We start from the raw sequence: 72,089 nt of genomic DNA on the forward strand, positions 1-72,089 counted from the left end.
ACAAGCACGTGCTATTAAAGTCCACCAGAAAATCTCTCCAGATAAGCAAATCTTTTCTGACCTCATGGGACAGTCTAGTATGGTGATGTTTGGCCCAGAGGCAGGACATTGTTCTAGCTATATTTTTGGGGAAAGCCCTTCCCATGGGAATGACCCTAAGAGCAAAATTCAGCTGCCCCACCAAGACCTGTAGCTAGTGCAGTGTGAGTTTCTTGCCTGCCAGGCACGTATCAATGGACGCCCAAATATTAGACACCTTGTCTTAGGGTAGTCTACAAACCCTCTCTACAGAGTCTAGTTCTCTACCAAGGAAGGAAATTTTAGTTGCTGGAAACTCCTGCGAGTGGCACCCCAAACGTGTGTGTTAGCTCACTGAAACCCGGCAGGGCCTTCCCACAATTCAGAGAGCCCGGTGGTCCCATGAACAAGAAATTTTCCAAGTCGAGCCCTATATCACCCGAGACCAGCAGGTCCCCTACTGCTTACTCCAGAAAATGACGGAAGGCCTCAAACAGTGACCACACTATTGCTTACCCCATAGGCATGCACATGTCCATGTAGCATTGCCCTTCAAAGGCGAACCCCAGGAGGCGGTTGCCCTCTGAGTGTACAGGCCAAAGGCAAAACACAACTTCAATGTCTGATTTTGCCATCAACTCTCTCTGCCCTAACTTCTCCAACTTTTCAACTGCCTCTTCAAAAGAAGTGCACTTCACAGGGCAACACTCTTTCTCTAGGCCATGCAAGATGGCGACCGGAGAGGAGCTCGGGAATGGAGCTCCGTAGGCTGGGGATCGAAAGCGACAAAATATCCCTGTTTTAGCCCTCGCCAGCTCTTGACGCTTTAGGCACCGGAACACAGGAACCACATCTTTACAGATACGGGATTTATTCTTTACCGGAGAGCCGATCGGCAGGAGTCCCCCGTGTCAGGAGCAGGACTTCGCTGGTGACGACCCTCCGGGCGACCAAGCTCTCACCCACATCGACGTTGGCTGTGTGGGACCCCCAAGTTGAGGCCGAGACCGGAGGCAGTCCCGCTGTGGATTTGGCAGGTCTCCGATACTTGGTTTGTTAGGAAGACGGCGCAGGAGGAAGACACATTGCTGGAGGCTTCGCGAGAGGCAGCTCTGCATACGCGAGGATTGAAGCGGCTTTGTTACCCGCGGATGTGCTTCGTGGCAGGGTCGAGGCTATAAATGCAGGTATTTCCCCCTCCTTGTGCTGCAATCAGGACTTTCCCCTCGGGCGCCTGCATCTTTCTGCTTTGCTTTGTGCAGGCGGCAGCACGCATTGAATTTGGCCCATATCAAGTCCGCTTACTTAACAGCGCGGGAAGAACTAATCTGCACGAAATTGGTCTGTGAGGCTATCGCGCCTACTTAGTTAAACGCCGCATGACGTTCTAACATTCATAGTGCGAGGCGGGGTTACAAGGAACCGGCCCCTCGGATCTCCTATTGTTTAATGGGTAATCTACTTGTTTACCTTATGTTTGCATCGTTACTGTAGTTCATGTTATTCTCTCCTGCGCTTTCCAACAGAGGAATACTATCTGCATCGAGGGCCTGTTAATCATGGCTAAGCCATCTTTTTGATCACTCAGTGTTAACAGCAGCAATAGCTATCCTCAAAATGGCTGTCTTAAATTATTATACCGTGAGGGCTGTTCCTTCATCACACCAAGCCATGACCATAAACACAGGACTACCTCGCTCTACACAGCACTAAAAAGAAACAAAGGACCAACAACTGCTACCTATGGTAATAGATAGAGGACTTTAATCAGAGCGACAGGCTCATGGAAAGAGTGATAGGACTACACATTTGAACCCAAATCATCACTGGTCAAACGGCAGCCATCTTGGAACGGCTTTCCTATTAGTTAAATCTATCTATAGCATTTCCGTGTTTTTCTCCCTGTGATTACCTAAACTACCAAATTCACAGAGCCAGATTTGTCCATATTTTCTGTCAACCACTATCTCAGCAGGCTTTTCCCTGAATACTATTACGACATACACACAATCTCTTAACTAGTTCTATCTAAGCAGCCCCCTCTGCAAGGGTTCAATTCCCTCTATCTCTCTTACTTCTATTCCTCCCACCCCTACCTCTACCTTAATTCCTTTTAGTGCAACTCCTCTCTTTACCTCTCATACTCTCGGACCACCCCACAAAAAAAAAAAAAAAATATTAAATAAATAAATAAAAAAAAAAAAAAAAAAATTCCAACTTTCCTTCCTATCCTTTCCTCTTTGACCTCACCTCTGCTTTCACGCTTCTCCCCTCCCATCTCGCCTCCCTCCTTTCGTACGTCACTCCGCTGGGGGTAGACGTCATGGAGCGTGCAGGTACACACACCTACAGCATAATTTATCCCCCTAACCTATCTAAACAATCAGCCAAACGCTTCAAGCATAACTCTATTAAACTCCACCCTTAAACGCTCTTCGCGGATCCTTATTTCTCACCTCGTAGTGGAGTCACTACCACAGATTTCATTTTCCACACTAAACGAAGAGCTCAATGGAGAAAAGCATTCCTAGCCTCTCTCACGATCTCCTCTACAAGGAAAACCGCACATGGAACAGCCTTCGTTACTTCCCCCTCCCAACTATTTAATGCTACAGCGACCATCACCATCTACAATAACGGCACCATCCTCATTCAGGCCTCGGATCATAATCTAAATCTCTTCGATTCCATCTTCCCCATCATTAAAAACCGGGTGTCTATATCACAGCTGCCTTCTCAACCCGCCCCCCGTGGCATCTCTGTCCCGAGTAACCCCCCCATCCTTACTTACAATATCTCCCCTTCTCCGCTTGGCCCCAGTCCCTCCCCCACTCGACCTACCCCCCTCCCCCACACTCAACCTACACCCCTCTCCCACACTCAGCACTTAACCTCACCTTCAACGCCTATCTCGTTCAACCCCCCTGCCCCACTCACGCCCCAGTCACCACTGACACCTTCGCCTTATAGCTCTCCCCCCCCGTGCACCCCTCCCATCCACACCCCCCCTGGCATGGCACCTGACCCACTAACCCTACTACTGCCCAGCACGAATGCATCAACCTATATGCCCCCCTTAGCTGAGGATCCTATTCCTCTGAAGCCCTCCGCTCCTCTCCCCCCTCACAATATTTATCCCGTTGACACGCCCTCTTCCGCCACCTCCCTATCGCATGACCCGGCCTCACCGGACACTTACTCCCTTCAGCACGGTCTCCCTCCTCCACAGAGACTGCATGATAATATTGTCTCACCCCACCCCCTCTCGGATACTACTCCTCTCTCTGAACAAACCACCCGCCATCCTCTCACCATGCCTGCACAACAGGCCGCATCCACTACTTTGCATCCCCCCACTCAGCCTCCCTCAGGCACAACATACCCCCCTATCTCTCATGCAGCCGCATCAGATCCCAGATTAGACGAAATTATGATCACCTTGCACCAAATTAAAGCGGAGCTACATTCGTTCAAGATGATGCTGTCGAGACATTCGTTGCACTACACGCAATCTAAGTTCTATAAATCACACGAGCACCTGGACCTCATTCCTCCTGCCTCCATAATGCCCCCTCCCTGTTGGAAAACAGTTCCTTCACACAACGCTCGTACACGCCCTCTTCGCACCTCCAATCTGCTTTCGGAGAGCGATCTCCTCTCTCTTCTGCACTCTTACGAACCTCCCCCCCCCATCTCACTTCCGCCCTCTCAGACAACCATCCCGACTATCCCCCTCAACCCTGGCAGACCCGCCACACACAACAACAGAGGAGCCTGTGCTAATAACCTTAGAAGAATCCTTGTCCCTCAAGACCCCTCTTCTTCCCTCACTGCTCCCCATCTGAAATGCACTCTTCTAAACTGCCGATCAGCCTCTAGACATGCTGCCGACATAGCTGACCTCATCATCTCACAGGATCTTGACATCCTATTTCTTACTGAAACCTGGTTAACAGACTCATCCACTCCGCTCCTAGACATCCTTGTACCACCGAACTACGACATCATTAGACTCGATAGATCGGACAAGATAGGGGGTGGCATAGCTTGTATACATCGCAGCAGCATCACCATAAACAGAGCCATTGCACCCTCTTTCCCATCCTGCGAATACTTATGCCTAAACATCTGCTGCAAGGGCAAACCGGTATGCTCACTCCACATCTTCTACCATCCCCCAGGTGACAACCTCCTCTTCATCGAACACCTCATGGAGTTGATCTCCGCTAACAACGGGCGTCAAAACTCCCAAATATTCCTAGGTGACTTCAACCTCCATTGGAATGACATTAATGACTCAGGGGTCAACAGCTTCAAAAACTTCCTGGATGATCTAGCCCTCACCCAATCTTGTAGTAGCCTGACTCACAACAAAGGATCAACCCTTGATCTCATTATCTCCAAAGCTGACGTCATCCAGGTGGATTCGATCCAACCATGTGACTGGTCGGACCATCACATTATTGCCTTTCACATCAAAGAAACCTTTAAACTCAACTCATCGCAACCCACGAAACCTAAGATCTGGAAAAGAGACTTGAAAAAAATCAACCCCAACTCACTACCCGCCTCCAGTTATCACCTGCTCCAGCCCCGTGTAAACACCTCAGACGTCCATGTTCTCACAAATCACTATCTCAACGCCATGACCTCGATAATTAATGAGGCAGCCCCCCTGCAACTTAAGAGAGCTCCCGTTAAAGATTCCAAGCCCTGGTTCAACGCTCTACTTAATGAGGACAGACGAGCCCTCAGGTCCGCTGAACGCAATTGGAGAGCAGTCCCATCGGCTCTCCACCTCAATCTCCTTAGGAAAAAGAGAAATGCTTACTACAAAAAAATTAAGCACACTAAAGCTGACTTCTTCAGCCACCAATTAGACCAAGCTAAGAACCGGCCCAAAAAACTCTTCGAGCTGGTCAAAAATCAATCCAAGGAAGCTCCCCAACGGGCTCGAGACCTAGCTCGCCCACATCCTAATTGTCAAGAATTCTCCACCTTCTTCAATCTGAAGACTGACAACATCATAAAGGATCTCCTTAATGACAGAGCACTTCACACTGTCCCTCATACGGTAACCACCCCCTTACCTACACCCATCACATGTCATTCCCCCCCCAAGGCCTGCCTTAAAAATGAGGCAGCCTGGTCTTCCTTTGAGACGTACACTGAGACGTAGGCAAGATTCTCAACAACCTGAAACCGGCCAATCACTTCACTGACCCTCTCCCGGCCAATGCAGTCAAAGCCCTCTCCCCTTGGCTTCTTCCACTCTGGACCAAAATCATTAACAGCTCACTCCAACAAGGCTGTATCCCGGACTCCCTCAAAGTAGGCCAAGTCTCACCTATTCTAAAGAAGCCCACTGCTGACCCTACCGACCTTAACAACTACCGCCCCATTTCCAATATCTCCACCTTGGCCAAATTGTTGGAAAAATGTGTTCTCCGACAACTGACCACTCACATAGATCACTTCAACCTACTAAATAAACACCAATCAGGCTTCAGAGCGGGTCACAGCACTGAATCGGTCATGACACACATTCTTGATGATGCGCTACAAATCCTTGACCAGAACGGTGCGTGCTTACTCATCCTACTAGACCTCTCATCAGCCTTTGATACGGTCAAACACCAGAAACTATTAGACCTACTGGAGCATAGGATGGGTTTGTCTGGCACAGTGCTAGAATGGTTTGCATCCTTCCTGCATAACCGTACACAAAAATTCAAGGTTAACAACGCGCTCTCCAATTCCTCTCCTGTATCTCTGGGGGTGCCGCAAGGGTCCGCACTTTCACCATCCCTATTCAACTTGTTCATGGAACCTCTCACTGAAATCCTGCAATCATCCAATTTGCAATTTCATATGTATGCGGACGACACACAACTATACCTCAAGATCAATTCCATCGAAGACATTAAGATGCTCAACTCCACACTCACGATCACCCAGTCTTGGTTATCAGAAAACCATCTCAAACTGAACGCATCAAAAACAGAATTCCTCCTCATAGCACCACCGGCCAAGATCCCTTTAATGCATGACTTGATCAAACAGCTCACCACGTTCAACATACAACCAACTATCGTGGACTCAGCAAAATCCTTGGGGATCACTCTCGACAACAACCTCATGATGCAAAAACACATCAGTAACGCCACTAAGAGAGCTAACTTCCAGATAAGTATCCTAAGGAAACTGAAACCCTTCCTGCCAGTAGAGGACCTCAAGTTAGCAGTACAAGCACTAGTTATCCCTTGTGTTGATTACGGAAGTGTCTCCCTGTGTGGCCTCCCAAAAGCTGCAACAGCACCCTTAAGAGCGTCGATCAACGCTGCAGCTAGACTCATCACTGGCTCGAAAAGAACTGCACACATTACCCCGGACTTAAAATCCCTGAACTGGCTTCCTTTTGAAGCTAGAATCCACCTAAAAGTGGCGTGCATGACCCATAAAGCTTTACGCCACAGCTCTCCCAGCTACCTCGCTCAGAAACTGACAATCTCTGGGGGTTTAAGGTCCTCCAGGAGTGCTGAAAATATTTTACTGAAACCCCAAAGGTTCAACAAAAAGAAAACTTATAATCGATCCTTCTCGGGGATGGCGCCCAGAATTTGGAACGCTCTGCCCCCCGCAACCAGACGGAACGCCTCCTACGCCGCTTTCAAAAAAGAAGTCAAAGCGTTTCTCATGGCTAAATTTACATGAGCTCTCTCTCCTCAGACCTGAGTTCTCCTGTTTCCCGTTATAATTAGACAGCACCAATCTGTAATCCTCCTACTTTATGTGCACCATCTATGCTTCTTTGTTATTATTGTTTACCTGCATATTTTGTATTGTTCTACTTACTTCCAGCTGTTATGTAAAGCGCTCTGATATCCGCAGGGATCTTGTTCGCGCTCTATAAAACTTTCTAAATAGAAAAATAAAATAAATAGAAATAAAATTACCTGCTGGAAAGGATAGATTGTGAATCAGGCAGAACTTACCCAGCGCCCTGTTTGGAGCCAGCCCTACTGGGGAGCAGACTAAACCTTCAACTGGTGGCGTATCAAATTGGCCTGCCACCCTCCCAATCTGCACCTCCTTCAGTATTTTCACCCTGGATATCTCTGGCTGCAGGGCCATAGACTGTTAGTTTCTGGGAGGGGTGAAGATTGGTGAGGCACTTGATGGAATGCGGAATACACCCCTAAAACCGTCTTAAAGCAGGTGTGAATCATGACTATGTTTCTATTTACTCTGTAGGTGTGCCAATATGTGCAAGTGAATAGGCGAGGGGGCCATGGCTAGCCTTAGCTCACCAAAAGAGTGGAGTTCCTCCTGTGTGCCCCAGTTATCTTCAGATGGACCCCCATGTTTTGGTGCCCGCTGCTCATGCTAGTCAGTCATCGGATTTGCACATTTAGTGGTGATGCCTCACGGTTTTCTTTAATTCACTATTCTGGGGCCCATTGTTTCCCTGGGGGCAATGGAGGCTTATAGGACAAAAAATGTGAGGGAGGCCTGTAAGGCCCCATGCAGCTCCAGGGTCCGCCATCTCCCTGGACTTTTTAAGTTTAAAGAATGTGGTGAGTTTGTGCGGACCCCCGGTAGCTCCAGGGACTGCCACTTCTAGAGGCAAATAAATTAAAGTAATGCAGGGGGGCCATGCGGCCACCCCACAGCCCTGGGGACTGCCACCGTTCCCAGGCAAAAATAACAAAAGATTATAGGGGCCCCCCACAGACCCCCGGGGACTGCCACCTGTCCATGACTTAATCCCCTCTTCTGGACCTTACATGAACCTGTGGGCTGCCATCTCTCATGGCTTTAATTTAACACAGTGGTGTGACCCCACAGACCCCTCACAGCCCCGGGGACTGCCACTTCCTTGGGGATTTAAATGAATACAGTGCATGGGGCCATGCGGACCCCCCACGGCCCTGCTGACTGCCACCTCCCTGGGACAAATAATTTAAAGAAATGTGGGAGGTTCATGCGCCCCCGCAGCCCCAAAGAATATAACCTCTCCGGGGCAAATATAACAAAAAATAGAGGGGTCCGTCACAGACTCCCGGCCCCAAGGGACCACCAACTCCCCAGGGCTAAACAAAAAAAGGGGGGTGTGCAGTCCCCCTCCAGGAGCCATAAATGACCCTGGAGGACGTCACCTCCCAGAGCTTTAATTTAATACAGTGCGGGGGCCTGCTCGGATTCCCCCACAGCCCTGGAGACTGCCACCTCCCTGGGGCTCTAAATATAGACAGTGCATGGGAGCCATGCGGACCCCACCTGCAGCCCTACAGACTGCCACCTCCCCATGGCAAATAATCTAAAGAAATACAGGGAGGCACACGTGCCCCCTGTAGCTCCTCGGACCATAACTTCCCCGGGGCAAATATCACAATAGAGTGAAGGGGAGTCCATCACGGACACCTGGCTCCAGGGATCACCACCTCCCGTGGGCTAAAGAAAACATTGGAGGGGCCACGTGGCACCCGTCCTAGAGCCTTACACAGCCCTGGAGACTGCCAGACCCCAGGGCCGGCTCCTGCAAAGTCCCGGGATGCCCACTACCGGGACAATTCAGTTTGCTGTGGCTTGGTGGGAGCTTCCTGCCAAACCACAGCAAACACTTCACTTTCAGCAAGAGAGAGCTCATAAATGCTCTTGCTTGCTGAAAGCAGAGCATTTTTGCTTCTCCCTGCCTGCTGGCAAGCGAGCAGGGAAACAGAAAAATTGCTTTGGGATCTAGGGAGCTGCATGTTTAGCATCTCCCTGGGTCTCAAAGCAATGGCCGTACCCCCAGGAGGCATGGAGCTGGTAGGCACCCAAGGGCTTTGAGGCTCCCCCCACAGTCCCCAATGGAGAGACCTGGCCCCAGGGGATGGGGTGCCTGTGGTGGAAATCGGCCTGGGGAGGGGTCACACTACTCCCCTCCCCATTCAAAAAAGGCATGGACCCTCTCCTAATGAAATAAATTAATGTTTTTTTAAAAAGAGCAGCAAGTCACCGGAGGCCCCATCCCCTTTTTCCACCACTCAGGAAGCGTGCTTACTGATGCACTTCTGGTTTGGGGATGAAGTCCCCTTGGTTGCTGAGGCTCCTTAGGGGCCAACAAGCTCTCTGTTACCTACAGTAAGTCCCTCACAGTGGGATTGCTAAGAGGTCCTGGGAGACCACGTCCACTTTCCCCACCACTCTGCAAACTCCCTTCCTGTTGCACTGCTGGTTGAGGATGAAGTCGCCTAGGCTCCAAAGGGTCCTTGGGGCCAACAAGCCCTACTGTTACCTTCCAAGTCCTACAGTAAGTCCCATGCAGTAGGATTGCTGAGAAGTGTTTGGAGGCCACCCCCCTTTCTCCAACACCCTGCAAATGCATCTCCTGGTGAACTTCTGGTTGGGGAATGAAGTCCCCATAGATGCTGAGGGTCCTTGTCCAAAAAGCCTTCATGTTACCTCCAGCAACTCCCACCCAGCGTGATTGCTGAGAAGACTTTGAAGGCCATGTCCCCGTTCCCCAGCATTCTGGAAATGCTCCTCCTGGTGCACTGCTGGTTGGGGATGAAGTCATCATAGAAGCTGAGGGTCCATTGGGGCCAACAAGCCCTCCTGTTACCTTCACCAAGTACCACAGATTGCGATTGCAGAGAGGACTTCAGAGGCCATGCCTCCTTTCTGCACCACTTGGCAAACGTGCCTCCTGGCACACTACTAGTTGGGGGTGATGTTTTCTTGGCTGTAGAGTGTCCTGGGGGGGCAACAAGCCCTCCTGTTACCTCCAGTAAGCCCCACATAGTGGAATTGCTGAGAGGTCTTCGAAGGCCACGCCCCTTTCTCCTGCAACACGCCTCCTGGTGCACTGCTGGTAGGGGGATGAAGATACTGAGGATTCTTGGGGCCCAGAAGCCCTCCTGGTACCTCCAGTAATTCTGACGCAGCAGGATTCTTGACAGCTGGTCTGAAGCCCCGCCCTTTTCTCCACCACTCTGCAAACGTAACAACTAGTTATAAAACCATAGAAATTCACTTGAATAACCAAAGGTTGCAGGGACAGGATAGTTAGGAAATAGAATTGGAAAAACCTTAGAAATTCACTGAAAAAAAACCAAAGGTTACAGGGACGTTATAGTTATGCTCAGATTTAACTTGTACATAACCAGTGAAATTCAGTAGTTATAGTTATCTGAGTTAACTATAACTTATGCCCCCACAATGCACTGCTTATGACCTCACATATTACTTCATTCATGGCATGGTCAGTGGCATCGCTGATGATATCAGTGACGACATCTCAAATGACATCACTGATGACATTGCATATCACATCATCCACAGAACCACTCACACACCCACTCACACCCCCTTACAACCTCATATGTCCATTCACACACCCACACAACCACTCACACATCCATTCACAGACCCATAGCAGTATTCACACACACACCCACTCACTCACTCACACAGCCACTCACACAACCATTCATTCATCTATACAGCTAGTCATGTAACCAGTCACTCACAGATACAGCCACTCACACACCCACTTATTCACTTACACAGTCACTCATACACCCACTCACTCATCCATGCAGCCTCTCAACACAGCTACTCACTCACCCATACAAGTACACACACACACTCACTCACACACCCACATATTCACTTACATACCAATTCACACACCCATACAAGCACTCACACATCTGCTCACTCACCCATACAGCCATTCACACATACACTCACTCTCTAATACAGCCACTCACACACCAACTCACTTAAACACCCACTCAAACAGTCACTCACTCACCCATACAGCCACTTGCACACCCAGTCACGCACTCATACAGCCATTCAGACACCCACTCACTCACTCACCTATACAGTCACTACACATCAAGTTACCCATCCATAGAGACACTCACACAGCCACTCACTCTCCCATACAGCCACTCACACACCTACTCACTCACCCACACAGCTACTCACACACCCACATACATATCCATACAGCAAGTCACACACCCATACACACAAGGATACATTTTGTCACATAGCCACTCACATAATAAACACTTATACTCACTTGATTATGTCATCAGAGATGTAATTTGAGATGTCATCAGTGATGTTACTGAACATGTCATGAGTGATGTAATATGTGAGGTCATAAGCAGTGCATTGCAGGGGCGTAAGTTATAGTTAGCTGAGGTAATTAATCAATCAATCAATCAATCAGTAAACTTATAAAGTGTGACTACTCACCCGTGAGGGTCTCAAGGCGCTAAGTGGGGAGGCGAGTCTGTGGTTTAGTGGAAGAGCCAGGTCTTGAGGTACTTCCTGAAGTGCAGCAGTGATGGTGATTGTCTGAGGTGCAGAGGCAGGGAGTTCCAGGTCTTCACAGCGTGGTAGGAGAAGGATCTTCCTAAAGCTGTGGTCGTCTGGATCCGTGGAATGGTGGCCAGGGCCAGTTGGATGGAGTGAAGCTGTCCGGTGTGGAGTGTAGAAGGAGAGGTGATGGTTGAGGTATGCAGGTTCAGTGTTGTGGAGGGCTTTGTAGGCATGCCTGAGAAGCTTGCAGGTGATTCTTTTGTTGACAGGTAGGCAGAGAAGGACTCTTAGGTGCCGGTCATGTGGTTGCGGCACGGCATGTTCAGGATGAGTCTAGCAGCGGTGTTCTGGATGGTCTGGAGTTTTCTTGGAAGAAAGGCACTGTGCTAATCCTATGCTTACAAACTTTGATAGAAAAGCAGACTTTTGTGGTGAGCAAATTCAGAGTGTCGGTGGTGCTGTTTGTAGGGTGATCTATACATGAGTTGCTCTCCACCTAAACTTGGGAACTACCAAGAATACTCTGCTTCTTTCCTGCATTATCCACGTGGCACTCTATGCCTGAAAGGGTATTCTTTTGAGTAAGTGCCACGGAGCTGCATTGCAGAGTGTTGTAAAAAGGGGTGTGGCCTCTGAACACCTCTCTGCCACGCAATACTGGAGGTACCTGGTGGGCTAGTTGGCCCCCAGGGACCCTCAGGATTGAAGAGGAATTAATTCCCCAACTTAAAACGTGCCACAGGGTGTGTTTGCACACATGTCACCTCAGGCCCCGCCCCCTTCCTTCACCATTGTGCAAACGCAACCCCTGTCAAGTTGTACGTCAGGGAATTAAATCCCCTTCAATACTGAGGGTCCCAGAGGGCCAATTAGCCCACCAGGTACCTCCAGTATGCGCCAGGGAGCTGAGTTGCAGAGAGGTGTTCAGAGGCCACGCCCCTTTTTACACCTCTCTGCAACACAGCCCTGTGGTGCTTACTGGAGGTACCTAGTGGGCTAGTTGGACTTTAGGGACCCTAAGGATTCAAGGGGACTTAATCTCCCAACTTAAAACGGCCACAGTGCATGTTTACACAGTGGTGAAGGGAGGGGACGTGGCCTGAGGTGACGTGTGCAAACACACCCTGTGGCGCATTTTTAGTTGGGGAAATAATTCCTCTTCAATCCTGAGGGCCCCTGGGGGCCAACTAGCCCACCAGAGGCTTCCAGTAAGCGCCACTGCGCTGCGTTGCAGAGAGGTGGTCCATGCCATGCCCCTTTTTACACCTCTCTGCCACGCAGCTCTGTGGTGCTTACTGGAGGTACCTAGTGGGATAGTTGGACCCTAGGGACCCTCAGGATTCAAGGGGAGTCAATCTCCCAAGTTAAAAAGGCCACAGGGTGTGTTTACATGGTGGTGAAGGGAGGGGACGGGGCCTGAGGTGACATGTGCAAATACGCCCTGTGGCGCATTTTAAGTTGGGGAAATAATCCCCTTAAATCCTGAGGGCCCCTGGGGGCCAACTAGACCACCAGGTGCTTCCAGTAAGCCCCACCACGCTGCGTTGAAGAGAGGTGGTCCAGGCAGTGCTCCTTTTTACACCTCTCTGCAACGCAGCTCTGTGGCGCTTACTGGAGGTACCTAGTGGGCTAGGTTAACCCTAGGGACCCTCAGAATTCAAGGGAACTTAATCGCCCAACTTAAAACAGCCACAGGGCGTATATACACAGTGGGGAAGGGAGGGGGCGGGGCCTGAGGTGACGTGTGCAAACACGCCCTGTGGCGCGTTTTAAGTTGGGGAAATAATTCCCCTTCAATCCTGAGGGCCCCTGGGGGCTAACTAGCCCGCCAGGTGCTTCCAGTAAGCGCCATGGCGCTGTGTTGCAGAGAGGTGGTCCAGGCCGTGCCCCTTTTTACACCTCTCTGCAACACAGCTCTGTGGCACTTACTGGAGGTACCTAGTGGGCTAGTTGGACCCTAGGGATCCTCAGAATTCAAGAGGAGTTAATCTCCCAACTTAAAACGGCCACAGGGCGTGTTTACACGGTGGTGAAGAGAGGGGACGGGGCCTGAGGTGACGTGTGCAAACACGCCCTGTGGCGCGTTTTAAGTTGGGGAAATAATTCCCCTTCAATCCTGAGGGTCCCTTGGGGCCAACTAGACCACCAGGTGCTTCCACTAAGCGCCACTGCGCTGCGTTGCAGAGAGGTGGCCCAGGCCGTGCCCCTTTTTACACCTCTGCAGCTCTGTGGCAGTAACTGGAGATACCTGGTGGGCTAGTTGGACCCAAGGGACACTCAGGATTCAAGGGGACTTTATCCCCCAAATTAAAACGGCCACAGGGCGTGTTTGCACACATGTCACCTCAGGCACCCTCCTCCCTTCACCAGTGTGCAAACGTGCCCCGTAGCGCTTTTTAAGAGGTAGTTTTAATCCCCCTGCCCTATTAGGTACTAGGGTCTTACAGAGGAGGTCATGCTAATCACTGGGGTACCCCAACGCATAGTGTTCTCTAGTGTATGTAGGTGTTTTCACTGTATTCTAAGTGTCTTTTAGCATAGCACTGGCTCTAGGCCTGGTTAGTCAGAGTCAGTTACCTCCTGTACCTGTCTGAAAAAGTTGTGGGCACAGGATGATTTTGCAGCAAGGCCTATTTCTGCTCCTCTGTTGGTTCTTTCTGCCCATGTCTTGCTTCTTCCTGCAATTTTCTTCGTCTTTGTGGACTTCTGTTGCCTCTTTCTGCATTTCTTTTGTTTCTTTCTGTGCATTTTTTCTTCTTTCTTCACATGTCCTACCTCTGCAGGCATAGTTAGAAACTAGCATTTAAAAAACCTTTGAAATTCACTGAAAAACTATAGGTTTCAGGCATGTTATAGTTAGAAATTAGCATTTAAAAAACCTTTGAAGTTCACTGAAAAAACCGTAGGTTTGTGGCACGTTATAGTTAGAAATTAGCATTTAAAAAACCTTTGAAATTCACAGAAAAAACCAAAGGTTTCAGGCACGATTTAGTTAGAAATTTGCATTTTAAAACCCTTAGAAATTCGCTGAAAAAACCATAGGTTTCAGGGGCGTTATAGTTAGTTGGACATTTCACTTGTTCAAAACCATTGAAATTCCCCCGTTATAGTTAGTTCAGCTAACTATAACTCGCGCCCCCGCAATGCACTGCTAATGACGTCACATATTACATCACTCATGACATGGTCAGTGACATCACTGATGACATCACTGATGACATCTCAAATGACATCACTGATGACATCACTGATGACATCATCCATGTGATAATTTCATGCATCTTCTCACACCGTAATATGACTTTTGATACACCCACTCTAAATTACAGACTGCCATTCTCAAAACCATAGACACTCCAAGACCTATAACTACATACCCGCTAACTGATTCTTAAGTCTACACACACATCCACTCACTCACCCATACAGTCACTCATACTTACGGTCACTCAGTACAGGACTATCATATTCACTCATACACCTATATAGACACTCACACACCACCACTCATCCATAGACGTACTCACACACCTAGTCAGTCATGCAAATATTTAATCACACTCCCATTTACTCACCTATACAGTTATACACACACCAGCTTACTTACTCAAACAAATACTAGCACATTCTTGTGCTCTTATACAATCACTGATACAAGCACACACTCATCCATACAGCCCCTCTCACAATCACACACTCTCACTTATAGACATTTAAATACTCTAACACACATATATACTACCTTTCACATATGTAGTTACTCACACATGTACCACTGAGATATACATTCACTCACTAACACACCCATACACACACTCAACCAACCATACAGTCCATCACCGATGCAGTCTTGAAACCATGCACCCAGTGAATCACCCACTCACTCATCTATGCACAGTCATACAAACCCCACCCACACAAACACTCAGGCACCCATACAGATACTCAGACAACCAATGAATAACTCATATAGACACTCATGTAGTTATTTACAAACCCATGCAACCACTGACACACCAACAGACAGACAGATACAGAGATTCACACAGTTTAGTCACTAACCCATGCATTCAGTAAGATATGTTTAATCACTCACTTATAGAGTCAGTCACGCACCTAGTAAATCATTCATTCAGACACTTATACACGCACTCATTCTTCAATACGCCTTTCCCTATATATATTAAACATATTTAAACTTTACAGAAACACACAGTCACTGGATGATGTCATCAGTGATATCATCAGTGATGTCATTTGAGATGACAACAGTGATGCCATGAGTGATGTCACTGACCATGTCATGAGTGATATAATATGTGACGTCATCAGCAGTGCATTCCGGGGCGCGAGTTATAGTTAGTTGAACTAACTATAACGGGGGAATTTCAATGGTTTTGTATGAGTGAAATGTCCAACTAACTATAACGCCCCTGAAACCTATGGTTTTTTCAGTAAATTTCTAAGGTTATTTAAATGCTAATTTCTAACTATAACGTGCCTATATATATTTTTTCACTGAAAAAAACATACATTTCAGGCACGTTATAGTTAGAATATAGCATTTAAAAAACCTTAGAAATTCACTGAAAAAACCATAGGTTTCAGGGGCGTTATAGTTAGTTGGACATTTCACTCACACAAAACCAGTGAAATTTCCCCGTTATAGTTAGCTCAGCTAACTATAACTCTCACCCCTGCAATGCACTGCGGATGACGTCACATATTACATCATTCATGACATGGTCAGTGACATCACTGATGACATCACTGATGACATCTCAAATGACATCGCTGATGACATCACTGATGACATCATCCAGTGACTGTGTGTTTCTGTAAAGTTTAAATATGTTTAATATATAGAAGGAAAGGCGTATTGAAGAATGAGTGGGTGTATAAGTGTCTAAATGGATGATTTAGTAGGTTCGTGAGTGACTCTATAAGTGAGTGATTAAACATATCTTACTGAATGCATGGGTTAGTGACTAAACTGTGTAAATGTCTGTATCCGTCTGTCTGCTGGTTTGTAAGCAGCTGCATCGGTTTGTGAATAACTACATGAGTGTATATATGAGTTATTGATTTGTTGTCTGAGTATGTGTATGGGTGCCTGAGTGTTTGCGTGGGTGGGGTGTGTGTGACTCTGTGCATAGATATGTGAGTGGGTGATTCACTGGGTGCATGGTTTCAAGACTGCATCTGTGATGGACTGTATGGGTGGGTGAGTGTGTGTATGGGTGTGTTAGTGAGTAAATTTATATCGCAGTGGTACACGTGTGAGTAACTACATATGTGAAAGGTAGTATATATAGGAGTGTTAGAGTATTTAAATGGCTATAAGTGAGAATGTGTGATTATAAGAGTGGTTGTATGGATGAGTGTGTGCTTGTATCAGTGATTGTATAAGAGTGTTAGAATGTGCTAGTATTTGTATGAGTAAGTGAGCTGGTGTGTATATAACTGTATAGGTGAGTAAATGGGAGTGGGATTAATTATTTGCATGAGTGGCTAGGTGTGTGAGTACCTCTATCGATGAGTGGAGGTGTGTGAGTGTCTATATAGGTGTATGATTGCATATCATAGTCCTGTACTGAGTGACCGTAAGTATGAATGACTGTATGGGTGAGTGAGTGGATGTGTGTGTAGACCTAAGAATCAGTGAGCGGGTATGTAGTTATTGATGTTGGAGTGTCTTTGGATTTGAGAATGGCAGTCTATAATTTAGAGTGGGTGTATCAAAAGTTATATTACGATGTGATAGGATGCATAAAATTATCACATGGATGATGTCATCAGTGATGTCATCAGTGATGTAAATTGAGATGTATTGAGTGATGTCATCAGTGATGTCACTGACCATATCATGAGTGATGAAATATGTGAGGTCATCAGCAGTGCATTGCGGGGACGCGAGTTATAGTTAGCTGAACTAAATATAACGGGGGAATTTCACAGGTTTTGTACGAGTGAAATGCCCAACCAACTATAACGCCCCTGAAACCTATGTTTTTTTCAGTGAATTTCTAAGGATTTTTAAATGCTAGTTTCTAACAATGCCTACAGAAGTATGACGTGAAGAAAGAAGAAAAAACGCACAGAAAGAGGCAAAAGAAATGTAGAAAGAAACAACAGAAGTCCACAAAGACGAAGAAAAATGCAGGAAGAAGCAAGACATGTGCAGAAAGAACCAACAGAGGAGCAGAAAGAGGCCTTGTTGCAAAATCATCCTGTGCCCACAACTTTTTCAGACAGGTACTGGTGGTAACTGACTCTGACTAACCAGGCCTAGAGCAAGTACTATGCTATAAGACACTTAGAATACAGTGAAAACACCTACATACAATAGGGAACACTATGAGTTGGGGAACCCCTGTGATTAGCATGACCTCCTCTGTAAGTCCCTAGTACATAATAGGGCAGGGGGATTAAAACTACCTCTTAAAACGTGCCATGGGGCGCGTTTGCACAGTGGTGAAGGGAGGGGGGCCTGAGGTGACATGTGTACAAACACGCCCTGTGGCTGTTTTAAGTTGGGAGATTAAGTCCCCTTGAATCCTGAGGGTCCCTGGGGTCCTACTAGCCCACTAAGTCCCTCCAGTCAGCACCACAGAGCTGCATTGCACGAGGTGTAAAAAGGGGCATAGCCTGGACCACCTCTCTGCAACGCAGGCCTGTGGCGCTTACTGGAGTTACCTGGTGGCCTAGTTGGCCCCCAGGGGCCATCAGGATTGAAGGGGACTTAATTCCCCAACTTAAAACGCACCACAGGGCGTTTTGCACATGTCACCTCTTGCCCCGCCCCCTTCCTTTACCACTGTGCAAAGGCGCCCTGTGGCACGTTTTAAGTTGGGGGATTAAGTCCCCTTGAATCCTGAGAGTCCCTCGGTCCAACTAGCAAACCCTTTACCTCCGGTAAGCACCACAAAGCTGCATTGGAGAGAGGTGGTCCAAGGCCATGCCACATTTTACACCTCTCTGCAATGCAACTCTGTGGCACTTACTGGAAGTACCTGGTGGGTTAGTTGACCCCCAGGGACCATCAGGATTCAAGGGGACTTAATTCCCCAACTTAAAACGCGCCACAGGGTGCGTTTGCACACTTGTGACATCAGGCCACGCCCCCTCCCTGCACCACTGCGCAAACGCAACCCCTGGTGCATTGTAAATTGGGGAATTAAGTCCCCTTGAGTCCTGAGGGTCTCTGGGGGCCAACTAGCCCACCACTTACCTCCAGTAAGCGCCACAGAGCTACGTTCCAGAGTGGTGTAAAAGGGGGCATGGCCTGGGCCACCTCTCTTACTGGAGGTATGTGGTGGGTTAGTTGGCCCCTAGGGACCCTCAGGATTGAAGAGGAATTAATTCCCCAACTTAAAACGCACCACAGGGTGTGTTTGCACATATGTCACCTCAGGCCCCGCCCCCTCCCTTCACCATTGAGCAAAAAATGCACCCCGTGGCATGTTTTGAGTTGGGGGATAAAGTCCCCTTGAATCCTGATGGTACCTGGGATTCAACTAGCTCACCAGGTACCTTCAGTAAGCACCACAGAGCTGTGTTACAGTGAGGTGTAAAAAGGGGTGTGGTCTCTGAACACCTCTCTGCAGGGCAGCTCTCTGAATTAATTCCTCTTCAATCCTGAGGGTCCCTGGGGGCCAACTAGCCCACCAGGTACCTCCTGTATGAGCCAGGGAGCTGTGGCCCTGGGGGTGGCGGTCCCCAGGGCCATCCCTGGCTCCAGGAGGGGGGCCGCGCGGCCCCCCTCCCACTTAATGCAAATCCCTGGGGGGTGGTGGTGCCCGGGGCTCAGGGGTTCATAACGGACCCCCTAATTTGAATAATTAGAGGTTTATTTTATTTTTAAAAAAAGCACCGGGGGTGCGGTCCCCGGGGCTTGGGGGGGGCCTTAGAGTCCCCCACACATTTAAAAATGTGCCCCGCACTTCGTTTTTTTTTCCGCGTGAAATTCGCGCCGGGTGCGCGAATCTTGCCGGTTTTGTTTTTTTAATGCTTTTTTGGGCCCTGGGTGTCCTTGTGGGACCCCCTGAGCAGGCCTAGGGGGGTCAGGGTGTTTCTACCCTGCCCTCTTTTCTTGTTTTTCGCATTTCTTTTTCTGTTTTCTTGTGCCTCGGTTCTACCAAGGCACAAGATGGCTGCCAACACTTCCTGGTTTGAAGTGTTGGCAGCCAATTAGCATGAAGCTTGTGATCGGGAGGGTGCGCGGATCCACCGCGACCATAGATATCACTATCTTTATTTCTTAATTTCTCAAAAACTACTGAACGGATTTACACCATTTTTAAAAAGGACGCTTTCTGAGCCAAGCAGTACCTTTTTGCAAAATTTGGTGTAATTCCGTTCAGAGGCTTTTGCTATAACTGTGTCTAAACTTTCCTATGGGAAATTGGATTTTTTGGCCTCTATTTTCTCAGGAACTTCTGAATGTATTTACACAATTTAAAAAAAAGGTCTCTTCCTGAGCCAAGGGCTACCTTTTTGCAAAATTTGGTGTAATTCCATTCAGCAGTTCGGGCTGTAGCCTGTTCCAAAATTTCCTATTGGAAATAACATGAAGAAAACACGCTTTGGGACCACCCTTTTTTCTCGGCCCCCGCTTGACGAATCACCCCATACTTTCAGGATAGGAGCTTACCGGAGCGCCCCACCAGTTTTCACGAAGAATCGTCATTCGGCGCCAAAGTTATTGGGAAAAGAATGTTAGGAACTTCATATGAATAATAGGTCCTAACTATAACTACCTACTGGCGACCGACCAGTAGGTAATACATATATATATATATATATATATATATATATATATATATATATATATATATATATTATCTACTGGCGGTCGCCAGTAGATAGTTATAGTTAGGACCGAGTTTCCATAGGAAATCTCAAAATTCTATTTTGAATAACTTTGGCGCAGATTGACTTATCGTCGTGAAATTTTCAAAACTAATGGGGCCCTCCGCTCAGCTCCTACCCTGAAAGTCTCGGGGTGTTTCGTCAAGCGGGGGCTGAGAAAAAGGGGGGGTCCCAAAACACGTTTTCCCCATGGATTTTTCCATAGGGACTTTAGTCGCAGCTACAGCCTGAACGGCTTAACATAATCATGTGAAATTTGGCAGAGAGGTAGCCATAAGGTCCATGAAGTGCCTTTTGCAGGTCTGGTGGAAATCTGTTCAGTATTTCCTGAGAAAAAAGCATTTAAAACAATATATATATCTGTAAGCGCACAGCGTACGCGCTGGGTGCGCGCATTCGGCACTGCGCGAGCGCACTTCTGATTGGTTGTAAGAAGTAAGTAAACATTCTAATCAGTGGAAATCAGGAAGCGGTGGCCGCCATTTTGTCTCTCACATAAAGAGGGGGTGAGAAACAAAGGGGGAGAACGTGAAAAGGGGGCAGAGTGGGGAGATATTGACCCACTAGGCATTGTAAGGGGGTCACAGTAGGACCTTGTAGGGCAAAAAAAAAGATTTATATTTTGAAAAAAAATATCGCCGAGTGCGCGCACCCAGCGCGCACCCGAAAAAAAACTTTTTAAAAAAAAGAATAAAAAATCGCATTTAAGTGTTTAGATATAAGGTGGCTCTAAAAAGAGCCCTTGTGTTTATTGTGTGTTTTTTGGTACCTACAAGTAAGTACCGATGCAGAGTCTAAAGTTCAAGAGGAAGACTCTGTTGCCTTCATCAGTGAAGTGTACACCATCTCCTCTATAAATGTCTTTCATGTTGTAACGCAAGTTGTTGTGGTATATAGAACAACCCATACCATAGTCTCTGAGGAAAGCAGAAATAGATTTGTTGACGTGCTTCCTTGCTTTGTCAATCTGTGGACAAAATTGTTTGGACCAGTTCCACTTTTGCCTTTGGCATATATTAGAATATACAAAGGCAGTTTGTGGAAAAAGCGACATCAATTGCACAAAGGTGTCCTTAATAAGCATTTCCAGACCTACCCCAGTTAGAGTGCCTAGGTCATTACCACCACAGTGCACAATAAAAAGGTTAGGCTGTGGGAGATGTAGAAAGGTTTTCACCAAAGGCATTAATTGGTGCCACTTTAACCCTCTCTGACCAATCCATTTAATGTCTACATTTGGCAAAGCAAGGTCTCTCACCATACCTCTTTTTTCTGCAAACTTTTCACTCCAGAAGACATAGCTGTGACCTACAATCCACACTGTGAACATCTTCCAAGGAGATCTGGATGCACTCAGGAGGTGTCTTTCAGTAGCAAGGCAATATGAAATGAAAGACAGTTGAAAAATGGAGGCATACATACTTTTTTTTATAAAAAGAACTCATTGGCAGATTCAAACCATTTTACAGTTAAAACTAGGCTGTATGTTTAAATTTTTAAAAGCATGTTTTGTATTGGTTCAGAAAAATGTGTTCCCACAGAACATTACTATGGATTTGCTGTTAGGTTTGAAAAGTCAAGCACTCTTGCTCTTTGGATTAGAAACATTGTGTGCTGAAATTCTGACCTCTCTCCTCACAGCAGTGTTCCATGAGCTGTTGCTATGGTAGCAGGCAGAAGTCAAGTTGGGGAAGGGTACATTTGGAAAGGGGTTGAAGTTTTCAACCAATAGAAATGTGTGATTTCATTTGAAAAAAAGTGGGCAGCACTGAGATTTGAAATTAACATGTATATGTGTGAAAAAAGAGAGGGAAACATTGCCATTTACTGGTTCTGGAGAGAGGAGAGAGGTGTAGAGCTCTGATATTCTGACTCTGATAGTATGCTGTTTGAGTGGCACATTTCTTAAACAACTAACTAATTTTAAAGGTGAGTTATGAGTTTGAGAGGGAAAGTATGTGGTGATTTTTTAGATAAATATTAGAATTGTGAATCTTCTTCAAAAGTTATGTTTTACATTTTGAGGTTTGGGAGATATTTAACTGTCTTGAACTTGTAAGATATTATGGAGTATGTTTTCACCATAAGTTAATGTGTACTGGTAACAATGAGGAATACTGTTTTGTGCCTACCATCAAACCATGAGTCTGTGTGCAGAGAAGAATTATTGACAGAGATTTAATTTGTGTTGCTGTTGAAAAGTAAGACTTGCAGTTGAAAGAAAAGGACAGCTTCTTTTTAATTGTGATGGTTAGGATTTAGCAGAAATCACTTTGAAAGAAAAGAGAGGAAAATGGCAACACATTTGAAATTAGCATTAGTTCTGTAAGAATTGCAGTCCCAGGAAAGGGGCAGCCTGTGTTTTGTGCCTACCAACACAGCATGAGTCTGTGTGCATATAGGAATTGTTGTCTGAGATTTAATTTGTGAAATTGTTGTTCTGTAAGAATTGCAGACCCAGGAAAGGGGCAGTCTGTTTTCAAAATACAAATTAACTCTTACCACACATGCACTGTTACATACATCCCAGCAGTCTTCATGCAGTTTTGGAAGTCTCTTTGCTCATCTGTCTTGCACCAGACAATACACAGTCTCCGGAAACACACTCTTGGCACACACGTAGCAGCTTCTCCAACACTCCCATGCGTAGTACTCAGCTCTGTGTGCTGTTTCAGATAGCACTGTGTAACGCAAACACATTCAACGTCACCAAGGCTCATTTCCTTTGCTCTAGTGTAGTCACTCACCCAGGTTGCACATGCTCATGGTATGAAAAAGCAGTAAGGACATGTGCTCTTTTCTGCCTCTGTAATCTACAAGGAAAATGTGTCAGGCTGTAACAGTAATTATCACTTGCTCTACCACAGTAGTAAATGTGCTTTGAAATTGCCAATCAAATTCTGTTTTCTGCTTAGAATCACACCATAAGGCTGTGTGCGTACAGGAATTGTGGCCAGAGATGTAATTTGTGTTGCAGTTGTTCTGTAAAACATGTACTTGCAGGAAAGGGACAGCTTGTTTTCTTCAAATGTGGTGGTTAGCACTCAGCAGAAAACACTAAAACGCAAATGAGAGTCAAAAGCTAAAACATTTGAAACCAACAGGGTAGATTTCCCTTTCAAAATAGCAAAGGCACAGGTCGTTGCCATATGTTCAAAACTGAAAATAACCCTTAGCACACATGCACTGTTACATACATCCCAGCAGTCTTCATGCAGATTTGGAAGTCTCTTTGCTCATCTGTCTTGCACCAGACAATACACAGTCTCCAGAAACACACTCTTGGCACACACGCAGCAGCTTCTCCAACACTCCCATGCGTAGTACTCAGCTCTGTGTGCTGTTTCAAATAGCACTGTGTAACGCAAACACATTCAACGTCACCAAGGCTCATTTCCTTTGCTCTAGTGTAGTCACTCACCCAGGTTGCACATGCTCATGGTATGAAAAAGCAGTAAGGACATGTGCTCTTTTCTGACTCTGTAATCTACAAGGAAAATGTGTCAGGCTGTAACAGTAATTATCACTTGCTCTACCACAGTAGTAAATGTGCTTTGAAATTGCCAATCAAATTCTGTTTTCTGCTTAGAATCATACCATAAGGCTGTGTGCGCACAGGATTTGTGGCCAGAGATGTAATTTGTGTTGCAGTTGTTCTGTAAAACATGCACTTGCAGGAAAGGGACAGCTTGTTTTCTTCAAATGTGGTGGTTAGCACTCAGCAGAAAACACTAAAACGCAAATGAGAGGCAAAAGCTAAAACATTTTAAATTATTGAAAAGCTAAAAAAAAATTTAAATGAATTATAATTACAAAAAGGTATTTTTTTTTACAGTTTCTTGCAGGTATTGCTGAGCAACAGTGAAAAAATAAAAAAATGCCGTTAAGGACAAGAAAGAGGAAAGAAAAGCAACAACAACTATATCTGGACAAAACTGGGAAAAAAAAATAGGAGGAAAAGCTGGTGATGGCAAAAAGAAAAAGTCTACTGGTAAGCAGAGTAGAGATTTCTTAAAAAAGATCTTCAAAAAAATAAAAAAATAAATGTAAAACAAACAGTGTTTTAGGTACAAAGCAACAACAGAGTCAACAGCAAAAAACAAAAGCTAATGTACAATCAGAAGTAAGTAAAAGTGATTTAACACGAAAATTAAATTTTAAAAACATTCGTCGAATGTTTCAGAGAAGAGTGATGTTAAATTTGCTAAAGGATGTGAAAAAATATAAGAAAAAAACAAAATGTATTAAGAAAAAAAAAATTATAGAAAATATTGTAAGTAAGGCTTTGGAAATAAAAAGAAAACTTTTTATTTTAATTTTGAATAGGATGAGTAGATTAGATAAATTAGTCAATGCAATGAAGTCACAAAGCAAAAGGAAAAGAGAAGTGAAAAAAAGTAACTTTTGTAAAGTGTTCTTGGGAGAATGGAAGCACAGATCAAGTACTGAACCATTTTTTAATGAAGAGAGTTATCTTCAAAGTAATAGCTTGTTGCATGCAGTTGACACCAATGGTAGAGCATATGAAGTTAGAGATGGTTGTGTGATGGAAAAGGAGAAAATGGTTCCAAGAAATGAGGAAGAAGTGATGGCTGCTGAGGCTATGGGGAGACGTCCAAAAGCCCCAGTGTACACTTGGAATTGTAGTAGTATTTGTACTGTGTGTCAGGAATCTATTGATAAATTACGTGAGTTTCTAAGAGAATTTAGTAAAAAGAGTGTAAAACAGAAGATTAAGGTGCTTCAAAGACTAGATCCATGCAGAGTGAGAGAGAATACTGGTTTGCAAGGACATTCTCTGGCTTGTCTATCTAGGAAAGTGTGTCAAAGTGTTTTTCACCATTTTAGGATGCTGGCTGTTCATCATACTGAAATAAGAATGTTTGTGAGAACATTGTATTTTGCTAAAAGTCCAGCAGTAAAGTTAAATGAGTTAAATTATGCTCTGTTCCGTGGATCTGTATCAGATGTAGTGAAGGTTACTGATGAGATTCAGTTTTGTTACTTCGGTCCAGAACAAGAAAGTGCAGAAAAGCACACAGTTAATGAGGAAAATGTGGAAGAGAATGTAGAACTCACTGTTACTAAAAATTTTGAAGATGAAATGACAAAATTTACTATCATCTCCAATGAAAGACCAAATATTACTTGTATTTGTTGCCGGAGAAGCCATTACAAAATTCAAACAATGAATGTTGATCTGTATAAAAAAAGTGAAAATGAAGATAATTATAAGTGGAAGGATTTTGCAACATATATATTTCTGGAAAATTGTTATGAATTGGGTGAAGATCAGCGTATTTGTAAATACTGTTATAATAAGTTAGAAGAAAATAGAATGCCGACCAGAGCTGTACATAATAATTTAGAATTGGATGCTATTCCTGCCGAACTTTCTGATTTAAATACATATGAGTCCATACTCATTCAATGTGTTCATCCGTTCCAGACCATAGTACGTATGGAGCCCAAAACTGGTAAATTACCTCCTTCAGATTTACTGAGAGGTTTAAAAGGAAGAGTGGTGTATTTGCCATTGGATTTGAAAAAAAATATGGAAACTATTGATGCAGATACTTTGGAAACTGAACAATTAGTTATTCTGGTTAATGGTGAACCTACAAAGAATAAGAAGATTTGGCAGGAGCTGGTAGATGTACGGAAAGTACAAAGAGCAAATTTATATTTGAAAAGGAATAATAAATGGTATGAATCAATTTATATAGATGAAGATGAAGAAGATTTACAAGAAGACACAGAAACACCAACTGGGCAAATTGAAAAAGTGGACAAGTCAAAAGAAGAAGAAATTTATGAACATTTTAGCATACATCCTCTTCATTCAAAAGAAGTTATGGGAAACGCTATTGATCTGTTTCAGATGAAGAAAGCAAAAGGAACTCCCGTGAGTGTATGGGAGGAGAGCTTGGAAGCTCGATGTTTTCCCCAGCTGTTTCCTACAGGAAAAGGAGGACGATACGATGATCGCCCAGAACAGATTCCAGCTTCTGAGTATCGGACTACAAGACTATATGCAGAAGATCCGAGATTTCGTCAAAGTATTCCTTATTTGTTCCATCTTTTATTTGAAAGCGACTTGTCTGCACTATCTTATGCAGTAAATCACATTTTAAAAAGTGGAGTACATCTACATAATGTGTCTGCTAAGGATTTTATGGAAAAAGTGCAGCACCGAGATGATCATTTGGAAACACAATTGATCAATCTCATGGCTTGTCAGCGTGGGACGAATGAATATTGGTACCGACGCCATGGAGAATTAAAATGCATGTTACGGAATTTAGGAACTCCAACATGGTTCCTTACCCTAAGCTGTGCCGAGTACGCTTGGGATGATTTACTGGATTTTCTTCGAGCGGCACATTCTAACATTAAAAACATCGAATACAAGACAGCAGGAGAATTGTGCTCATTGGATCCGGTTAATGTTTGCAGATATTTTAATCATAGATTTGAGGCTATGATGTCCTTCATCTGCAATAAAAAAAATCCACCTCTTGGAGAAGTTGTGGATTTCTTTTGGAGAAAAGAGTACCAAGCAGTATAAGCTCCTCATATTCATATGCTGTTGTGGATCAAGGATGCCCCAAAATTTGGAACAGATGCAGATGAAGCAGTTTTAAGTTTCATTGAAGAATATGCAACATGTGCTATACCTAAAAGCACACAAGAGAAAAAGTTAAAAGAGCAAGTTCTACGTTTTCAAAATCATCGGTGTGGAAAATACTGTCGAAGAAAGTACAAGAGCAAAGAAAAATTCTACACAAAATGTCGATTTGGATTTCCAAGACCTGTCCTTTCAAAAGGAAGGGTAAACAGTCAGCTGTGCGACATACTATTACAAGAAAATCGCCAAAAAATACCTATAACCTAAGAAGAAAAGAAGAGTCGAAATACATAAATGGCTACAACCCAGTCATTTTATCCATGTGGAATGCTAACATGGATTTTCAGTATGTGGCAGACAATTCTATTGCTGTTGCTCGGTATGTCACATCATACATCACTAAATCTGAGAAAACAGAATTGAAGGAAATGTGGGAAGAGATTTCTCATGAGAAGACTGTCAGTAAGAAGCTATACAGTTTCAGTTTAAAGATGTTATCGCATCGAGAAATTGGATCCTACGAATGTTCAGATAGGTTATCATCTGCAAGTCTTTACTCGAAATCCAGAAGAATAATTTGGGCAAGTTTAGGTCTTGCAGGAATGCGAAATCGGGTACTGAAATCTATTAGAGAAATTGAATATTTAGCAGAGTTCGAACCAGAAAGTACGGACATTTTAAGAACAAACATGTTGGACACATATTACCCACAAAGAAGTCATCACCTTGAGAACATGTGTCTCTATGAAGTGCTGCAGAACTTTATGTTTAAACGGAATGTTACAGAAGATATCAACAATGGAAAATATAAAGTCATTGGTGAGGAAGGATGTTTGGTGAAGCAAACAAAAGGAAGTTTGATAAATCACCGGAAGCTGAGTTGCGACACTCCTGATAAAAAGGAATTTTACTACTTGGCACTTTTGCAGCTGTTTAAACCATGGCGTTCAGAGGACGAACTTCTTGGAGAATTTCAGAGCTACGAAGATTCCTTCAATGCTAGGAAAGACAGCATCGAATGTAGTACTTTCACAACTTATGTTAAAATGTTAAATGAAGAAATTGAACAAGAAGCAACAATTGCAGCTGAAGTAGCTAGAGACAGTTCTCAAGACAGTCAAGTTCTGGGACATTCAGTCAAGATCCTCTAGGACAACCGATCATCGAAATGAAGCAGCAATAGCTATGAACGAAGTAGAAACAGCTATGAATCAAGCTCAAGAAGAATTAGTAGACTTAACATATTTGGAGGAGCAACTGAATGAAGAACAAAAACAAATTTATGAAGAAGTCAGACAAAAAATTGATCACGGATTACTACATGAAAATAAAGAGTGCTCATGTACATCTTTTGAACCAATGAGAATGTATGTAAGTGGACAAGCAGGAACTGGAAAAAGTTTCTTAATTAACGTAATTAGAAGCTATCTACAGAAGAAAATGGAATCCATTTTGTCTTGTGTTGTTACTGCTCCAACTGGGTTAGCAGCGTATAACATCAAAGGAGTTACCTTACATCGTTTGCTAATGTTACCAGTAGAGCATGAGAACAAAATACAGTACCACAAACTAGCAGGAGAAGCATGCTTGGAAGTTTCAAGAGTATTGAAGAAAATGAAAGTACTCAATATTGATGAGGTAAGCATGGTATCAAACTTAATGCTTGCCTTTGTGCATTTAAGAATGAAGCAAATTCTGAAGACAGACTTTGACGTCCTATTTGGAGGAAAACACGTCATAGTTTTTGGAGATCTTTTGCAACTTACTCCAGTTAAAGGACAACCGGTATTCCATACTCTTACACATGAAGACACGAAAAAGTCATTAGGAAGTATAGGCAATGTAAATATTTGGACATATTTTGAGTATAAGGAACTCATTACCAATATTAGGCAAGCCAATGATGAGGACTATGCAAGTATTCTGAAAGATATAAGAATTGGACTACTCACAGAACATGGCAGAAAAGCATTACAGAGTTGATTGCTGAGTAATTTGTTTCCAACAGAACAAATAGTTCCAGAGAAAATATACAAGGAAATTGCGGAAAAAAATACTGTAATCTGCTTAATGCCAACACTACATGAATGCTCTGTATTCAATGAAGAACTTTTGAAATTGGAAAATGAAGAGATCATAAAACTGGAAGCTGTGGATAAAATAGAACATGAACAAATAACTGTTATATTGACAGGCAAATTGGGTACTAAATTGGATTCTCTGGAGAAAAACATTTTAAAAACAGCTGGTTTGGAAAAGAATCTTTATGTGTGTATGAACTGTAGAGTAATTTTAAGACGTAATTTGGATGTAGAGAAAGGTTTAGTGAATGGAGCTATGGGAAGAGTTGTGGGTTTTATTAATTACCAGAAAAAAGTTGGAATTGAATGTTTAAAAATAAAATTTGATCAGATACAAGAGGTTAAAGACATTTGTCGTCGTTCAGTTCGTTTCTTGCTTGTGAAAGACTTATATGTGCGTAGGAAGCAGTTTCCGTTTTCTCTAGCATATGCTGTAACTATTCACAAATCTCAAGGATTAACTGTTGACAGTGCTTTTGTAAACATTGGATCTGCTGTGTTTAAAGAAGGTATGGCATATGTTGCTTTGTCACGCGTGAAAAAATTATCTGGGTTATTCATGATAGACTTTGATGATTCAAAAGTAAGTGCTGATGCAAACTGTGTAAAGGAGTATAATAGATTAAGAAGGAGCTATGCTCCTCATTTAGGTCAGTATCCTGTGTTTGAAAAACGTGTTGTTTGTCGGAAAAGGAGATTTGAGAAGATCTGTAATGAGGATGTACAGAAGAGAAAACAAAAAGAGAGTAATGAGACAGCAAGCAAAAAGAAAAAGGACAGTGTGGAAGAGGTTGTTGGTTGTCATTTTGAAAATAGCTGTGGTATCAACTGCTACAGAAAATGTAGTGCTGAATGTTGTATTTTATCTTGATTTTTTGCAAAAGCAGATAATACTAAATCATGAAAAAAGATTCTGTTCTTTGCTGAGTCTCCTCTATGAGAAGCTGAGTAACGATAAAACTAAAATAGAAAGTGCTTCTGATGTTAGAAATCTTTTAGATGTATGTTCAGGAAGTACACAGTTTAGTCAAAATGTCCAGCAAGATGCACAAGAATTCTTAATATATATGCTGATGGTACTTGAAGATGAAGGAGTAGAAGTAGAAAACTTATTTGGTATCTCTTATAAATGGGAACATTGCTGTGAAAACTGTATGAACACATGCAGTAGTAATGTTGATTCTGAAAGGTTCATATATTTACCATTACCACAAAGTAAATCAGTGACTTTTAGTAAATTAGCTAAAGATGCCAATCATAACATGGAATGTTCTGAATGTAAATCTGACATGTTTTCCACGTTATTTTCACAGAAATACGGTCAGTATGTTATTTTAATGATGCAACGTTGTAGAGCTGATGGTTCTAAATTGGATACTTTAATAAAGAAGTTTATAGGACAACAATTATCAATTTCTGGCAAAACTTTTGTTACAGTTGCAATAATTTTTCATGAAGGACCTACTGTAACTTCGGGACATTACACAGTTTATCTTAAATGTGAAAAAGGCTGGACATTGTGTAATGATTCCTAATTAATTTTCAAACAACGTTTGCCTTACGATTTACCCAATTCTTACTTAATTTTTAAGAGAACCTAAATTTTAAAAAATAAAAACTGCATCTGAAGAAAGCATTTTTTGAAATTTTAAAGGATTTTAGTTGAATATATCACTTAAAAAGGATTTTGAAATTACTATTTGGCCTAAAGGAAAAGTAATAAGAACAATTGTGGACTTCTTTGATAGATATTATTTTGCCATATGTGCTTTTGCAACAAGGTTTAAAGACGGAATATCTAAAAAAAAATTATTCATCTAGAAAGGTATTTGTAATATATGTGTAATATTTGTAACAAGGTATATTTTAGTGTGGATAGTTTTGGGGCTTTTTTAAACAATCTTTCTGATTGTTTTTTTTTTGCCCGCTGTTAAATGATGAATAAAATTGTTTTCACTATTTTAAGTGAAAATTAAAAAATTCTGAAAACAGCAAAAAAAGGGCAAAAAATTGCTTTGTAAAATATGTAAAAAGATGTACTGCTTTATAAAAGGTATGATTGAATATTAATATTTTTTTTCTTTTTTTTCAGAACTTGAAAGAAAAATTAAAAAATACAATTCTGTTTCCTTGCAAATTATTAAAAATGTTTTTTTATCAAAATAGGTTTTTTTTAAAATAAGATAACTAAAAAATATTTGTATTTCTTAATCCTTCCTTTTCATGATTCCTTTTCTTCACCTCGCTTTGTTCATTAAAATTTAAAAAAAAAAAAAAAAATTTAAAAAACCTCCTTGGGTGCGCGCAGAGTGCGCGCACCCCAAATTTTTTTTTTTTTTAAAAATACCCAAAAATATTTTTGGGTTTAGTTTTTAGGTGGCTCTGAAAAGAGCCCTTGAGTTAATGTAGGGAAACAGGAAGAGAAAAACGAAAAAAAGAAAAAACATCTATGGCCTAGAGCAATGATGCGCATCAAATTTTCGCTGAAGGAGATCAAGACTGGTCTCCCCCACAGAAATAAGACTACCGCAATCAGTGCACCGTGTAGACAACCTCGCCAAACAAGGTGGTCCAACAAGAGGTGTAGAAAAAGGTGAAGGCACCATTGCAGTAGAAGTGCTAGCCTGAGCTGCTGAAGATGTGCTCGGCTGAGCTGCTGCAGATGTCGTCGGCTGAGCAGGTGGAGGGTTTGCTCCAGAATCTCGACGAAAAGTCACTGGATGCATTTTGTCAACATGCCTCAACATAGTGTGAATGCTAAAAGAATACTTCTTGTTAGGATTCCCACGTGACAAGACTTTTTGACAAAGTACACATGTAACTTTAGGTGCATTTACCTTTTTTTGTCCCTCTGGAAAAGTGAAAAACTGCCATATAAAGCTGTCTTTCTGCTTCCTGTTCCTCTGTCTCTCAAGAGTGTCCTCATCACTCTCTGAAGATGGATGCTGCTCAGGCATTGTCTCTCAACAACAGATTAGCTCCTTCTCCAAGGGAATCAGAACTAATAATGAGGAAAGTGGGAGTGGTGTTGGAAGAATCTGGAACTGAAAGTACTTCAAACCAATCAAAAGTGATGATTATTGAACACATGACTTGCTATGAGGGGATTGGGTGTGGTGTTGAAACAATCTGAAACTGAAAGTAATGAGTACAAATTAAAAGTGTTGTTTTATTCATCACATACCCCGAGGTGCGCGCACCGCACAAGATCCCAGCGCGCACGGTGCAATTACGTATGCGCAAACGCGTATCGCGCATGCGCTTACGTACTATTCCCGTACGTAACACGCATACGCGGCACGCGCGTATACACGAACGTCAGCACGCGGACTCTACGCGTATACGGAAGTGTACCGCGTGGAGCACGTACGACGCACGCACGCATGCATACGTATGCATGCGTACTGGGTGTGCGCTCCGAACGCGCACGAAAACGTATGTTTGCGTACGTAAATAACGTACGCCAAAATTCACAAAAAACGTACGCAAACGTACTAGGAGCGCGCTACGTGCGCGCACCCCAAGAATGTATAAAAAAAAAAAAAATGAACATAAGTTAATAGAAGATATTAACTATGTTGTTGTACTTCATCCTAATTGAAAGTAAAAAAAAAAAGCCACACCAAATTAAAGGATACAGATAATATATAAATGTATACATAGGGACATTTTTGAAAAACAAATATATAAAAAAAAATAATAAAAAAAAACAAAAATTAGCATTTCAAAAACCTTGCAAATTCACTGAAAAAAACATAGGTTTCACACACGTTATAGTTAGGAATTAGCATTTAAAAAACCTTGCAAATTCACTGAAAAAAACATAGGTTTCACACATGTTATAGTTAGCTGGTCATTTTACTCGTAAAAAACCAATGAAATTCCCCATTTATAGTTAGTTCAGCTAACTATAACTCGCGCGTCCGCAATCCACTGCTGATGACGTCACATATTACATCACTCATGACATGGTCAGTGACATCACTCATGACATCACTGATGACATCTCAAATGACAAATGATACACCAACTAAAAATTTAAGAGTTCCATTCTCAAAACCATATATACTGCAATACCAATCATAACATACCCACTGATTAAATCTTAGGTCTTCATATACCTCCACAAGGTCAACTGTACAGTCACTCATACTTACAGTCACTCGGTACAAAACTATTATATACATTTAAACACTTATATAGACACTCACACACTAACAAGTATCCATAGAGCTACTGTTACAGCTACTCAGTCATGCAAATAATCACACTCCCATTTTCTCACCTATGCAGTAAAACACACTCAAGTTCGATGACTCATAAAAATAGTATCACAATCTTACACTCTTATAGAATCATTGATACAAGCACTCACTCATCCATACAGTCACTTTCACAATCACATACTCTCATATCTACCGACTTATACACTCTTACGCACACATATACTGGCATTCACATATGTAGTTAATCACAAATATACTACTGAGATATATATTCAATCCCTAACACACCCATACAGTCCATCACAGATGCACTCTTAAAACCATGCACCCATAGAATCGCCCACTCACACATCTGTGCATAGAGTGACACACACCCTACCCACACAAACACTCAGGCACCCATACAGATACTCAGACAAGCAATCAATTACCCATATAGAGACTCATATAGCTGTTCTCAAAACCATGCAGCCACTTATACACCAACAGACAGACAGATACAGACATTCACACAGTTTAGTCACTACTCTGCAGTAAGAAACATTTAATGACTTACTTAAAGAATCATGTTATGCACCACAGAAAATCATCCATTTACACACTTGTACACCCACTCATTCTTAAACAGGCCTTTCCGTATATATATCAAATATATTGAAATTTATGAGTAACACATACTCACTGGATGATGTCATCAGTGATGTCATTTGAGATGTCATCAGTGATGTCATGAGTGATGTCACTGACCATGTCATGAGTGATGTAATATGTGACGTCATCAGCAGTGGATTGCGGGCGCGCGAGTTATAGTTAGCTGAACTAACTATAACGGGGGAATTTCATTGTTTTTTTACGAGTAAAATGACCAGCTAACTATAACATGTGTGAAACCTATGGTTTTTTCAGTGAATTTGCAAGGTTTTTTAAGTGCTAATTCCTAACTATAACGTGTGAGAAACCTACGTTTTTTTCAGTGAATATATATATATATATATATATATATATATATATATATATATATATATATATATATTATCTACTGGCGGTCGCCAGTAGATAGTTATAGTTACAACCTAGTTTCAATAGGAAATCTCAAAATTCTATTTTGAATAACTTTGGCGCCGGTTGACGAATCCTCGCGAAATTTTCAAAACTAATGGGGCGCTCCGTTCAGCTCCTACCCTGAAAGTCTCAGGGTGATTTGTCAAGCAGGGGACGAGAAAAAAGGGGGGTCCCAAAACACGTTTTCCCCATGCATTTTTCCATAGGACCTTTAGACACAGCTACAGCCCGAACGGCTGAACAGAATTTCTTGAAATTTGGCAGAGAGGTAGCCATAAGGTCAAGGAAGTGCCTTTTGCAGGTCTGGTGTAAATCTGTTCAGTATTTCCTGAGAAAATAGCATTTAAAAGCATATATATATGTGGGCGGAGCCTAACCACACATCTCATCCTGAGATCTGATTGGCTGTCAGCACTTCATCCAAGAAGTGTTGGCAGCCATCTTGGGACCAATATACATGATAGCACCTCATTAAAAAGCATTGCAGTTAATAGAAGGTTTTAAGACTTTAGTTACATTATAAATCATTTGTTGATGGTACCATATTCATTTTAGGAATTGTGGTATGTTCTAAGGTGATTTCACCATGTGAAAAAGCCTTCTGCTGGGATATCATGATTGAGAGAAAAATATTTTCTCATGCTTTTACCACGGAGGTTTGGAAGGTGATCTATAAGCTAAACTGAGAGCTTTTTTTCTGTAAATTCACATTATCTTTCTCAGTCATGTGAGAATGAAGTCTGACATTCTCAGTAAAACATGTACATCCAACAAGGGCAGAGACTGTCAGTTGATTCCTTTGTGTTCTACTGCAGCTTCCCAGAGTGTTCCAAAGAACTACTAGAGCGCTAACAGTCCCACTTATGATAAACGTATGGCACACCTGAAGCTCTTAAAACATTTAATTTAAAAAGGAACAAAATGAGGGGGTTCATTTTTCCATAAAAAGTATGATTAGTGCTGCAGAAAGAAAAATTATGGCACATTTTGAGTGACTTCTCAAATCCTCTTCTATTTCATTAAAAAATTCTGACATGCAGACTGAAACATGCACTTTCAATACCAGCAGCAGTTTTCCCTGGTGAGCAGTAGCTTTACTACAGTGATCTAATGAGCAAAAAGAGTGCTAACATTCTGAATTTATGGCAAATGTGTGACACATCTGAATGCCTTCTTGATGGAATCAAAGTAAAAAACTGAAAGTATTTCCTACTGAGGAGACTGCAGTAAATGAGGAAATTAGGAAACTTCATAACAAATAAGTCTCCCAAGATGGCCACCAGAGACAAAAGAGCCCAAATGTAGGCCAAATATCACCCAGATGTAGCCCAAGTATAGCCCAATGACAGAATGTCCCAGAATGTTCTTAAAAATAACTAGAGCGCTTACTGTCTTCATTATGACAAAAGTATGGCACACCTGAAGCCATCTTGATTGGAATAAACTGGTAACACTTAAAACATTTAATTTAAAAAGGAACACAATGAGGGGGTTCATTTTGCCATAGAAATTATGATTAATGCTGAAGAAAGAAAATGAGGGCACATTTTGAGTGACTTCTCAAATCCTCTTCTATTTTATTAAAAAATTCTGACATGCAGACTGAAACATGCACTTTTAATACCAGGAGCAGACTTCCATGGTGAACAGGAGTTTTACTACAGTGATCTAATGAGCAACTAGAGTGCTAACATTCAGAATTTATGGCAAATGTGTGACATATCTGAATACCTTCATGATGGAATCAAAGTAAAAAACTGAACGCATTTCCTACTGAGGAGACTGCAGTACATGAGGAAATTAGGAAACTTCATAACAAATAAATCTCCCAAGATGGCCACCGGAGACAAAAGAGCCCAAATGTAGCCCAAAATCACCCAGATGTAGCCCAAATATAGCCCAATGACAGAAGTGTGCAAAACACTTATTATTTTGTGTTTTTGCAGTGTTATATAGTGCCGACTTGTCAGGTATTGGAGTGCTTTACATGAGCATTGGTTACATCACAAAAGAACAAATTCATTTTGGTTGTAGACATGGGGAGACTAAGTGATTTGACCAGAATCACAGAATGTCGAGCTGAAGCAGAAACTTCAACCTGGTTCCCCAGTTGCAAAGTCTGCAGTTCTGGAAGTAACACCACATCCTCTCCCCTAAGTGCAACATTTAATCAAGTGGTCAACTGGTTAAAAAAACATAAAGATAACAAATAATTTAAAAGTGCTTTGTCGCTATTTGAAAACTCAGAAAATATGTCCTTATTTTAGTCTTTTAGAGTACTAACCATAATTTTGATGCCAATAAGACCCTCTCATATATGTAATTTCTAAAGGAAATGCTCTAGGTATTACAGTTTTGATTACATCAAGATGATGTCAGGCGTTCCACACTTTTGTAATAAATATAGAATGTTAGCAATCTAGTTGTTCATTAGGATACTGTTGAGAGGCAGAGGCCAGGGGCACGGACTCTGAAAATTGAAGGCAGGTAGGAGGGTGCAAAGGCAACAATTTAACCACACCGAGCAGGCAGGAAGGGCCGTGGAAGCACAACAGACTATGGAGGGCAGTGGAAAGGGGGGCAGGGGCAACAAACCAACAATACAGGACTTGCAAGAGAGGCTGTGGCAATGTAGTAGACCATTGTGGGCAGAAGGAAGAGGCAATGGTAGTACAACCATACATGCCAACAGACCCGATTCAGCCAGGAAACGTCCAATGTTTTTAAGCTCAAATGAGCTTTATTTGATCTGTCTCCTGTCTACAATCTCCTCTTTTTCAATGTAACTCAAAGGGGAAAATCAATACCCCAGTTTTTTTTCAAAATCTCCCTCTTACCAAGTTCAAAATGTTCGCAAGTATGGTACATTGGATCATGGAAGGAAATGGGATAGGGACATGGACTTGGATAACAGAGGACAGGAGGGACATGGAGAGGTGCACCAAACTGACACTGCAGGGCAGGCATCAGGGTTTGCAGCAGCACAATACACCACACAGGGCATGCAGGACGGGAGTGCAGCACAACAATCCATAGAAAGCAAGAGGGAGGGGACAGGACCATGCACATGGACAACAGAGAACAGAGGGGCAAGAGGCAAGGGTAGCTAGCTGACCATAATGGACAGACAGGAGAGAAAGCTGCAGCATAACAGACCATAAAGGGCAGGAGGGACGGATCAGGGGCATTACAATGGAACAGACAAGCCAGGAGGGAGGGAGTAGGGGTCTGCACATGTAAACAGAGGGCTGGGGGCAAGGGGACAGGGCAGGAGCAGCAAGATAGCCATGGAGGTCAGGCAGGATGGGCACTAGAAGCAAGACACACCATGAAGAGCAACAGTGAGACTGTGATGGCATACACACAGACCATGGAGGGAAGGTGGGAGGGGGTCAGGGGCAGCTAACTGACCACACAGGGAAGGTGGGAGGGGCCATGGGAGCACAGAAGACCATGCATGGCAAGTGGGAGGGTTAGTGGCAGCACAATGGCTATGATGGGCAAGAAGGAGGGTGCAGGGGCATGCACAAAGGACGATGTAGGATAGAAGGGAGGGTCAGGACCTGTGCACAGACAAGAAAGTTCAGGGGAAGGGGCCTCACAACAGACCACACGGGGCAGGCAGGAGGAGCAGTTGTAGCCCAACAGACCAGGGAGGGCAGAAGGGTGTGGCAGTACAATGGACCATGTAGGACAGGAGGAAGAGGATAGGGGCATGGCATGTGGACAGACAGGGTGGAGGTGGCAGGGACAGGTTACAGTCATCTGACAATGCTAGGCAGGTGGGAGGGGAGTGGCAGCTCAACAGAACACTCAGAGTAGATAGGAGTGGCAGGTCCATGGGACATGGTGGGCAAAAAGGATGGAGCAGGGGCATGCACAAAGACATCAGAGGGCAGGGGGAAGGAGAATAGGGGCAGCAAGCTAAGCAGAGAGTTTAAGCAGGAGGTCAATGATGCGGCATAGAATTGGGCAATGGAGGGCAGGGGAGTGGACTGGTACATCATACTAAATTGAGGGCAGTGGCAGCACATCAGACCATGCATGGCAGGAGGGAGGAGGCTAGTCCATGGATTCACACAACAGAGGATAGGGAGGAGGGGGATGGGGCAGCAAGCTAACTGTTCAGAGAAGACGGGTATTAGGAACTTTATTGTTTTTAAAACATTGTGTCTGTGCGAACTACTTAAAATATGAACAAGTATGCAGCATAATCTCACTTTTATTCAGGAAGAAGAGGACGTTTGTGACTGTGACTCCGGGCTCACTTGGCAGAAACACCCCCTGACCCTCCACCCCCTATCGCAAAATGTAATGCCCGTGAAAAGGGTAGGTGAACACAGTGTTATATAGAACATAGTCCTGAGAGCACGATTGAAAATGAAAACTAGATATAGTGTATGGTATAAACTATGCACCAAAAAGTGTGATATAAGATGAACCGGGCGTGAAATATAATATGCAATACATTGTGCGCAATGACAGATTCATTGGAGAGCGCGAGATAGCACAGGCACTAGCGCGTGCTATGCGATATGCGCCTTGGAGTGTAATATGCACAGGGCAGTGTTGTGTAACCTAACTAGTCTCTAAAGTTGTAATATAAAATATGTGCTGGGGAGTGTAACGTTGCATATGCACTGTGACAAAGATATGGATCCCAGATTGTAATATGTATGGCATAGCACTGTGCGTTATAACATAGGCATCGAGGAAGGCACGTTAGATGGGGCAATATAACCCGTGCGAAGACAAGTGTGGCATGACATATTCACGGGGTGGTGTTACAGTGCACATGGGCTAAAGTGTGTCATAGCATATGCACTAGCTAGTGGAATACAACACAGAGGTGTGTGGCACTCGGCAGGCAATGGTGGGTGTAACACAGCATTGGGCTCTGTCAGTAGCGCGCTGTGACTCTCAAGTGATGTTCGTCCCCTTTCCAGAGAGTAAAATAAAAAGTATTACACATCCGGCAGTGGATGTGTGTTTTATTAACCATGAGGGGGGTTTCTTGCATAGTTTTGGTCGAATTTTTGTCGAATCCCCTTTGAATGGCTTGGTGTGCATGTGTATTAAATGTGCCCGTCAATAGCTCCCCATGTTTGTATAAATAAACGACAAGGGTGTCTACCGGGATTAGGCACGGTAGGGCATCAGACATGTCAGAGCTTCACTAGTGGTGTAAATACATTCCACGTGGATTCATTGCATGCATAGTCGCCTTTTAATGAATATCACGCAAATCGTCATGGTGATAGGTACGTACGGTTTGTCCAGCATGTCCTAGGTGTGTCTATAAATATATATTTTTTAAAAATAATAAAAAACAGTGGCCGGCCCTGGGGATTGGGGTCAAAAAAATATAATTAGGAGACAGGCCCTGGGGGATGGGGTCATCAGGGCCAATAAATTAGAATAAGAAGGGGAACCACACAGCCCCCCTTCTTAAAAAATTAAAATAAATAAAAGACTGGCATCGTGCCGGAGGCCATGCCCCTCCGTGCAGCACTCTGCAAACGCGCCCCCAACAGGCATCTCCAGTATGCGCCAGGGAGCTGCGCTGCAGACAGGTGTTCTGAGGCCAAGCCCCTTTTTACACCTCTCTGCAACACAGCTCTGTGGCGCTTACTAGAGGTACCGAGTGGTCTAGTTTGACCCTAGGGACCCTTAGGATTCAAGGGGACTTAATCTCTCAACTTAGAACAGCCACAGGGCGCGTTTACACAGTGGTGAAGGGAGGGGACGGGGCCCGAGGTGACGTGTGCAAACACGCACTATGGCACGTTTTAAATTGGGGATATAATTTCCCTTCAATACTGAGGGCCCCTGGGAGCTAACTAGCCCACCAAGTGCTTCCAGTTAGCGCCACTGAGCTGCATTGCAGAGAGGTGGTCCAGGCCGTGCCACTTTTTACACCTCTCTGCAACGCAGCTCTGTGGCACTTACTGGAGGTACCTAGTGGGCTAGTTGGACCCTAGGCACCCTCAGGATTCAAATGAACTTAATCTCCCAACTAAAAACGGACACAGGGCGTGTTTACACAGTGGTGAAGGGAGGGGACGGGGCCTGAGTTAACTTGTGCAAAAACGCCCTGTGGCCTGTTTTAAGTGGTAGTTTTAATCCCCATGCCCTATTATATACTAGGGGCTTACAGAGGAGGTCATGCTAATCACAGGGGGACCCCAACGCATAATGTTCCCTAGTGGATGTAGGTGTTTTCACTGTATTCTAAGTGTCTTTTAACATAGCACTGGCTCTAGGGCTGGTTAGTCAGACTCAGTTACCACCAGTATCCGTCTGAAAAAGTTGAGGGTACAGGATGATTTTGCAACAAGGCTTCTTTCTGCTCTTCTTTTTGTTCTTTCTGCACGTTATCCTTCTTCCTGCACTCATCTTCGTATTTGAGGACTTGTGTTGCTTCTTTCTGCACTTCTTTTGTTTCTTTCTGTGCATTTTTTCTTCTTTCTTCACATGTCCTATCTCTGTAGGCATAGTTACAAATTAGCATTTAAAAAACCTTTGAAATTCACAGAAAAAACCATAGGTTTCAGGCACGTTATAGTTAGGAATTAGCATTTAAAAAACCTCAGAAATTCACAGAAAAAACCATAGGTTTCAGGGGTGTTATAGTTAGCTGGACTTTTCACTTGTACAAAACCATTGAAATTCCCCCGTTATAGTTAGTTCAGCTAACTATAACTCGCGCGCCCGCAATGCACTGCTGATGACGTCACATATTACATCACTCATGACATGGTCAGTGACATCACTCGTGACATCACTGATGACATCTCAAATGACATCACTGATGACATCACTGATGACATCATCCTTGTGATAGAGTGGCAGACCTCCTCTCACTCTAATATAACCTTTGATACACACATTCAAAAATAGAGACTAACATTTTCAAAACAATGGACATACCAATACCAGTTACAACAACCTCTTCAGTAATTCTAAGATCCACATACACATCCACTCATTCACCAACAGTCCTATACAGTCACTCATACATGTATTCACTCATCATATGTACTCATACACCTATACATCCTGTTACACAATGCCACTCATCCATAGAGTTACTCACACACATAGTCACTCATGCTAATAAAGAATCAAACATACATTTATTTGCATATATAGTTATACACACACCACCACACTTACTTCTACGGAAACTTACACATACTTAGTCTTTTAAACAATCACTTATAGAAACACATACTTATTCATACAGGAACTCTTTCAATCTCTCACTCTCACATATACTCACTTATATACACCAATAGTCACATATACTAGTTTAAAACATATGTAGTTACTCATAAAGACACTATTGAGACAGTCATTCACTCACTAACACACCCATACACACACTCATCCACCCATACAGTCCTGCACACATGCTGTGTTCAACACATACAAACAGTGAGTCACTCATTCATGCACCTATGCACTACGTAATACCCCCCACCGAACCATGCAGACACTCAGACTGATACTCAAAAAACCAACTAATAACCTATATAGACACCCATGTAGCTACTCACCAACCCATGCAGCCACTTATACACAAAGTGAGAGACTGATACAGATATTTACATATTTAAACATTACTCACTAAGCCATGTATTCACTATGATACACTTAATCAGTCAGTTACACAATCAATTTTTCAAAAACAAATCATCCATTTAGACACTTATATACCCATTTATTCTTCCATCGACCTTGAGATATACATATATAAAACATATTTAATTTTCAGAAAAACACACATTCACTGGATGATGTCATCAGTGATGTCATCAGTGATGTCATTTGAGATGTCATCAGTGATGTCATAAGTGATGTCACTGACCATGTCATGAGTGATGTAATATGTGACGTCATCAGCAGTGCATTGCGGGCGCGCGAGTTATAGTTAGCTGAACTAACTATAACGGGGGAATTTCAATGGTTTTGTACAAGTGAAAAGTCCAGCTAACTATAACACCCCTGAAACCTATGGTTTTTTCAGTGAATATACATATATATATATATATATATATATATTATCTACTGGCGGTCGCCGGTAGATAGTTATAGTTAGGACCGTGTTTCCATAGGAAATCCGCAACATTCTATTTGGAATAACTTTGGCGCCGGTTGACGAATCCTCGCGAAATTTTCAAAATAGGTGGGGCGCTCCACTCCGCTCCTACCCTGAAAGTCTCGGGGGGATTCGTCAAGCGGGGGCTGAGAAAAAGGGGGGTCCCAAAACGCGTTTTCCCCATGCAATTTTCCATAGGGACCTTTAGACACAGCTACAGCCCGAACGGCTGAACAGAATTACTTGAAATTTGGCAGAGAGGTAGTCCTCAGGTCAGGGATGTGCCTTTTGCAGGTCTGGTGTCAATCTGTTCAGTAGTTCCTGAGAAAATCAAAAGTAAAATCATATATATGTGGGCGGAGCCTAACCACACATCTCATCCTGAGATCTGATTGGCTGTCAGCACTTCATCCAAGAAGTGTTGGCAGCCATCTTGGGACCAATATACATGATAGCACCTCATTAAAAAGCATTGCAGTTAATAGAAGGTTTTAAGACTTTAGTTACATTATAAATCATTTGTTGATGGTACCATACTAATTTTAGGAATTGTGGTATGTTCTAAGGTGATTTCACCATGTGAAAAAGCCTTCTGCTGGGATATTATGAGTGAGAGAAAACAATTTTCTCATGCTTTACCCACAGAGGTTTGAAAGGTGATCTATAAGCAAAACTGAGAGCTTATTTTCTGTAAATTCACATTATCTTTCTCAGTCATGTGAGAATGAAGTCTGACATTCTCAGTAAAACATGTACATCCAACAAGGGCAGAGACTGTCAGTTGATTCCTTTGTGTTCTACTGCAGCTTCCCAGAGTGTTCCAAAGAACAACTAGAGCGCTAACAGTCCTACTTATGATAAACGTATGGCACACCTGAAGCCATCTTGCTTGGATTAAAGTGGTAACTCTTAAAACATTTAATTTAAAAAGGAACAAAATGAGGGGGTTCATTTTTCCATAAAAAGTATGATTAGTGCTGCAGAAAGAAAAATTAGGGCACATTTTGAGTGACTTCTCAAATCCTCTTCTATTTCATTAAAAAATTCTGACATGCAGACTGAAACATGCACTTTCAATACCAGCAGCAGTTTTCCCTGGTGAGCAGTAGCTTTACTACAGTGATCTAATGAGCAAAAAGAGTGCTAACATTCTGAATTTATGGCAAAGATGTGACACATCTGAATGCCTTTGGAATCAAAGTAAAAAACTGAAAGCATTTCCTTCTGAGGAGACTGCAGTACATGAGGAAATTAGGAAACTTCATAACAAATAAATCTCCCAAGATGGCCACCGGAGACAAAAGAGCCCAAATGTAGCCCAAAATCACCCAGATGTAGCCCAAATATAGCCCAATGACAGAAGTGTGCAAAACACTTATTATTTTGTGTTTTTGCAGTGTTATATAGTGCAGACTTGTCAGGTATTGGAGTGCTTTACATGAGCATTGGTTACATCACACAAGAACAAATTCATTTTGGTTGTAGACATGGGGAGACTAAGTGATTTGACCAGAATCACAGAATGTCAAGCTGAAGCAGAAACTCCAACCTGGTTCCCCAGTTGCAAAGTCTGCAGTTCTGGAAGTAACACCACATCCTCTCCCCTAAGTGCAATATTTAATCAAGTGGTCAACTGGATAAAAAAACATAAAGGGTAACAAATAATTTAAAAGTGCTTTCTCGCTATTTGAAAACTCAGAAAATATGTCCTTATTTTAGTCTTTTAGAGCACTAACCATAATTTTGATGCCAATAAGACCCTCTCATATATGTAATTTCTAAAGGAAATGCTCTAGGTATTACAGTTTTGATTACATCAAGATGACGTCAGGCGTTCCACACTTTTGTAATAAATATAGAATGTTAGCAATCTAGTTGTTCATTAGGATACTGTTGAGAGGCAGAGGCCAGGGGCACGGACTCTGAAAATTGAAGGCAGGTAGGAGGGTGCAAAGGCAACAATTTAACCACACTGAGCAGGCAGGAAGGGCCGTGGCAGCACAACAGACTATGGAGGGCAGTGGAAAGGGGGGCAGGGGCAACAAACCAACAATACAGGACTTGGCAATGTAATAGACCATTGTGGGCAGAAGGAAGAGGCAATGGTAGTACAACCATACATGCCAACAGACCCGATTCAGCCAGGAAACGTCCAATGTTTTTAAGCTCAAATGGGCTTTATTTTATCTGTCTCCTGTCTACAATCTCCTCTTTTTCAATGTAACTCAAAGGGGAAAATCAATACCCCAGTTTTTTTTCAAAATCTCCCTCTTACCAAGTTCAAAATGTTCGCAAGTATGGTACATTGGATCATGGAAGGAAATAGGGTAGGGACATGGACTTGGATAACAGAGGACAGGAGGGACATGGAGAGCACCAAACTGACCCTGCAGGGCAGGCATCAGGGTTTGCAGCAGCACAATACACCACACAGGGCATGCGGGACAGGAGTGCAGCACAACAATCCATAGAAAGCAAGAGGGAGGGGACAGGACCATGCACATGGACAACAGAGAACAGAGGGGCAAGAGGCAGGACCATAATGGACAGACAGGAGAGAAAGCTGCAGCATAACAGACCATAAAGGGCAGGAGGGATGGATCAGGGGCATTACAATGGAAGAGACAAGCCAGGAGGGAGGGAGTAGGGGTCTGCACATGTAAACAGAGGGCTGGGGGCAAGGGGGCAGGGCAGGAGCAGCAAGATAGCCATGGAGGTCAGGCAGGATGGGCACTAGAAGCAAGACACACCATGAAGAGCAACAGTGAGACTGTGATGGCATACACACAGACCATGGAGGGAAGGTGGGAGGGGTTCATGATGTACCTGTCCACTCCTCCTGCCCTCCATTGCCCAATTCTATGCCCCATCATTGACCTCCTGCTTAAACTCTCTGGTTAGCTTGCTGCCCCTATTCTCCTTCCCCCTGCCCTCCGATGTCTTTGTGCATGCCCCTGCTCCATCCTTTTTGCCCACCATGTCCCATGGACCTGCCACTCCTATCTACTCTGAGTGTTCTGTTGAGCTGCCACTCCCCTCCCACCTGCCTAGCATTGTCAGATGACTGTAACCTGTCCCTGCCACCTCCACCCTGCATGTGAATTAAATGTGCCCGTCAATAGCTACCCATGTTTGTATAAATAAACGACGAGGGTGTCTGCCGGGATTAGGCACGGTAGGGCATCAGACATGTCAGAGCTTCACTAGTGGTGTAAATACATTCCACGTGGATTCATTGTATGCATAGTCGCCTTTTAATGAATATCACGCAAATCGTCATGGTGATAGGTACGTACGGTTTGTCCAGCATGTCCTAGGTGTGTCTATAAATATATATTTTTTAAAAATAATAAAAAACAGTGGCCGGCCCTGGGGATTGGGGTCAAAAAAATATAATTAGGAGACAGGCCCTGGGGGATGGGGTCATCAGGGCCAATAAATTAGAATAAGAAGGGGAACCACACAGCCCCCCTTCTTAAAAAATTTAAATAAATAAAAGACTGGCATCGCGCCGGAGGCCACGCCCCCTCCTTGCAGCACTCTGCAAACGCGCCCCCTGGCGAGTTGTAAGTTGGGGAATTAATTCCTCTTCAATACTGAGGGTCCCTGAGGGCCAACTAGCCCAACAGGCATCTCCAGTATGCACCAGGGAGCTGCGCTGCAGACAGGTGTTCTGAGGCCAAGCCCCTTTTTACACCTCTCTGCAACGCAGCTCTGTGGCGCTTACTGGAGGTACCTAGTGGTCTAGTTTGACACTAGGGACCCTTAGGATTCAAGGGGACTTAATCTCTCAACTTAGAACAGCCACAGGGCGCGTTTACACAGTGGTGAAGGGAGGGGACGGGGCCTGAGGTGACGTGTGCAAACACGCACTATGGCACGTTTTAAATTGGGGATATAATTTTCCTTCAATACTGAGGGCCCCTGGGGGCTAACTAGCCCACCAAGTGCTTCCAGTAAGCGCCACTGAGCTGCATTGCAGAGAGGTGGTACAGGCCGTCCCATTTTTAACACCTCTCTGCAACGCAGCTCTGTGGCACTTAGTGGAGGTACCTAGTGGGCTAGTCGGACCCTAGGGACCCTCAGGATTCAAATGAACTTAATCTCCCAACTAAAAACGGACACAGGGCGTGTTTACACAGTGGTGAAGGGAGGGGACGGGGCCTGAGTTAACATGTGCAAAAACGCCCTGTGGCCTGTTTTAAGAGGTAGTTTTAATCCCCCTGCCCTATTATATACTAGGGGCTTACAGAGGAGGTCATGCTAATCACAGGGGGACCCCAACGCATAATGTTCCCTAGTGTATGTAGGTATTTTCACTGTATTCTAAGTGTCTTTTAACATAGCACTGGCTCTAGGACTGGTTAGTCAGACTCAGTTACCACCAGTATCCGTCTGAAAAAGTTGAGGGTACAGGATGATTTTGCAACAAGGCTTCTTTCTGCTCTTCTTTTTGTTCTTTCTGCACGTTATCCTTCTTCCTGCACTTTTCTTCGTCTTTGAGGACTTCTGTTGCTTCTTTCTGCACTTCTTTTTTTTCTTTCTGTGCATTTTTTCTTCTTTCTTCACATGTCCTATCTCTGTAGGCAAAGTTAGAAATTAGCATTTAAAAAAACTTTGAAATTCACAGAAAAACCATAGGTTTCAGGCACGTTATAGTTAGGAATTAGCATTTAAAAAACCTCAGAAATTCACAGAAAAAACCATAGGTTTCAGGGGTGTTATAGTTAGCTGGACTTTTCACTTGTACAAAACCATTGAAATTCCCCCGTTATAGTTAGTTCAGCTAACTATAACTCGCGCGCCCGCAATGCACTGCTAATGACGTCACATATTACATCACTCATGACATGGTCAGTGACATCACTCATGACATCACTGATGACATCTCAAATGAAATCGCTCATGACATCACTGATGACATCATCCTTGTGATAGAGTGGCAGACCTCCTCTCACCCTAATATAACCTTTGATACACACATACAAAAATAGAGACTAAACTTTTCAAAACAATGGACATACCAATACCAGTTACAACAACCTCTTCAGTAATTCTAAGATCCACATACACATCCACTCATTCACCAACAGTCCTATACAGTCACTCATACATGTATTCACTCATCATATGTACTCATACACCTATACATCCTGTTACACAATGCCACTCATCCATAGAGTTACTCACACACATAGTCACTCATGCTAATAAAGAATCAAACATACATTTATTTGCATATATAGTTATACACACACCACCACACTTACTTCTACGGAAACTTACACATACTTAGTCTTTTAAACAATCACTTATAGAAACACATACTTATTCATACAGGAACTCTTTCAATCTCTCACTCTCACATATACTCACTTATATACACCAATAGTCACATATACTAGTTTAAAACATATGTAGTTACTCATAAAGACACTATTGAGACAGTCATTCACTCACTAACACACCCATACACACACTCATCCACCCATACAGTCCTGCACACATGCTGTCTTCAACACATACAAAGAGTGAGTCACTCATTCATGCATCTATGCACTACGTAATACCCCCCACCGAACCATGCAGACACTCAGGCTGATACTCAAAAAACCAACTAATAACATATATAGACACCCATGTAGCTACTCACCAACCCATGCAGCCACTTATACACAAAGTGAGAGACTGATACAGATATTTACATATTTAAACATTACTCACTAAGCCATGTATTCACTATGATACACTTAATCAGTCAGTTACACAATCAATTTTTCAAAAACAAATCATCCATTTAGACACTTATATACCCATTTATTCTTCCATCGACCTTGAGATATACATATATAAAACATATTTAATTTTCAGAAAAACACACATTCACTGGATGATGTCATCAGTGATGTCATTTGAGATGTCATCAGTGATGTCATGAGTGATGTCACTGACCATGTCATGAGTGATGTAATATGTGACTTCATCAGCAGTGCATTGCGGGCGCGCGAGTTATAGTTAGCTGAACTAACTATAACGGGGGAATTTTAATGGTTTTGTACAAGTGAAAAGTCCAGCTAACTATAACACCCCTGAAACATATCGTTTTTTCAGTGAATATATATATATAGTGGATTAAACAACCCTTTCTTGCATTTCTCGTTTTGTGGTATTTCTCCTGTGAGCGCACGTGGATTGCTTTGCAAACTTTGGGATTGAATTTACCGGCACGCTCCGCCGGAGTGTGCGCCACCTCCCCCTTTGGGTCGCTGCAGTCGGAAGGAGCCATATCGAGTTTGTATATATATATATATATATATGTTCCCAAGAGTCTCCGCGCTCTAGAAGTGCCCTCCACAAAGAAATGTTCATCCGAACCTTTTATTTCAAGAAGCGGTTTGAACAGCCCAATCATTTAGTTTCCCTGACGCGTTTCAGTGCACACCTGCACCTTATTCATAGGGTTAAGGCAAGATGGAAAAAACGCAATGGATTACCACATAAATAGTCTTTTGAGCATGTGTTCTCCAATGAACTGCATGCTGGGGGCGGTAGTCCCAATTCCTCCCCATTGATGGGGTCAGTTTTTCCACCACTACTTCCTCTGCCAATATCACAGTATTTATATTCAAAGCCCTCCAGTGGGCCTCAGGTCCGTGAAACCGCTTATTTAATTTCAGGATTTCTTCGTGCTGGAACAGGCTGTGACAATGCACAGCCACACAGACCTTCATCCAATCTAATCGGCGGTGCAACCTCCCACGGCTGGAGCTGCCGTGTACAACATGTTCCCAAGAGTCTCTGCGCTCTAGAAGTGCACTCCACAAAGAAATGTTCATCCGAACCTTTTATTTCAAGAAGCGGTTTGAACAGCCCAATCATTTAGTTTCCCTGACGCGTTTCAGTGCACACCTGCACCTTATTCATAGGGTTAAGGCAAGATGGAAAAAACGCAATGGATTACCACATAAATAGTCTTTTGAGCATGTGTTCTCCAATGAACTGCATGCGGGGGGCGGTAGTCCCAATTCCTCCCCATTGATGGGGTCCGTTTTTCCACCACTACTTCCTCTGCCAATATCACAGTACTAAAACAGCACCAGCCCCGCTCTTTGGAGAACTTTTCATGTTTCATTGACGGCGGCGACCCACGTCGGTTGTAATTTGCACTTCCAGTCATATAATGCTTTGTTTTGCTATGAACTGCTGTTTGATGGAAATAAAAGAGGGGATGTACTGGTAATGCTGCGTTGGCCATCATTGAAATACAGGCTGCTCATGAGGAAGGGCGCAAGCCCGAAACGCGTCGAGCGGCAGAGAAGAGTGAGGGCTGTGTCTTGGGAAACTGCCTGCATGGTGAGCGGATGCCTTCTTGTGAGTGCAAGTCCACCTAGGGGCAACTCTTTCTTCCAATTTAATGTGGCCTGCCCGGTCACGGACGAGCACCACCGCGGAACCTTAGCGGGGCTGGTGCTGTTTTTTGACAGTACAAACGGCGCAGGAGGTGCTTTGAATATGATGCAGGCGGCGATACGGGACACTTTGTTTCCCTTTGGAGAACTTTTCATGTTTCATTGACGGCGGCGACCCACGTGGGTTGTAATTTGCACTTCCAGTCCCATAATGCTTTGTTTTGCTATGAACTGCTGTTTGATGGAAATAAAAGAGGGGATGTACTGGTAATGCTGCGTTGGCCGTCATTGAAATACAGGCTGCTCATGAGGAAGGGCGCAACCCGAAACGCGTCGAGCGGCAGAGAAGAGTGAGGGCTGTGTCTTGGGAAACTGCCTGCATGGTGAGCGGATGCCTTCTTGTGAGTGCAAGTCCACCTAGGGGCAACTCTTTCTTCCAATTTAATGTGGCCTGCCCGGTCACGTACGAGCACCACCGCGGAACCTTAGCGGGGCTGGTGCTGTTTTTTGACAGTACGTACGGCGCAGGAGGTGCTTTGAATATGATGCAGGCGGCGATACGGGACACTTTGTTTCCCTTTGGAGAACTTTTCATGTTTCATTGACGGCGGCGAAATTTGCACTTCCAGTCCCATAATGCTTTGTTTTGCTATGAACTGCTGTTTGATGGAAATAAAAGAGGGGATGTACTGGTAATGCTGCGTTGGCCGTCATTGAAATACAGGCTGCTCATGAGGAAGGGCGCAAGCCCGAAACGCGTCGAGCGGCAGAGAAGAGTGAGGGCTGTGTCTTGGGAAACTGCCTGCATGGTGAGCGGATGCCTTCTTGTGAGTACAAGTCCACCTAGGGGCAACTCTTTCTTCCAATATATATATATATATATATATATATATATATATATATATATATATATATATATATATATATATATATATATATATATATATATATAATTTTTTTTAAATAAGGGGGACTTGTAAGACCTAAGGGCTTTAGGTTTGTTTTACCAGACCTAAGTGGCAATGTAACCCTGCACATACAGGTTGCAAGGGCAGCTCTGGAGAAATGTTTAACAGTGCTTCTTAAGTGGGGGGCACAATGAGTGCTGCAGCCCACGTGTAGCAAATGATTTACAGGCCTAAGGACATATAGTATCTTATGTTATGGACTCAGAAGTTAGTTAAATGTTGCAATTATGCAGGAATGATGGATTAAACCCAGATCCTTGTGACTGGGGGTGAATGTTTGCATTGTCCAGCATTCCATCCATCAATTGTTTCTTTTGCATATGTTTAAAGGGGGGAGCACAAGTACTTTACCACTGGGTGGCAGGAGTAAAGTGTTTACCATCCTACGGCCAACAAAAACTGTTTTAGTTAAAGAAGGCAAAAATCTGGGGGTATGCCATGCAAAAGATGGTCATTTCTTACAACTGTCATGATGGTGGTATCTTGCAATGTAAAGAGATGACCGGTGGGCTCTTGATCAGCTGTAAATTTTACCGAAGGTAGTCTGTCAGGATGTCAACGGTAATGTCCTCCACAACTCTGATAAATGGAGTGCCATCTGTCAAATTATAAATCAGGCCAAAAGTCAATGTTGTTAGCCAATGGTTTAATACAATATGACCATTCTTATTGTTGTTGGATGCTCTATAGATTGAATATGAGCACAGTGTACTCATAAGTTACTAATGTATGGCAGTGGGAATTAGGTCAGAGAATGGAAAAATTTCGTGCCCTAGGTGCAACAGTGCAGATGAGATTCCCTGCCTTCTTGCGTGTGATGTTCAAAAATAAAATGTACAATATTAGATCCCCTCTTGAGGCAGACGAAATGCTGGAGACATTAAAGTTTTCTCCATGAAAGGAATGAAGAGGAAAGGAGGAAAAGGGGAAGGGAAAAGGTGGGGAAAAAAAAAAAAAAAAAAATTGAGAAAGTATATGGAATAAAAGGAAAAAAAAAAAAAGAGAGAAAAGTGGACTTTCACCGGTAGAAAAACCCATAATAGGCTATAAATGTAACCAGTACTAAACGTATTGTAACAGGGGAAAAGAAATTTAAGGTTTAGTAGGGTCACGATTAAGAGCGAATAGAAAAGGAAAAATAAGAGGATGTACTGGTGCATGATTTATTTTGCAGTTTTTTGGTGTGGTGGGAGAGGAGGGGAGGGAAAAGGAGGGTGGAGGAGGAAGAGGACGCAAAACTGGCAATACATCTGTCCAGTGTAGGTTGGGTAGGGTTTTCCAGGGGGGAGGTTTTTGCACAGGGTGGGAAGGGTGAAAAGAAAAATAAACCTCAAATGTTCAAGCCTAAAAGAATTTTTATTGTTAATGGCCTAGTACCATCTTTTGTTTTATGCCCTAAAAACGGTCGAGTAAGCTATGACAATATGGCTGTAGGGAATTTGAAAAAAGTAAGGGGGGGGACAACTGTTTGACGAAATGACACAGCTAAAATTTCTATCTTGGAATGTCAATGGCCTGCGTACTGGGAGCAGGAGAGTAAAGATTTTCCAATATTTGAGGGACTCCCCGGCACAGGTCATAGTCATCCAGGAGTCACATCTCCTTAAGGGTGAAACCACAGAGTTCTTGAAAAAAGAAAAATGGGTAGACAAATTTATTTGCACAGATCAATCAGCTAACATCAGGGGGGTGCTCTTCAGTTTTAAAAAACAAGCAAAGGCACAAATCATGGAGTATAGGGAGGATGGGAGTGGTAGGTGGCTGATTGTAAGGGTATTGTTGGATGGCTTTCCTCTTATTTTGGTCCGGTATTACGGTCCTAACCAGGACGATCCCTCCCATCTAAACAGCATTCGAGATAATCTATTGGCTTTCCACAACCCAGTTATTTGGATGGGCGATTTCAACATCGTGTTAAATCCGAATTTAGACAAGTCTGCTAATTCTAGAGCCTGTGTTTTATCAAAATCTAGACAGGATATCTTGATAGCCATGTCACAACTGGGGCTTGCAGACTTTTGGAGGGAAAGGGTGGGGGATCAACTGGGGGTTTCTTTTCGAAACTTTAAGTACAAACATGTGTCCAGGATAGACTATGCTTTATTTAGCTATAGCTTAAACGATCTATTAATAGACATCCACTATCTCCCCTCACACCTTTCCGACCATTCGGCCATTCTGTTTGTATTAAAACTTGAGTCTATACATACATATACTTCTTGGTCGTTTGATCGTTCCATCCTCTTAGAAAATGAGGAGGTTAACTTCCTACGATCAGAGTCTCATCACTTCTTGGAGGCAAATATAGACTCCACGGATATACACATTATGTGGGATGCTTTAAAAGCTTTTTGGAGAGGAATTATTACAAACAGAGCCTCTTATAGAAGAAAGAAATATAGGGAGTGCATTGATAATTTGGAGGGGGAAATGAAGATTATCGAAGGAACCCTGGACCCCCAAACGAGATCAGGTGCAGACTTCGAAAGGTATAAAGAGCTAAAATCGCAATTAGAAAACCTATTACAAGCTAGGGTCGCTAGGAGGTGGGAGGCGAGTAAAATCTCTCATTTTGAGTTTGGTGAGGCGGCTGGAAAAATTCTCGCCTGGAAAATTAAATCTGACCAAGCCCGAAACTACATCAGAGAGATCAAGGTAGAGGTGGAATCTGCCCCCCCGAACCACAAAGGACGAAATAGGTGGGGCTTTCCGAGATTTTTTTCAGGAAATCTATAGGGATGATATTCGGGAAGACAAGGCAGGGAGGGAGGCCTGGTTGGACCAAATTTCCTTGCCAAAGTTATCCCCAGAGCATAGTAGGTTGTTGGAGAAAGAGATTTCCTTTGAAGAGATTAGGAAGGCTTTGGGGGACGTAAAGCGAGGGAAGGCAGCAGGCCCTGATGGGTTACCAGGGGAACTCTATAGGGCCCTTACAGAAGAGATCACCCCGGTTTTGGCCTCTGTTTTTAATAACATTCTTTTGGAGGGCCGAGATCCCCCAAAGTCTTGGAACGATGCCACAGTGGTCTTAATACTTAAACCTGGGAAAGACCCAAAGGAATGTGGGTCATATCGCCCGATCTCGCTCCTCAACAGCGACTATAAAATCTTTACCGCTATTATGACATCTAGGTTGGGGAAAGTGATAAGCCATCTGGTTCATGAAGATCAAAAGGGCTTCATAAAGGGCAGACACTTAGCTGATCTCACACAAGATCTGGTGGGGGTGATCGATATCGCGACCACTTTTTCTCTGCCTCTGGCTGCTTTTACGCTAGATGCGACCAAGGCCTTTGACAGGGTAAATTGGCCCTATCTGGCTGCAGTAATGAAGAAATTTAATCTCTCTGAAAAATGTTGCCGTATGATTTCTTTAATATACAAGGCCCCTACGGCAAGGCTTAATGTAAACAGTTTCCTAACAGAGCCTTTTGTAATTGCGAGAGGCACAAGGCAGGGTTGCCCGCTATCCCCCCTCCTTTTTAACCTCTACATTGAACCCTTTGCACAGATTCTTAGAGAGGAGGCCACCATACCATCATTTAGCTTTGGAGGGTGGGAAAGACGGGTTGCCCTGTATGCCGATGATATCCTCATAATGACTTCAAATTTAGATCTGGCTCTTCCCTCTGTGATTAGGAAGGCTGAGGAGTTTGGAAAAATCTCTGGATATAACATAAATTCAGAGAAAACAGAGATCATGGCCTGGAATTCCCCCAATACTCAGGTAGAGGTTGTGTCCACCATGCGGTATCTTGGCATAAGAATAACTCAAGATATAAGTAATATCACCACTTATAATCTCGAGCGAGTACATAAAGAATGCCAGAAACAACTAAAGGCATGGAATAATCTCCCGCTATCCATCTTTGGGAGGACAAATCTTCTAAAAATGTCTATCCTACCCAAATATACCTTTTTATTTAATTCGATCCCTATGGCTTTTGACACTAAACAACTACTTAAATGTCAACAAGGACTTAATTATTTTATTTGGAAGAACGGAGCTACAAGATTGGCTTGGAAAAAGTTGAGGAGAAGGAGAGAGAAAGGAAGCTTAACGTCTCCAGATATTCAATATTATGCTTGGGCATTCCAATTATCTTACTCGAGAATGCTCCTAAAAACACCAGTGGATAATCTTAGAGGAAGGATGTTCCAAGCTATGTTGGAGGGGTCCGATCTTCCATCTGACGGCTTTCTTTTTAAGTTTGGAGACCAGAAATTCTTTAAAAAAATAAAACTAAAAATTCTTCAATCTTTGGCTAGAAGTTGGTCCACAATCAGAAATAGAATAGGGCTGTGCTATTATTCTAACTTAGCACCTATGTGGGATTCGCCAGGCACTCCCTTGTGCCTTAAAGACAGGTTGGCAGGTTCAATTAAAGAAGCTGGAATTATAAAATGGGGAGAACTGACGGTAGGTGGGTCAATGATACCTTGGGAGACTATGCGGGAGAAAGTCGGACCAGGATTATCTGCCTTCAAGTATATGCAGTTGAATAGCTGGGTGCAGGCTTTGATAAGAAAGGGATCCCCCCTGGGGAATTACAGCAATTTAGAAAATCTTTTGGTTACAAGGCCAGGGGGGGGAAAGGAAGTTGCTTGTTGGTATTGGGCGATCTTGGAGGAGATAGACGATGACTCTAATCTCCCTGAGGTGTTATGGGGTAGTAATGTAGGCGAACAGTGCCAGCATTTGTGGCTGAACTCATTTAGTCTTCTGTATAAAATTGTGAAGCCAGCTTGGCTAAGGCGAAACCACCTTTTTACACTACATCGCGCATATCTATCCCCTCAAAAACTAGCCAAATTCCATCATGGGAAAAAATGCAATAAATGTGACCTACTAGAGGCCTCGGATGTGCATATGTTTAAAGATTGCCCAGTTATCGGTCTCTTTTAGGAAGAGGTGATGGAAGCAATATCCTCTATCCTAAATATCACTCTCACCAGCACTCTTCCCTTGATCATCTTTGGGATTGATGAAAATATTTTAGGGCCTGATAGATCCTTCTTGTTTTTTGCAATTTTAATGGCTAGGAGACAGATTTGCAGATTCTGGGTGGATACAGCTCCTCCAACATATACAGGATGGTTATCGTCCCTATATGAAGTTTCTAAAACAGATCTGGCTAGACCCTGCAGTATAAAAAATAAGAAAACTGCTTTTTGGGATTATCTGATACAGTGGAAGTAGGTTTACCGGGGTATTTTTTTTTTTTTCCCCGGTCCTATGATTATGCCAGTCTCCCTACTCCATGGACCTACAACAAGGGTCTTCTCCGATTCTCTGGTCCAAATAGGCTGAAACATGCCTAGATGGAGTTTCTAAAGGCCGCCTTTTTTGTGTGTTGCTCTCTCCTTCTTCCGCCAATTTGTTGTCCGCTCTTCCTTGTGCAACTGTCCAAATCACACTAATGGCTTCTAGGTGGATGGGACAAGATAGCACAAAATGGTGGTTGGCGGTTTTCTTTTTTCACACATAAGGGCTGGGCAAATGAGGACAAAAAAAAAAACAAAAAAAAAAAAACTAATGTATGGCTTATTTTCACATCTATAGAGATAAAAACATTATTGTAAAATTACTGATACAGTAGACTCTGTTTTTACACTGAAGAGCTCAATGGCAATTGTTCCTGTCCTTCGTGTCAATAATGAACAGCTCATTGTGAAAGCTCTTCATTCTGAAGTTATACTATAGGGTCCAATTGTGATACAGTGAAGTTAATCTATTTAGGTTGGTCTTTGCTCATTTTTACTAGTGTTGGTGCATAATTTATTATTGCAGAACCAAATATTAATGATATCAGTTTTCATGTCTTCTGTGACTCCATTTGATGTGCGTATGAATTCTTCAACTCTTTAAGGGTGATAAAATCAGTTTTGTTTAAATGATAAACCTTGAATGTAGGGACACAGTTAGTTAAGCTAAGGAGAAGAGAGGCCAGTCTTGATATGAGCTGGGGTTGCACTTTCCAAAAGTTAAAATTACCTAGTTTCTTTTAAGCAAAATGCTTTCTATGAGGAAACCCATGCTTAGCCAACTTATCCTGGGACAGCCAGCACGGCCTTCCTCAAAGAAAACTGCATGCAGTACATGAGCAGAAATATCATAAGAACAATATTAGGTAGGAAATATATGCTATTTCTTAAAATTCCCCGAAACAATGTTGATAAAAGTAAGATAATATCATTCTTACTATGGCACCGAAACCACTGAAATACAATGTAGAGGTAAGGAGGTATAAATATCCTCAAAAAAGGTTTATCGAAATGCATCTTTCCTTATATGTATAAGTAGAAATCCATAGAAAACTATAAATCTAGTGTGATCCGAAGTTGCATGGTTGACTGAGTCCTAAGCACTGTCCATGACCAATCAGGAGTAGAGGAAGTCACATGGAATCTACTGGCTCACTGTCTCATCTCAGTTCAGCCATGATTCAAGCAATAAGATTAGAAACGGGCATGACTTCATGGAATTTGCTGGCCGCAAAAGCCCTAATAACATTCTGGGGAAATCTTAGTGGGGAGGATGGACAGAAAATTTCCCACTGGTGCAAGAATGAAATTGTGCAAAATGAATTAAAATGGGCAAAAAAGGCTAGGTTTAACCTGGCTGCCATCTGTACTGCTATGAAGGTAAAGCTGCTTCCACAGACATTTCAAATAGAAATCTCCAAGAGCGAGCTAAAGGCGTTATGCACAGAACTGTCTAACGAAAATAACTATCAATAAATAAGTGAGAAAAAATCTGTACACTTTATGTTAAATGCATGCAGAATGAAGTGAGTTATCCATATGTGGATAACCTATCAAACCAGATGTCAAGAAACAAAGGGGCATATTATCAAGCATGGCGTTAAAATTATCGCCGCTTTAGCGGCAGAAAACTTCCGCTAAAACGGCGATAATAGGCTTGATAATATGCTCTATGGAATTCCAATTGAAGCCCATGTTAGATGTGAAGGACATCTAACCTGAGCTTCAATTGGAATTCCATAGAGCATATTATCAAGCCCATTATCTCCGTTTTAGCGGCAGTTTTCTGCCGCTAAAGCGGTGATACTTTTAACGCCATGCTTGATAATATGCCCCAAAGTGCTGACAGTAAGAACTGGTCTCAACCCCTGTATGATAAGTGCTAATGTAAAAGCAAAAATGATTGGTATAGGAAGGAATTGTGTTTGTAGGTTGACCACCAAATGTGACATGCTGCATATTGTGTTGGATTGCTTAAAACATAAACAATAGCGGAGACAATGGTTACGTTCAATATTCTTGAAATAGGAAATTAGGACTCGAGGGAACGCCGTAGAATTTGTAGCCGAGATGCGTTTGTTAGACATAGCATGTGCTATTGAAAGATTTATGAGGGCAGCTAGGGCATTGTTGATTGAGAATCGTTAGTAGTGTGGATATGTTTTATAAAAACAAGTAGGTTTTATTGAAAGATATATTTAACTGAATAATTTATATATGGTTTTATTGTTATATATGTATTTTATGATTTTGTTATTGCTGTATTGTTTAAAGGCCATTGGTCTAAATAAACATATTTGTGATTGATACATGTATAAGTAGAAATCCATAGAAAACTATAAATCCAGTGTGATCCAAAGTTGCGTGGTTTACTGAGTCCTAAGCACTGTCCATGACCAACCAGGAATCAAAGAAGTCACATAGAATCTACTGGCTCACTCAGATCATACGTTATGGAGGACTATTACTTAGTCACCCTTCGTGGTCAAAGGTTTTATGGTCCGACACAGAGTGCTATATAGAGTTGTGCACTCACCATTCTGCAAAACGTGGAGCTCCTTTACCCCACTACAGGTGATGCAATAGCAGAGTTGCTGACAGTGCAGTCTTTTTTGAATTTTCCATCAGGACTTGACTTGATGGCCAATCTACCACACAGCCACCCGTCACAGTGATGGTTCCCCAATCTTATTTAGGTCAGGGCAACAATCACTAATTATCCTTACCTGTGATCGCCATGTGAGACACATCAGTCCCAGTCAGAGAAATTGCATAATGACCCTTATTTGAGACACCACCGGTATGCCCTTGACATTCTTCTACACTCCTTATAAGTACATAGTATCTTGATTAGACACAAGACTCCAATTCTGGAGTTTCTGATATATTGTGACCTCTGGATCTACAATTTGCAATGCATTTTTTTAACAGATCAAACAGCTTTGCAAACATAATCAGTATCAGAACAAAATAATGCGCCAAAGCATTTGATACCCTATATCGGTCCAATGCCAAAATAACTATTTTTTCTAAAATTTCTAAAAGAGATACAAAAGCTAGGCAGCATCCTGACTGTGGGCATTTCCCAGAATATATTGTCTGGGTACTATTTGATGTATACAGTGTCCTGTTTCATTAGAGCATATATAATTCCTGTTTCCCACTCTAGCTGATTGCATCTATTCATTTATGTTGCGGTGTTTAGAATGAACAAAGATATCTTTGAGAAGCAACAGATTGCTGTATGTAGAAAACAGAAAAATATAATAGATATCAATTACATGAAACAACTGGAATACTGGGTTAAATTGAAGCAGATGAGAAAAACTAAACACAACTCATAGGGAAGCCCAAGTCCAACCAGTGTTCAATGCAAAATAGTGAGCAGCACTGCAGAAATATAAAAGTCAATTGTCATTACAACTGATGGACTCATTCTAGAAAAATGGTCAGTTGGAGCAATGCAATAAAACATAAAACTTCTGTCCCAGTATATATACATTTGATATGAGAAGGTCATGTGGCAATAATGTATTAGTTTCAGAAGAACCTTATCTAACATTCGGGTGTCTGGAACTCTTCCTCAGAGGAAGAACTTGACCGGCCTTGTAAGGAAGATAGCAATCATGTCCACACATACTGACTGTAATCTTCTCACAAAACCCTGTTTCACTTTCCAAGGTTTGAAAACGAGGTCACTCTTGCTATAATGTGCAGTCTACTTCATGAGCCCTAATAGCTCCTGGGCCTACCATGGCCAAAGTTGTCAGTGAGCACAGTACAACCAGTGCTTAATTTTAGCCTTTGGTTACCGGTGGGGGCCACCTGCCCTTATTTTTTTGGGAACAGCACTTATTTTTCTGGATCATATATTTACAAAGAGCAAGATTGGGAAAAACAAACAAACAAACAAACAAAGTGGAAAGACGGAGGAAGAGAAGGCCAGAAAAAATAGCATAAAGGGAGAAAGCAGACCCCTGCTAGAATGAGAGAAAAGGAGCAGTGAGTGTCTGGTAGTAGATTAAAGAGACATGAGGTAGATTCAAGAGTAAGCAGTCTCGGCATTGGGTGAGCAAACTTTGATGACGTTTAAGTGCAATGGCCTCGAGCGTCTACGCAGAGGTTTCGGCACAGCTATTAATTCTTATACAAACTAAGCACTTAGTAAAGTATGAAGTTTTTACTCAGAACAAAACGATTGTTTTCCCACTGAATACAGGGTATTCATGCATAAAGAAGTAATATGTTTTCAAGCACTTCTTCTTATGAATATATCGCAGGTAAGCGTGTCTCTTCACATAAACTAGGTTTAACATTGTATAATAAAATATGTCTTTACACACGTCTATGTGAAAGTGAGCTGTTGACCTCTGGGGCTGAGAAGAGGCTCCGCATTGCAGGGCACAAAACTCTTGAGTATGCTGCTAGTGGTGTTTCTTCAGCATGGGAGCCTTAAGCACTAAATTCAGGGGGTAATGCACAGGTTTCATGTAAGAAGGGCATTGTGTTCCAAAGTCTGTAGACATAGAATGTGAAAGCTTGCCTCTAAGTCAGTCTTCAAGCAATCTTGCTGCAGCAATCTGATGGTAGACTGAATCCTGGTGTGGTAGTTTCTCCAGAGAAGAACATCTCTTGCAGGGCTCCATGTGTCTTCCCACCACAGTGCTTTAAGTGGTGAAGCAGAACTTGATGATCTTTAGGCACTGGCAATCTGCATCACTTTGGATGGTTTTTATATATAAACATAGAAGATACATGTATTCAGGCAAGTAAGATATTGCCATCATCCAGTTACAGGAGGTTTTGCCTGAGTAAAAGAGGGGGCGTATTAATGCACATTACATTGTATTAGAGGAATGTAAACTGACCAGCCGCTCTCGTCTCAAAGGTACGTGTAAAAACAATTGAACCTCATGTGAATACATCAAACGGTGTAATTTAAGGTTAAAATTGCTCAATTATTTGCTTATCCTTTTAAATGTTTGATGGGAAGTCTGCCAATGCTGAAATTCCCTATCCTATAGATTGCTGACTTACTCCTATTTCAGTAATCTTACTCATTATACCGCTCACATGAGCACAAGTATAAATCTAACATTGACAGTTTATTTGCAAGTCACCAGTAATCATTGTCTTCACTGGTGATACCACATTTTTAATAAGACAGGCATACTCAGAGATTAAAATTTTATTTGAGATTTGCATAGTCTTTTTTTAATTCACTACTCTCTACACCAACACCCACTTTTGTCAATCTACACAAAGGGCCCCCAACTTGCACTTTACATCACGGTTTTGAAAAACAATAATCTCCAATAAAGAGCCCCCTTGACGGCGCCCGTTGGGCATTTCAGGGCCGGCCGAACAAGGAGCAAGCCAGATGATGAAGCACAACCCCCGTCAGGGTGTGTGAGAGCCCTATTTCCAAAAAGGAACCAATCCCCATGTAGTGGCTCCTTGTTTTATTGACCTATTCCCCTTTTTCCCTTCACCTTAGGTCCAGCAAACCTCATTATTTCTAGAATTATGGTGTAGCATGTATGCTGGGAGCTTTATACGCTCTAGATCCCTTATTTTTGGTATGGAGTGTATGACCAGAACATGCCCCTAACGCAATCAGACTGTTGACCAAACATAATATTCACAATAATCAATGTGTGTACATAATTCAGCAATTCATGTAGCGACCCCACATAGAACCATGGAGCATCTCAAAAGAATATACCTCTTTTTAACGCATAATTTTTCCCCGCCGAGAATTACAACGCGGTTGTTACAACGACCACGTTGTGACCACGCATGCCATTACCCCGCAAGTCGGAACAATGACTTGCGGATGGGGGGCTCTGGATGTTGGAATAGTATAATTTACTATTCCAACTCCAGTCTGTGTGGACAGTAGGGAAGGTGTTAGATTTTAAATCCAACACTTTCTGCCCCCTCCGCAAGTCGTTGTTCCGACTTGCGGAGTAATGGTATGCGTGGTTACAACGCAGTCGTTGTAACGACCGTGTTGTAATTCCCTGTGGGAAAAACTTTTCGTGGTAAACGTTGCATAAGAAATATCACTCTCTATAAACCAGCAGGCTTCAACCCATGTGCTTGAATGAAGAAGCGCCATAATATTTTATGCCAGTCTGTTATTTGCAATACTCAGGAGCAACAAAGTCTGAACGGCCCTTACAAGTAACACAGCAGGAGAGAGGAGCCGCACAAAATATGCTCCAGAAATACATGAAGGTGAATTAGAACAGGTGTCCCAACCACGCTACCAACGGTTCAGAGACTGCGGGGAGGAAACATCCAAATATCTTCCTTTTGGGAGTGCAGCATGAAAAAAAGAATGCTTATTCACTACTGCGAACCCTGCGGAAGGTCCGCAAGCACAAACAGATCCTACCACCTAACCGAGAAGGCAGAGAATAGGAACTGACAGCACATTCCCAGATCCAGGAACTAAATAGCAGGCAAAGGCCCGGTGATTCCCTGGGTAAAATACAGTACGTACATGGCCGCCAAACCACGGCAGTCGCGCTAGCTCTCTCTACTCTGAGTATTCTATTGTCACCATGGCAACCAGCTTATAATGTTGGAGAACATGCATAATCTGGTACCTTCCAGCATTTCCACTAATGGCTAGACCCATGCAGATGGCGTTTTCCACATATTTCATGCCTTTCTTTTTCAAAGCACAATGTGGAATGGGATACAGTACAGCACGCCCTGACAGCCATACATTCATGAATATAGAGTTTCCTATGAACTACAGACCTGCCCTGGTTTTTGTAATATACTGACTTATATAAGGCGAGTCCTAAAGTAGCTGGGACTGCACAGAAAGTGAAAAGGTGCATTATTTTAACAGACCAACTCCTGAACAACTCAACATTAATTCATCAGTTGCTATTAACCAAGAACCTTGGCCACCTCAAACAAGAATCTTAAGAATGTCAGTTTAAATAAAAAAATCTTCCAAGTACTATTGTCTTTTAATCTAGAGAGGGGATTACACTGCTTTTGTTCAGCATCAAATACAAAAGAACTGCTTCACTTTCGTGGCTGTTTTTGAAGAGATTATTCTGCACTTTCCTGTGCCTTGCTGTGGTGGGACTACGTCTCCCCGCAGTACCTTTGGCCACAGCTGTAGGAGGGACCAACTCAAGCATCCACACAGCACTAGCACTTAAAAATCGTTCTTCATCTACCGCAGCATGGGACATCATTCCGGATTTTCCTGTGCCTTGCTACTCGCTTGATGCCTGTTCCTGGCACCACCTTGGATGGTTTATTGAAGCAGGCAGTTAGAGGGATTTGCAAGGAAATTGATCTAGCAGAGCGGCACCTATCCTTGTCCTCCCCACCCAATTCTGAGTCCCTGCAGATCCTGTCCAAGGTAACTATGGCTGACGTGGGCTCTGACTCAATGACACAAGCTGGGAGTCCTGGTGACTCAAATTAATCTTATTGGCCCTAGTGTCACCACTGTCACAGAGCCTGTTGACCACACTGAGGGGACACATCTCCAAACCCAAACACCTGTCAATGAGGGTGGCAGGCATAAATTAATGAACCAAGGGGAAGGAGGAAGTGCGGGGGAATGGGGGGCCAAGTCTAAGAGACAATGTCCCAGTTTGAGAAAACCAGGAGAGGCAGCACTTGATTTAGTTGTGGAAATTTTCAAATGTGTGCTAACTTCCTTCACATGTGCATTGGGGTCAACTTTGGTCTGCCTTGGGAAAATTGAGGAAGCATTGACAAGTCTGCATCTCGCTTGTGTGGAACATTGTTATGCAGGAACACTACCATCTGGTTCCGGGGGCCCTCTTCCAACTTCTGCTACCACTCAGTCACATAGACCAGAAGACCTGGCCAGCACTTCTACAGGGAGGGTCACCACTCTAGAGGGGGCAGAAGCAATTATGCTGAGTATGACAATGTGTTCAGTTTGCTAGGTAGACTGACTGGGGGAGGTGAAGCCCTGGAGAAACCCAAGGGGCCTTGTAGCTCGTTGAGGAATTGATCTGGTTGCATTCAATAGCCCTTGTTTTTGAAGCTTCCCACATTACAACTACTGCCACAAGCACCCCCCTTTGTCTTGACCTTGAAAGGTGCCCTCCCTCTGAGGTACGACACAGGAGAGGACCATGATCAATTGGCAAATAAAGTGGTGCATTGGGCTAATGGGAGATTTGGAGGCCCAAAGCTACTTCATAGTAAGTAGAATCTTTTCTGGAGATTTTCATGGGTGGTAATACCCTAAAGCCTGAGAACAATGACTGCATTGCCATTCATTTCAAGGCCAGAGTGGTGACCAATGATATTTTTGACCAGGCTTAATATCACCAAGTCTACCTACTTGACAGTTGAAGCATTTCCACTAGGTTATTTCTACAGACCAATTGACAGCATGATATTGTCCTCACAAACACAACTTAATCTGTTACTATCTCAAATAGGTGTGTGCATATCTTGAAGTTGGATCAATTGGATTGACTCTCTGCCAAAGCTACCACTTCTAGATAAATCAGTTCACAGAACGGTCATGAGATGGCAAGGCCGATTGCAGATCCAGCAAACTCTTCTACCTCCAGTAATAGTTTTACCTTTAAAAATTGCCCTGGAAATGGTGCAGTTAAGTCGCCATTGTTTGCCTCTTGGAATGTGGCAGAGTTGGCAAAAAAGATGGGCAAACCAGACTGGCATAATTCATTGAATGCTGTGGAGTCATTAGCCTGTAGGAGACTTAGCTAACTGACACTGCGTTCGTCTATGGGTTTACCACTTACTTCATGTGGGCAATTCTAGGCCCCATGGGCCGGGCAAAGTAGTAGAGACTTTGTTTAACTTACTTCCAGCTTATTTTGCTACAGTGTGTAACTAAGCAGATGCTACTGAAAAATATTTAGAACAATGTTTTTGACTCAACTAATGTGGAAATGGCAAAATAACTGTATGAGGACATTTGCAGTTGTTTAAGAAACATAAGAGACAGTTCTTTAGTTGTGGAATGGCAGATAGTGCAGGGGATCCGATTACCCATTTCACCCATAGTCCACTTAGTGACAAACTCAATTTACTATTTGCCATTGATTCTAGGAGCGTTGAACCTGCCAAATTGATTTTATTTTATTCTCAGCCGACTTGAGAGATTTTGTAGTGGATTATATTCTAACAGATTCTCCCTTATACAATCATAGGCTTTTGTCTCTATCAATCTGTGACTCCTCCTTTGCCATGAGGCAAATGAAGATCAACCCTCTACCATTGTCGCACTTCAAGAACAAAGGGGGGATTATGAGCTGGTCAAAGGTGAATAATGATTCTTTTGTGTCGGCTCAGTTGTGCTCAACCCTTTCTGACTTCTTGACAAGTCTATATGAAAACTGCAACTCTGGTGGAGGGACCAAGATACTTAACGGCTATGATAGAATCCGTAATACAGTACTCATCCTGCTCATGATCCCAAATAAACCCAATAATGGGAAGCAAGCCAAATGGCTTGATGCAAATTGTACTAAGGCCAACAATCAGTTGTTGGCAGCCCTTAACGAAGTTCCTAGGAACCTGGAGTGCTCAGCTATAGGGGCATGTACAAGAAAGTTTTAAGGGGCCAGAAGAAAACCATAAGTGAGGAGGACTATCACTCCCTAGTGCAGGTCTTTGAGCTAAAGGAAAGTAAAGCCTTCCGGATGACAGTGAATCATAATTACTTTGAGAGTACCCAGGAATCTGGTCTTAATATAGTGATTCCACCAGAAGACTGGGTTGCTCACTTCAACCACCTTTATTCTGACCCTATCTCTAGGGGGCCCTTACTCCTGCAGACACTGACGCAGGTCCAACTCGAGCATCCCCAGTTCCTTCTTCATCTCCTTAGCCCTTGGCTATGACATCTTATGGAACTGCAGATTGAGCTGAGTGAGGTAATATCAGCAATAGTTAGTTGCCCAGTGGGGAAAGCTCCTGGGCCGCATGGGATACCTACCGATCTTTTTCAGGCTAACATATCATTGTGGGCCATTACAAAATAATGGGGTAGCCCAATAAACGTCACCAGACCTGGGTACAATGCGAGGATGAAAAATTGGTCCCTGACTGCTTTAGAGAGAAATAAATTGCGATATATCCTGCGTGTGTCGCAATGTCAGTCAAACGCTAGTAATCAATACCATTTAGAAATGCAACTACATACCCTAATAACAAAATTAGGAATTTATTCAAAACATACAGTCAATGTTAAACAAAAAGAAGAACCGTCAAAAGTTATTTAAGTTATAGTATATTTATTTCATTTACTTGAATTCGATCAAAATTATTTGACATTTAGAAAGATGCATAAGGTTGCTCAAGAGGGGCAGTGAGGGATGGGTGTGCTCGTGAAGAATAAGGATAGGTGAAAGTCACTAGTTTTAGAATACACAAATTTTTCAATAATTATGGCAACGGACTGGTAAAGAGATCAGTACAGAATGGCCTGTCCTAAAGAAATTATTTACACAATGTTATACAGTTTCTTTGTAAATGCATCAATGCAGCATCAGAAGATAGGGAGGAATGCGGTACAGGCCCTGTGTAGGTGGGGAGCGTCGACGTTTCAACTCGGCTAGTGCATAGAGGGTGACTTAAACCTCCGCTGCGAGTCTTCCTCAGGACAAGAGGGGGCAACCTAGGAGTGGAAGATCAATCATGTATTAATTAGGTGCTAAAAACCCAGAACAAGGGAGGTAGGAAGATAAACGTCATTGTACTGACCTAATCCTGGTGCCGCACAGGCATCGCATGCATTTCAATGAAGAATGAATGGTAATTGCCAGGTCGGTGTTTTCTGTAGAAAACCCAACCAAAAATTAGTGTGTGTTAAGGGTAACAATGATGTTAAAGGTATGTAGTATGCATGGTTAAACACTCACCCCCTGGATTGAGCTGAATTCAACTTAAGAGGACCACACTTGTGAAGTCCTCAACGGTATTAAAAACCGTAATTACATAATTCCATGGTGGTTGAACATCAGAATAAATCAGGTGAGTAATCCCTAAATAAAAACACAGGGAAACGAATATTAATAACCCCTTATGTTGCCCAAAGGTTTCAAGGAAAGAATAAGACCGTGTCACCAGTTGTTACCTTGGAACGAAAAGAACAGGCACCGCATGCCTTGAGGAAGACGTCCTGCTGAGTTCAAGTGCAAGGACGAACTGGCAGACGACATCCAATTTCAAGCAGACGGACGGTTTCAGCCGGGGAAGCGTGCACATTGCAGGCACGGCGATTGAGCATCAGTCAGGCATCTAGAGAGTCCCGAGCTACAGCGCCCGGTGAATGACCAGCGGCTGTCTATGTTTGCATGGACCCGACTGCATGAGTCAGTGGCAAAATATGGGGGTTAATCCGGGTGGAAATGAAGTGCATTTCTCTATATGCTACAATGTGTCCATACATAGTGCATGTATGTACAGTGCAGGGAAAAGGCAGAATTAAACAGTACCCAACCAAAACTCATTTGTACAGTAATACCAGAGATAGATAAGAGTTCATCAAAAATACACATATAGAGCATCTATTGAGATTATGTCAATAAATATGGGAATAACATGAGCTTCATATGCATATATGTACATTAGAAAATTCTTCTTTAAAATAAGAAAGCACTGTGCAGATTATATACAGTGTGCTAAAGATACGACTGAATAATGTACTGCCTGTTTACAATGAGAAATTACTGTACAAATATATACAGTGTGATAAAGATTGTGATTGTGTCAATAATCACATGGCTGGATTACATTTTACTAACACAAGATTTCTTAATGACTACGTTTTTGTATACATGTTGTGTACATATTACTAACACAAGGTTTCTGAACGACTACGTGTGTGTATACATGTTGCGTACATGCGTGCAAATACAAGGAACTGCTGCAGTGAATAGTAGGTGCCTGATCGGATCAGATACCCAGTCGCAAGGGGATAGGAAGTGTGATACATCCTGCCTATTTCCAAACTAGATAGGTCGATGATGGATTCTGAGTCAGCCTGCCTATTTACATCCTAAAGATTACGTGTGCAGAACATGGATGCGTGGGACGTGTGACCATGGTCCAGGCGGATGAGATTAGCGATTATTAAGAGTGGCCGCCTCTCTAGCTATCTCCTCGTATTAGTTCAATCCCCTCAGTGCGGTATCAAATGTATGAATGCATTTACACTCACGATAATTAAGGGTGTGTGAGAAATTGCCACCCCTTGGGTTCCTCTGGACTTTTTCGATAACCCACAATCTTAGGCTCTCAGCGGAGTGCCCAAATGTTGTGAAGTGCTCCACCAGTGGGGCACCTTGTATCCCACAACGTATTCTGCTACAGAGTTGTAAAACACAACTTTTCACGTTCTGTGTTGTTTGACCAATATATACAAACTCACAGGGGCAATTGATGGCATATATGACCCCTGAAGAATTACAATTGGTATGATCACCCAGCAGCGGAGGTTTAAGTCACCCTCTATGCACTAGCTGAGTCGAAACGTCGATGCTCCCCACCCACACAGGGCCTGTACCGATATCCTCTCTATCTTCTGATGTTGCATTGATGAATTTACAAAGAAACTATATAACATGGTGTAAATATTTTGTTTAGGACTGGCCATTCTGTACTGGTCTCTTGCCATAATTATTGAAAAATGTATGTATTCTAAAAGTAGTGACTTTCACATATCCCTATTGATCACGAGCACACCCATCCCTCACTCCCCCTCTTGAGCAACCTTATGCATCTAAATGTCAAATAATTTTGATCGAATTCAAATATATGGAATAAATATACTATAACTTAAATAACTTTTGGCACTTCTTCTTTTTGTTTAACATTGACTGTATGTTTTGAATACATTCCTAATTTTGTTATTAGGGTATGTAGTTGCATTTCTAAATGGTATTGATTACTAGTGTTTGACTGACATTGCGACACACGCAGGATATATCGCAATTTATTTCTCTCTAAAGCAGTCACGGACCAATTTTTCATTCTAACATATCATTGTGGGCTCCTCTACTGACAAATATTTTCCAGACCATATCATTAGCGGGTCCACCGAAGGCCTGGTCTCATGCAACCACTATTGCTATCTTTATAAAAGGCTCCAGGGGACACCCTGCAGTGCTACCACCCTCTATCTTTGATTAACACAACTTTCAAAATAACGGGAAGAATCTTGCTGGAGTGTTTGCAAATCTGAGCAAGTGAGCACAATGTGCTTATGGGGCTCCAATTTGGTTTTCATCCCGGCTAAGGGGCAGTTGGGCAGTCCCTCAATTTATATCTCTTAATAAGCAAATATACTGTGGCTAAGAAAGGTACTTAGAAAACATGGACCTGAGCTCAGCTTTTGACTCTGTAAACAGAACTAAGTTGTGGAGCATTATGTTAGATCTTGGGGTAAACTCGAATATGGTAAAAATCATTAGAGAACTTCATATCGAGATGACTGACAGATGATGTATGGCCCGGGGTTCGGGGGGGGATAACTGAAGTTTTTAAACTTGCTAGAGATGTATGCCAAGGCTGCGTCCTGGCCCCCTTTCTCTTCTCTCTGTATATCAATGGCCTAGAAGAGCAACTACTGGAGATTTGTGTTGACTGCCCATGAATCAGCAATCGCAGTGTTCCTGCACTGATTTATGCTGATAATACCTTTCTAATACCCAGGACGGCAATTAGCTTACAGCGGTTGCTTGACTGTTTTTGTACTTTTTGGACTATTTTGAATCTTGGGATTAACCAAGCTAAACTCATGAAATGGTCTTTGGGCCCAGGAGAAAGGAAAGCATTGCCTTAAAAGTGAACCATAATAAAGTTAGCGCTGTTCCCATGTTCTCTTATCTTGCAATATCATTCAATGCTATCACAAAAGCCATGCAAACAGTTCTTAACTTTGCAACCAGAGAAGGAGCTAGGACTATATATAAAGCAAAGTGCTGTACAAACACCAGCTATGGGGCTGGCGTTTGGGGATTTAATTACCAAACTGGGTTGGAAAGATTGAGAATGTCTTTTTTTAAGAGGGTATTGGCCGCTCCAAATCTACTAGCTCCTTTGTCTGTCATTCGGAAATTAGGGTAGGGTTCATCAGTGATGTTATAAAGACGCAGCCACTCCTTCTGAGGTTCAAGATCTGGACAAAGAGCCAAACTTATGTCAACCCGGCGATTCTTACTGACTGTCTGAAGTTAGATCATTGTCAAAAAATCCCCTCGATTTGGTACACTTAGAATACTTGTATTGGTCTGGACCTGGAAGATCCTTCTATCACCGCAAGCAATTTTAGGGCTAGTTTTCTGAGCACTCTATAGGAAATGTTTTTAACTAAATGTACAGACAAAAGAGATGGGAGCTGACAAGCCCACTGTCCAGGCATTTGTTGAGATTTCCACTAGTAATGGTATTGAGTCGTACTTAACCTGGGTCAGCACTCTGCATCATAGCCTATAGGTCCCTACTAATGATGGGAAGATTGAATACTGGGCACTTTCTAGTGGACTACCCCACGCAAGGTTCCTATATTGCAAATTTTCTCCCGTCTACTTGGGATGGCTGCTCCATACAAAGTACGTTGTACTTTATGTTTATTTGTAAATATTATATCATTAAGAAAGCTGTACATTTTACCTCTTTAGGCCGAGCATCAGGACATGCGCTGTATGCAAGACCTGTTGTCATCATTAAAAAACTCTATTCCCACCTCCTGCTTACCATTGGCTCATTCCACCGTCATTCTTCTTTGCAGCCTTCTGTTTCGATGTGGCAGCCGATACCGCACTTCCTTTCAGCTTTCCTTTCAGCTGCGGAGCACCGGTAAAGGATGGTGTTCATACGCATGCCTACTTTATACCCTATTTTGGAGAACTTCCTTTTTTTATTGATTCTTCCCTCGTCGCTGTTTGTTTCTTTTGTGAGCAACTTCTGGGCTCCGCTTCCGGTGCATCCAGCAGGGTGAGATCCTAAACCCGCAACAACAGAGTGCAACTGACTACTTTTGGTTTCAAAAAAGAAAATAATTGGCGAAAGTTTTGCCGAGTAAAGCCTCCCCTCGTTTGTCTTTGACTAAAGGTCATTATGAGTTGCAAACTCGATCACAGTAGCTGTGTTGTGCTGTACCTCTCACTCTGCTGACAAAACTTGGAAACTTGATTTCTGTATCTCTAACACATTTACTGTTTGTCATAAACAGCGCTAGCCCGTAATAGTTTAATATTCAATATATTTCATTTCAGGAGAAGCTTTAAGAGATTAATATACAGCATATTCACACAACCAGCATGAAGCCCTTCCCTTAACGGCTACACTTTAAGCAGCCCATCCTCTCTTGGTTTGCTCCTCAGTTGCTATACGATCACAGTACGCACTGGTTGATTCTCTCTCTATTTTTCTCTCCACCAAAAATGGAGCTAGGATACTCTCTTCTTAAACTTTAAAACGCCCTGCCTTGATGCCGAATTTTGTTTAAAAAGTGCAAGGGCTTGCTTAGGGGGTTCCCTGAGGGAATTAAACCCAAGTATTTTGTCCTTTAATTATTTTCTATAAAAACAAGTCAGCTCCTGTTCCTGCATCCTTAACTCAGCAATGCCACTGTTCCCTTCTGGAATCTTTTCTATTAAGCAGCGAGAGAGATCACAGATGTGTGAGAGCAAGCTCTCTACAAGTTTCAAAGTTGCTTTTTCTTGAATAAAAAATTGGACCTGCCAGAATTTACAACGTCGCAGTATAATTTCGTATTATATTGTAAGAAAGGATACAGCTATATTTCAGAAATATTAACTTGAATGATATTTATTGAGTGTGTGTGTGCAAATACCCAAAGGTGCCCTGGCGCTGATGGAAGAGGCAAAAGATTCGAATAACAAGAATAAAGGTTTCTCGGTGCTAATGACATTGATTACCTTATCCTTAGTCAGTGGGGTTACCTGCTGAGGAGGTTCCTCATCAGGGACTGTTTGTAATCTCTTCATCTCTTCTTTACGAGACACCAACCCACTCTTGTAATGCTTAGATGCAGATCTCCTTTGCTTAACTCCGCTTGCTGTGTTTTAATGCATGATGTGTTTTTATGTTCAAGCTGTTTGCATTCCTCCTTCCTCAGGCA

This window comes from Triturus cristatus, chromosome 1_2 (assembly GCF_964204655.1).
Source record: "Triturus cristatus chromosome 1_2, aTriCri1.1, whole genome shotgun sequence".
In the NCBI taxonomy this organism is placed as follows: domain Eukaryota; kingdom Metazoa; phylum Chordata; class Amphibia; order Caudata; family Salamandridae; genus Triturus; species Triturus cristatus.